The sequence below is a fragment of the Gossypium arboreum genome, chromosome 11 (assembly GCF_025698485.1).
Source record: "Gossypium arboreum isolate Shixiya-1 chromosome 11, ASM2569848v2, whole genome shotgun sequence".
Classification (NCBI taxonomy): Eukaryota; Viridiplantae; Streptophyta; class Magnoliopsida; order Malvales; family Malvaceae; genus Gossypium; species Gossypium arboreum.
In genome coordinates this window covers 32,189,413-32,261,501 of record NC_069080.1, presented here as the reverse complement: position 1 = coordinate 32,261,501, position 72,089 = coordinate 32,189,413, and the positions used below count along the sequence as shown (strand labels likewise).

The 72,089-nt window shown below is 34.0% G+C and overlaps 2 protein-coding genes and 1 non-coding gene across 3 annotated transcripts; 1 reads left to right on the top strand and 2 right to left on the bottom strand.

Moving 5' to 3' along the window:
• Nucleotides 1–32,915: 32,915 nt before the first annotated feature.
• On the bottom strand, nt 32,916–35,408 carry LOC108462072 (uncharacterized). Its single transcript, XM_017762070.1, has 5 exons — nt 35,401–35,408; nt 35,252–35,318; nt 34,492–35,044; nt 33,793–34,155; nt 32,916–33,175 (listed from the first exon to the last, which is right to left on the bottom strand). The coding sequence occupies exons 1-5, from the start codon at nt 35,406–35,408 to the stop codon at nt 32,916–32,918; spliced, it is 1,251 nt and encodes a 416-aa protein (XP_017617559.1).
• Nucleotides 35,409–43,649: 8,241 nt separating this feature from the next.
• On the top strand, nt 43,650–48,451 carry LOC108461099 (methionine aminopeptidase 1D, chloroplastic/mitochondrial). Its single transcript, XM_017760795.2, has 10 exons — nt 43,650–44,061; nt 44,767–44,836; nt 45,413–45,644; nt 45,871–46,032; nt 46,123–46,164; nt 46,394–46,465; nt 47,218–47,297; nt 47,547–47,644; nt 47,834–47,881; nt 47,965–48,451. The coding sequence occupies exons 1-10, from the start codon at nt 43,956–43,958 to the stop codon at nt 48,114–48,116; spliced, it is 1,062 nt and encodes a 353-aa protein (XP_017616284.1). The 5' UTR covers nt 43,650–43,955; the 3' UTR covers nt 48,117–48,451.
• A 4,495-nt stretch (nt 48,452–52,946) lies between these two features.
• On the bottom strand, nt 52,947–53,053 carry LOC128284975 (small nucleolar RNA R71). Its single transcript, XR_008275391.1, has one exon. It is a non-coding gene; the product is annotated as a small nucleolar RNA R71 (small nucleolar RNA).
• Between the last annotated feature and the right edge of the window lie 19,036 nt (nt 53,054–72,089).

Here is a 72,089-nt window from a genome sequence, read left to right as displayed (position 1 = left end):
GGAGTACGAAGATGTACAATGATTTGAAACGTCGGTTTTGGTGGCATGGTATGAAGCGAGACATCTCCGACTTTGTTTGAGATGTTTAATATGTCAACAAGTGAAAGCGGAACATCGGTGCCTTGAGATTACTTCACCAATCACGATACCCGAGTGGAAATGGGATCGAGTCACAATGGACTTTGTATCCGGACCGCCATTGTCGCAAGTAAGAAGGATGCGGTTTGGGTCGTGGTAGATCGATTGACTAAGTCGGCCCACTTTGTCCCCGTACGCACGGATTTTCAATGGACAAATTAGCGGAATTGTACGTTTCTCAGATTGTGAGATTACACGGGGTGCCTATTTCCATCGTGTCGGATAGAGATCCGAGATTTACCTCGCGATTTTGGAAAAAGTTGCAAGAAGCTTTGGGTACCAAGTTGCATTTCAAAGACCGCCTTTCACCCCAAACCGATGGTCAATCCGGCGGATAATTCGGATACTTGAGGATATGTTAAGATGTTGCGTCCTCGAGTTTAGTGGTTCATGGGAACGGTATTTGCCGTTGATTGAATTCGCTTACAACAACAGCTTTCAATCAAGTATTAAGATGGCACCCTACGAGGCTTTATACGGGCGTAAATGCCGTACACCGTTGTTTTGGACTGAGCTTGGTGAAAGCAAGATTTTCGGGGTGGATTTGATTAGGGATGCTGAATGAAAGTGAAAGTAATCCGTGAAAGTTTGAAGATAGCCTTCGATCGTCGTAAGTCGTGACGCGGATATGAAGCGTAAGGATATCGAGTATCGTGGGTGATAAAGTGTTTCTCAAGGTATCGCCTTGGAAAAAGATACTCGTGTTCTACCGTAAGGGCAAGTTGAGCCCGAGGTTCATTGGGCCATATGAGATATCGAGAGCGAGTCGGTCCATGGCATATCGCTTGATTTTGCCCCGAACTCAAAAGGTTCACGATGTCTTCCACGCTTCGATGCTTCGACGTTATAGATCCGATCCATCGCACGTGATTAGTCCATCGAAATTGAAATTCAAGCTAATATGAGTTATGAGGAAGAACCGATTCGTATCCTATCACGAGAAGTGAAAGAGTTATGAAACAAGCGGGTTCCGCTAGTGAAAGTGTTATGGCTCAAGCACGGGATAGAAGAAGCTACTTGGGAGACCGAGAACTCTATGAGAGAGCGATATCCGAACCTATTTACCGTAAGCTTTTCGGGACGAAAATCTCTTGAGTGGGGAGAGTTGTGACACCCTAATGTGACCCTAGTCGGAGAGTGGTTTCGGGACCACGAAACCGAGTCACAAGAATAATTAAGTGTTATATTCCGTGCTTATTGTATGAGGAATTGGTATGCGTAAATATTTCGTGTCTCGATTTTTATTAATTAGGTGCTAATTTATAAGAAAGGACCCATGTGCTAGGACTTGAAAATGTGATAGGTGTATTTTAAGTGGCCTAATAATGCATAAAGTGAAATAAATGGAGTTGCATGTCAATTATCCCTTTCCCTAAGGTGGATGGCCGGCCATGACAAATTATGGGCAAGGGAAAACATGTTCCCAACATGTTTTACTAATGGATGATGTTAGAAATGATAAAATAAGAGTATGAAAAAAAAAGAGAAAAAAAATGTTCATTCTTCTCCATAGGCTTGGCCGAATGTCCTAAGGAAAGAAAAGAAAATTTGTTCATCCTTTCTCATCTTCTTGGCGAAAATACTAAGGGAAAAGGGGAGGATTTTTGCTTCATGCTTGGGTTGGAAGAGACCTAGAAGGAGATTTGGCTAAGTTTACATCAAGATTAAGGTATGTATGAGGTTGTGTTGGGAGTTTCATGCATGGTTTGGTTGCTAATTTGATGTGCATGTTAGCCATGGCTCAAATCTTTGTTATGCCATGGAAATGGCATTTGGCCAAAGTTGTTATGGTGATAAAGCCATTGCATGCTAAGTGTGAAACTTGATGATGATGCATGCAATGATGGATTGTCTACTCATGAGTAAGATTTTGAGCTTTCTTCTTGTTTTATCATGATTGAAGTTGAAAAGAAGCATGATTGTCATATTCGCCATGATGCATTCTTGAGCATGATTCATGCTTCTTGCATGTTAGTTAAAATTTGTGTTTTGGATGGCTATGGACACCTTGAAATTGCCATGCTCATATATGCATATATATGATTGCATATTATGTTTTGGTTATGAACTAAGTGATGAATATATTGGTTTAAAGAAGAAGATGTGGAAGAATGCTTGTGAAATTGCAAGCACAATTCGGCCTAGCACACATGTAGGTGCTTGATGCTATATTATAAGTTTTGGGCCACAATGTGCAAAGCATTAATTAGTAAATTGCATGCTGTTTTTGTGAGGTATTAAGTGCAAAATTGACCTCAACATGTACATGAATATTAGGCCTTGGGTAGCCTATTGAAGGCCTTAGCATTTCCTTGATGCTCAAATAAATTGTATTGAATTGCTTGATGTAGTATAAAATGTGCATGACCATTGTGTATTCAAGCTAAAGAGTGGCCATATGACCATTTAAGATCCTTGTCATATTCGCCATAAGCAAGCACAATGAGGTTTTAATAAATTGAATTTGTTTGAATTAGCTCAAGAGCTAAGAGGGCCACAATTGGACAAGGGAAGGAAAAGGTGATCGAATAGCCGAAAAAGCCGTTCGACAACATCCGAGGTAAGTCCTCAAGAAGTGACCTTACTTGAATTATGTGAGATGAAATATGGATGTGTATGATTATTGATTATGTGTGTATGAGCATTTGAATTCCACCCGGCTAAGTCCCGGCGAATATGCTAATGATTATAATTGTGTTTGAGCCTTAGTAACGAAAATGAAATATGTATGTCCAATGATTATTGATGTATGTGTGCATGAGAAATTGAATGATATCCGGGCTAAGCCGAAGACAATTATGTTGGAAATTATATCCGGTTAAGACCAAGGCAAATGTGCTAGTGGCTATATCCGGCTAAGACCAAGGCATTCGTGCGAGTTATTCTATCCGGCTAAGACCAAGGCATTTGTGCACGTGATTATATCCGTTATATTCAAGAATCTTGGGCTGGAGGTGAGTGTTGGTTGCTGTAATGAATTCAATTAGTACACTCGTAAAGCCCAAAGGATAAGGTACGTTATATGTGCATTGAAAGTCGACATGTTTGAGCAACATTCGCTCAATCGACTAATGAATTTCAGTTATTGAATTGATTGATGCTTTGTGAACTTATATAATGATGAAGTATGAAGTAAGAATGTGTATTAATGAAATGATGCATTTGGCTATGTGAATGTATTGCTGTAATTAGAGTTGATTATATTCCTTGAGACTTACTAAGCATAAAATGCTTACCCCGTTGCTTTGGCTCTCGCTTTTCTAGATTTCGTCAAGCAATCGGATTTGGGATCGTTGAAGTCAAGTCATCCACACTATCAAGCCTCCATTTTGGTATAAATTTTGGTTGAACTTGAGATGGCATGTATAGGACTACCCCTTGTTTGTTAAATATGTTGTAATGTAAGTATGTACGGCCATGCGAAAATGGCTCGAAAAGGGAAGCATGAACTTAGACTAATTGTGGGTTGCATGTATATATTTTGTGTCATGATGTGGCTATGGCTTGGAAATGGGAATGTTGGTCATATGATCAGCCATTGGCATGGTTAAAATGATCATATATGAACCTATGTATGGCAAGACTAGTTGAATCATGGAGACTACCAAATAGGTAAGTCCTACCTTAAAACAGATGCTGCCAGCTGCAGTGGCGTGAATGTGAAAAATCACCAAAATTCATAGGAATGGAATTAAATAGTGAATAAGCTATGTAAATGAAGCTTGATGAGTCTATTTTCATATGGAAGAAACGAAATGGTCATAGGAGTTACAGGTTGAGAGATATTAAAGCTATTGTGAGACAGGGCCCGAATGGTTTCTGGGTTCCCTGTCGCAACTTTAAAAATTAACTATAAATTATCCAAAAGAATTAGGAGACATACCTTATATGTACAGATTCCATTTTGAGTCTAGTTTCATTAGAAACAAACGACACCAGCATTAAATCCCGGTACAGAGAGATATTCAAGTTATACCGCGCGAAGGTCAGAGCAGTCGATCCCTGTAACATGGGTAACTTTAACTAATAAACTGTACCAATTGGCCCGACCAAAAATCCTAGAAATAAATCCATGGATGGATATATGAGTCTAAATTCAGGGAAAATTTACGAAACCAGTTTCCGAGTTTTGAAACTCGAGATATGATTTTTAAGGCGACAGTGACGCAGTTTTCCAGCCTGACTGGAAATGTCAAATTGGTGGGCAAAAACATGTGAACTTGGCTTGTTAACCCCTCGGGTCCGACACCGGCGATGGTCTCGGGTTTGGGGTGTTACAATTGCTCAAATTTCCAAACATTGAACATTACCTTGTTTTAGAATTTAGAAAATACGGATGAAATTTCAAAGGAATATTTGATTATTTTGGACAAACGGAAAATAGAAACCCAGCACGGTAGGGCACGATTCCTCGAATTTCCAAACATCAAACATTGCCTTTGTTCTGGGGGAGTCCCTTTCGTTGTAGTTTTAAAATAGAAAGAATTTGTGATTAAAAGGTAATTGATTGAACTAAAACTTTTAAATAGCCACTCATAGTAAAAACATGAATGAGAATAACGACATATTATCTTGTCAAAGCATATTGCCAAAGCATTTACAGATCATGAGGTTGTAAGGCATAAACAATCGGATATGAGAAATATAAAAGCAATGAATTTACAATGCGACCCATAAAACAAATAATCATACACTATTCTAACATTTATGCTAACAAATTTTAAGACATATTAACAATATATTTATAATCTATAATAGAAAATAAACATAAGGCAAAATAAAAAGATAAATAAATAGAATCTAAATAATAATGCATAAATTTAAAATAATTGATGTGAGAGAGTAGTTCTAAGAATCAACAATATACAACAATTTAAAACGAACGATATATGAAATATTTAAATGTATGTATGTAATCAGAAAATAATGTTGAAACACTTCAAAATAAATAAGTAGAATCTAAAATAAAGTATTTAAAATAATTTAATCATAAAATAAATCATAAGAATAAGAACCACAATAAATCATATGTAACATAGTAATATATAGATTAATTTTAAAATAAATCTTATGCAAGCAAAGAAATAAGTAATATACAAAACGGCATATATATGTGTCTACAAGAAATAATATACATAAAATAAAAATGATTAAATGTAAATTATGTATATATATACAATAATAATGTATAAAAATATTTAAAATAACCATGATATAAAACTTTAAAATAAAGAATGTACATAAAAGAGAATTTTAAAATGAGTAAATTATATGAATAAAGTATTTTAAAAAATATACAAACGAAAATAAATAAAAAATGAATAACATAAAATAATTTAAAACAATGAATAATATAAAAATGAATAATAATCTAAAATAAATAATAAAATAATTTTACATGAAATTAAAAGGAAAAGGACTCAACTGAAATAAAGATAAAATCAAAAAGATAATCCATAAATAAATAAATCGTTGGAGCTTAATTTAGGACTGAAATACAACGCATGCAAACTCATGGGGATTAAAAACGAAATTATCCCAAACTCTAAAACGCAATGCTCAAACACGGACTAAATTTGTATTGAAATAAATTATGAGGTACAAATTAAAATAAAAGAAAACTGGATTTAGAATAACAGCAAATGCGAAGGGACTTGACTTGCAAATACCCCATCAACAAGGAAACATGCAGATCTAGTCTGCGGGTCGGGTCCAGGCACGGGTCAAAGGCCATGAAACGACGCCGTTTCACCACCAACACTCACGGCCTAAAACGACGCTGTTTTAAAGATGTTTAAAAACTAAAATCAGCCCTAAAAAAACATTTGGCAGATCATTTCTTCAAAAAAGAACCCTAAAGCTTTTCTAAAACTCTCTCAACCTCCCTCTCAATCGACCTGTGGGCTTCATTAGCGCCGAATACGCCTCCACCCCGTCACGGTTCTAACCTGATCCACAAGGATCCGTCGACCTTTAGACCGGAGAAGCGGACGTTGGCTAGATCGACACCAAACAACAGATAAGCAAACTTTCTTCTTTTTTTTGTATATTTGTAAGATAAAGAGAAAAAAAATGAAAGAGCAAAATAAGGACCAGGAATCAATGAATGAATCACCTTTGAAAATGAATTTGATTTCTCTGCTTTGTGAATTTATTTTTTTTTTGTATTGATTTTTTTGTATCTCTATTACGTTCGTACCCCCCCAAATACAATCAAAGTCCAAATGGCCTTATAGCTGAACGAAAGAAAATAGAAAAAATTACAAAATTTCACTCGTCTTCTTTTGCTTACTATTTTGCTGTGCTATTTTTGTCTTCATGCAGATACGGAGAGGACGTGGAGGCACGAGCGGCGCTGGGGCGACAGTGGTCGTGCGTGGGAGTATACGGAAGCTGGAGGCTGCGACGCCAAGGTGGAAACCCTAGGGTTTCTGTGGATAATCTGGTCTTGGGCTACTTAGGCCCGATTTGTTTTATTTGGGTATTGGGTTATAGGTTTGTTTGGGTTTAGGATTTAGTTAGTTGTTGGGCTATTGAAATTTGGGTTGGTTTTATCATTGGGCTTGGTGTAGTGAAACATTTAGACTTTTGACTTGCTTTGGTTTTATTTATTTTTATTGTTTTGGTTTATAACGGGCCCGGGCAAATTGGGCTTTCTACAGTGTCGATGGGTGTAAAACATGTACTAAGTACAATTTGGTTAAGAAAATGAGTTTAGCATATCTGAATGGGTGCTTATGTTAGATTTGAGGTGTAAGTAATAAGGTTAGGGAAATAGGGTGTAGCTGAGTGTTGAAAGGTCATGTAATGTGAGTTTTGACACCACAGTGGTAATCGATGAAGTCCGTCGAGATAGTAAACATGAATTATGTTTTGTAAATTTTAATGAAAGTTCATGGCCATGACATATTTTTGAAAAGGGGCAGATAAGCCCCAATTATCGACTGGGGTTTTCTCGTGTCCCAAGGCAATGATGGATAAACCTCACGCGATGTGAGTTTAGGCAAATTCATATCGCAAACACAATAGTTCATGGGGGTGTCTGGGTGGAATTTTGTTTAGCCTTTGTAGCGTATTCTGGTTTGGCCTTTGTGGCATTCTATTAACCTTTATGGTACTCTGTTAACCTTTATGGCGTATTCCATATGTTGCCTTTGTGGCGTATCTTTATCTTGTCCTTCTGGCGCTTTCTGATAAATCTATGATAAGCAAAAAATTTGTTTAAAGTTATGTGGTGTGAAAATTTTTGTGATGAAATTGAATAAATTTTAAAAGAAGTTTCTTGAAAAAAAGTCTAAATCAATATGTTAATGAGGGTATCTGCTGTGGTTATCTGTCAAGTTTATTATAAAGGCATATTTGGTGTAAAGGTTCGTCAGTTTAAGTATCCGTGTTATTGAGGTGAAAATCCGAGTTATCTAGTATTTATTAATTGTGAATAGTATCATGTCTTTTTCTAAGACTTGAGAGAACCTGATTTGTTCTTTAATTTGGAGGTCTTGTGCCCTGTAACAAAAATGTGTGGAATTTTTTTGAATAATCTGAACTAGTTCTCATCAGTATGAGTATGTATTGGGTTAACAAAGAATGTAGTTCAATTTAAGGTTTGATTTAGCAAGATTAGTAAGTGGTATCCACCAAGAATGATGTCTGCGATTAATTGTTCTAGAATAACTGTTTAAAATTATCTGAAGAGAAAAGAAAAAGATAGTATCGTCAATTAAAATCTAGAGATAGCCAAGTAGTTAGATGAATGATATGTTAAGAATTGTAAGTGGTGTATAAGTATGCGATCATTAAATTGACAATGTGAAAGTATTCGCCAAAGACAAATATGAGGAAATCAAAATATTCAATATGAGGAATTCAGCATGATTAGTTAAAAGAGAATGTTGTGTCCAATCTCACTAAGTTCTTCTGAACTTACAAAATGTTATGTTTATATTTCAGGTGTTGCTGTTTAAGTGTGTCCACCGAGAGGGACAAGCCAAGACGCTAGAGAAGCGACAAACATGGAAAATTATGCTTACAATGGACCTGTTTGGACAAGTGGCGTATTGTAAGATTAAGCCATATGAGTCTATTTTATTCAACTTATGTATTGTAATAAATTTTTATAGATATGATGTATGATACTTAAATATATTTCCTTGATTCTTTAATAATGAATTATGGTAAACGTTAAGGAAATGTCTTAAGTCAAAAGTATAAAAAGGCAATTCAGTAATTTTGTTAAGTGAATTGTGTTAAAACACCTAAGAACCGGACTTGAAGAATCAGTTGAGTTGAGGGCGTTACAGAATTAGTGTAGGTAAACTTAACCATTTGTGCACAAAATGTGAAGTTTGTATGGTAGCCATGAAATAGGTACCAAATGGCCTAAATTTTACCAAAAAATAAAGTCCATGTCCTGACGAACAATCTTTCTCATCGCAACGTCGACTAACAGTGAGTTAACATTACAACGTCAAATGGCTTATGGTCACAACGTGACAAACTGTTTGGCGATTCACAACGTGAGGAAGTGACGTCACAACATCGACCCTGAGATTTTGAAACTTTACAATTTGGTCATATTTCATGCTCAGACCAACCAAAGAGCTTTCATAAGATCGATTAAGGCTTTAATTTAATTGTGTTTCATAATGTGAATATGTTTAAGTTATGATGAATTTTTTAAGGGCTTATTTACTGTAAATTTGATGATAATTGCTCTGACAGCAATTGTAACATTCTGTAACTCAGACCTAGTGATAGGGTTAGACGAGGACTGTTACAAGTCCATTTATGGAAAACCAATCCTTAAAATTAAAATATCGGATTGGATTCGAGTGAATCAAGAAATCACTTGAAAGATGGAAAACCAATGAAGACTTTATAGTTGTTTTGGAAATCAGATCTTCAATTGATTGTACTTTGATTATTGTAACTGTAATAGTTATTTTCAATGAGTTACTTTGTATTCACTTTGGTTCTATGTTAGCAAGCCAAATTGATTATATGTTGTAAAACTTGTTTAGATTATGTAAGGGGAGTTTATTGAGTGTATTTAAATTTGTTCATTGAGGAACTGTTTTGTGAGAGAGTGCAAACTGTTATTGTAAACATTATTGAGTGTTTACTACCCAGGTTCTCAATAGGAAGGTTTGAATGTGAGTGTTCTAGTTTTTAGTTACAAAAGTGAGATCTTTATACTTGGGAAGTGATATCACTTGTTGTATTGTTGACTAAGAATAATAGAATTTCTCACAGAGCTAGGCTCCCCAAACATAGAGAAACCGAACAACGTAAACAAATCTTTTATATTATTTATTATTTTATTTGTACAATTTCGTAGTGCCACTATAGTCTAACAATTCTATTGCACTTATTGTTAAGTAAATAAACGTAGCAACACCTAATTCAATAAAAAATCCTTAGCAACCACAAAATTGAATCCATGTTATTTTCAATATTAAACTCGTGGGATTTATGACATGACATCAAACTGCCATCATACAATGACTTCTATCAATTAGAGTTTGAATGATAATTTAGAAAGAAATTGCAACTTATGTTTCAAACGTTAAACTTACTCTTTGCTTGGTTTAACATATCATGACATCCAAATGGCATTACAGTTTTCAAAGTGCCGCCAGCGACGGACCAAAACCCGACCATCGATCGGCAAGGCCTGCTCTATGAAAGCTAGCTACTAATAGAAACTAGATACTGTGTTATATATTATTTCTGGAACGTCCGAGTGCTAGAAGACAAGGCACACACTGTCATAATTAAAAGCCATAACGGCATAAAGTAACAGTTAGGTAATCCATAAATGAATGTTGAAACGTGGGAGATGATGATGATGCTGATGAGGCCATTGAGATTTCGCTTGTCTTTATGCATACATGCATATGTAATGTATAGCCTCTTCACACGTGGACCCGGATTGGTTCCAAAGTAGGCAACATGGACCACTCAAGCATTTCTGGCTATATTCTTCATTGATATTTTTAACCACCCATCAACATCCATTCATGTATGAATATGATCCGCCAGTTCCAAGCTACATGCAATGTGAAATTACTCGGTTAGAGGTATTTGTGATTATTTATTTATTTATTTCATTTTCGTTTGGGTTCAAAATTCTCTTTATTATTTTAAATTAATAGAATATTGAAAATTTATTTGTAAATAATGTTTATGCATTTAAATTTAAACAAATTTTTATTAAATGAATAGAACTCAAACGGATGCAAATGAATAGATCAACCCTCAGCTGCGCTTCATCTTTTGTATAATAATTTATTTAGATTGAGGTTAAGTTATGAATTTTACGATAGAGTTGAAATAAATTATAAAATTTTGAGTGAAATTATAAGTTTTATTCTAAAAGAATTTTTTTGAAAGTTTTATTAATATAAATATAATATATTTATATGTATAATATAAATATAAATATATATATATATATATATGATCAACTATAATTTAGAATTAAATTAGTACAAAGTACAATAGATAAAAAATATTCATAGAGTATACGTACAAGGTGGAAATGAAGATTGTCACATGTACAATTATATATGATGAAACTCAAACTTGAATCATGACTTAAAACTTCAATCTTTGCTGACAGTGCCAATACTTCATTAATTTATTTTAAAAGAATTTAAATTAAACAATTGATCACTAGGGACAAAAATTGTTATTGTTTCATTTAATCTAGAAGGTCAAGGCCCTCTAGAAATGGGGTTAAAGAATTAGGCGGGTATGAGTTGAGGTTAGATTGGCTTGAATTATTATTAAATAAAAAATACATTTTATTTAAATTTAATAATATATATTTTAAAAATCACAGTTGAGCTTGGCTTAGGGAGACCTCTAGTTTTTATGCATTTCATGTATGTGTATTTTGATAAACATCTAGCGAAATGATATTTGTTGATGGGAGAATATGGGTTGGAAGTTTTGTGGTGAAGAAGACGGCTCCGAAGTTCTTAGGTCCAAGAAATCTCTTTATTTCTTGGTTCTTTCTGTTGGCTAAGGTTGCATCTTGGGAGAGTCAAATATGTTGTGAGGTGAGTCATAATGGGGCAAGATATGCATGAGTTGATTAAGGTTGTATTCTCCCATCAACAGTGTTCTTACTGGAACAATTACATTTTGTTATGAGATAAAAACAAAGATAATTTTGAAGCAATGTTTTTCAAACATTTTCTGCTCAACTATATATATATAATCAAATTGCCTTTAGATAATTTTGAAACAATAATGAGTTGTTGATTTTGAGAGGAAAAATGACCCTCCAACAATACATAACCACCCCTAATCATTAAATCTTTGAGCCAATGTGACATGATGGCCTAACTAAATGTGATGTTAAGGAATGGAATTCGGAGGAGGAGAAGGGAAGAGAAAAGGGCATATGACCCGCTTATTAAAACATTACCTTTAATCTCATTGCCTTACTTTAATCTTATAAAATAATATTTAGAAGTAACTCATTCTAGAAATTTTGAAATTAATGTTTATTCGTTAAGAAAATAACCACTTAATTTTATATACGTAAAATTTATTTCCATTCTTTTCGCCACTTAGCGTAATTAATGTGCCATTATCTAATTATATAAAAGTTTTTTGAGTGATTAATTATGGTTCATCTAACCAACTATTCCCTACTAAAATCTCCTCATTACTTACTTCTCTGATTAGGAGGCTTAATCAATGTCTGTGTTTTGGATTAATTTTCTTGCTTAGTCTAAGAAGAAAAGTTCACATGCCATCATAAATTCCATCCCTTAGCCAACCTTAAATTCAAACGCACTGATTGTGCCATTGTTCAATTATGTAACTTAGTTTACCCTCTTTTATCTCTATATACGTACACTATATTTAATTCTTCGAATAAGTTGATATCATGAATCAATTCATTCAATTAAGAAATGATTAAAACTTTTTTTATTCAATTATATATCAATTCAACTGTAAAATAACTAAAGTCTTTTTTTCTTACAAAGTAATAAATATTATTACAAGTGTTTTTTTTGTTTTGTTTTTTATGCATACTCACACAAAATATAATTTGAACCCACCATACAATAATTTTTAAAAGTTTAATTTTATCATTTCAACTAAAATCTAACTTTTTTTTTATATAAATAATTTTATAGCAGAATTCATTTAAACTCGTGTGATTCATATACAATCAAAATTGGCATCTACATGTAAGATTTATCAACAAAGTCTTCTTAAAATTGAAGAAAGTAAAAGAGAAGGGGAATGAAATACATGTATAAACGAATACATACTAAAGAAGCACTACTTTTATAATTCGGCCTTAACTGGGAGGGGTGACCCGCTTGTTTGACTGGCGCAATTAAAATTCCCCTTTATATAGTTGACGAATTTGTGGTGTGTTAGCTTAGTATCTACTCAAATGTTAATCCACTTCTAATGATATTGATTGAAGTGATACTAAAAGAGAAACATGTAATTAATAAATTAAAATTAGGCAAATTCCTGAATTAGTACTTTGAAAATTATCCCTTTATCTCATTAGGTTTGGTAAAAAATATTAATCTGAGTTATTTATTACCTGAATTTTTAAGATATTTTTATTAATTACTTATTATTCTATTTTTTTATCTTTATTGTTCTTCTATTATTAAAATAGTATAATAACTTTTTGACTCTCCAGATTTACAAAAAAAATCATTTTAGTCATCTACTTAAATTTTTTTACGTATTTTAGTCATTAAACTTGTATTTTTTTTTGTCAAATCCTCTCAAAATAGATGGAAAAGTTAACGTTTGTTAACTTTGTTAACATAACATACACGCAGACACATCAATATTTAATTAATTTTTTAAAATATTAAAAACATAAAAAATATTTATATATATATATATATTTTTAATTTAAAAATTAATTAAATGTTGACATGTCATCCACATGGCAATCTATGCCACATCAAAAATTAAAAAATGTTAACTTTTCCATCAATTTTGGAATGATTTGACAAAAATACAAATTTAAGGGCTAAAATGATTTTTTGTTAAGTTAGAGGGTTAAATAAGTCATTATACCTATTAAAAATAACAATTTAATCAATTAAAAATTATTTTATTATTTTTAAAGTAAATTATATTATATTCTGCTATAAACATCATTTTTAAATTAATTTTTTAAAACAAATCTGTCGTGAATGATAATTATTTTTTCCTCTTTTGCTTTTATACTTTAATCAATCTCTATTCTATTAAAACCTTTTAAATAATGGTATTTTATTAATTTTAAATAAAAATGATTTTATAAATTCATCTAATAGAATTGAATTAAATATAAGCTAAAATACTTTATTTTACTTGAACTCAAATATAATTTAAAGAGAATTTAAAGTCATAGTACTTCAATATAATTTTAAGTAATTATTTTTATATTTTTAATTAAAATGAAATAAAATAAATAGAAATATAAAAAATACATGACAAATAATTAAAATAGTGTAATTGTCTTTCTATTCAAAATTTATTTAGTAATTAAATGTAAAGAGGTTTATATGATTTTCTTCAAACCTAAGATGTATTTTTCAAGCTAAGAGGCCTTGCCGCTGGATAAAACGGTTATATTACATTCTCAGTCCTTTTAGAAAACTACTGTTTCAATTTAAACTCTTTTAATTAATATAAAATTTATGAGTTTCACCCCACCAATTTTTAATTTTATCTCGAATACTCGAAAAAAATCAAACTTCGCCTGTGGAATCTAGTAAACAAGACTTGGAAATACCAATTAAGCAAATCAAAGTTAAGAATATATATGAATAGTTAAACCAGAAGAGGAAAAAGAAAAAAGAATAGTTAAAAGGTGAAAATTGTAAAGGAAGAGACTGATTGAAGGGAATATTGCTATGAAAACCGCATTTGATGCCAATCATAATGATTGAGAATGCTCGGAAACCCATACATACGCTAAAGCGGAATTAAAAAGCAAAATATATGACAATCAAGACCCACACTTTCCTTTAAGGGAGTCCCATCAGGTCAAAACTATAAATGATGGTGGATCCATTAGGGGGCAAAAGTAAATGAAAGATAAAGACTATAATTGCTATTACTTTTTTCCCAATTTCCATTCATGCCTCGTGCAAAAAGGATCAACAAAGAACTTTAGGGGTTTGCAATCCCTTTATGGTACAAAAAAAGTAGGAAATTTTGAAACCAATACTTGCTAAAATGAAATTGAAAAGAACAGAGTAGTTGAGGGGTGATGAGAAATTTAAGAAAAAAAAAAAAGGAAAGCAAGTGCTGAAAAAAGAAAAAATAAGAATCTCAATACATTTTAAGAGTAAAGTGGAAGCAAGCAATGTATGGAAATCAAATATATCAAATCCTTAATTAGTTTGTGAATTAATTTGGGTTCAAATTTTAGGGGAGTTAACAGTTCTATTTAGAAGTAGTGTCGGTATACTCTATTGTATGTGAGTACAAATCTTTTAATTATATAATACAAAAATATATATCAAATCCTTTTATTATTAAAGCTTTCAAAAGTATGAAATTTTGTAATTCTTTTGGGTAAATTACACCCAAAATTGTTAAACTATTAGTAAATTTATATCCTGGTCACTTGATTTCTAACTATTCTAAAGTTTTCATTTAAGTCACAAAACTATTTGAAAGTTTTTATTTAAGTCACTTGGTTGTTAAGTTTTTGTTTTTTAAAAGTTCGCCTAGCGACTTCAAGTGACGATTACAGTTGATCAGTACCCACCAACGAGTAGAACATAACTTAGATCTAAGTCAATTTAATAGTCAGTATCAGAGATTAGAAAATAAAATTATTTGGATTTTAATTCGTAGATTTGTGACATTCAAAGTTATTTTGTGAAAAAAATTAAACTGTAGAAGAGAAGTGAAATGAAAGCTTTCGATTGGTATATATATTGCGAATAAAGAAGGCCATAAGTAACAATTTTAATAACCTAAAGACTTAAATGAAAAATTTCGAATGGCTTAATAACTATTTTATAATTTTTAAAAAATTAGTGACTAAAATATAAATTTACCCAAGAAAAAAATCAAATTTAGTTTAATAAATTACAAGCCCTTAGTTTTCGATGCAATAAATGATTGATTTAATCTATTTTAACTAAATCATATTTGTTTTATTTAAAGACAAATTTGGGGACCCTTGATGCCTCTTCCCTTTTAAAAGTGAGGCTGTTGCCGTTTTGCTTAACTTTGAAGTCATACGAAAAAAAATTGGACTTGATGGATAATGAGCGGGACTGGTGCCTACGTTGTTTTTTTTTTTAATTATTTTTCTTTTACATGGGTTATGAGTGAAAAAATCATAACTTGACCGAAGTCTAAGTTTATTTACCTTTTCTAATGGGGTGGGTGAAAAATACCACAAGTGGGGCTACCACAACCCAATCCCAAATGCTGTAATGACAAGAGTTGGCTGTTGGCCTCGTCGATTTAGACAAAACAGCGACAAAATTAATGTCATTTGGACGACTTTTGAAAGCACCTCTTTGTCTTGAATCAAGAGAGAGTGTGTGTGAAATGCATTTTTACATTTTTACCGTCTTTGCTTATCTACTTCAATAATAATTCCCAAGGTGCTCCATTTTTCAGGACTAATGATTATCATCTTTTCAAATAAGTTAAGCTAGAATGATTGCAATATTGATCTCTTAAAAATCTTGCATTGATTGCTATCTAATATCTCAGTTGCCTGCTAAGCCGATCATAGTAGAAGATTCTCCAAAAAGAAAAGCAATTTATCAATTAGAATCTAACTTGGAAAACCTTACCCACATTTGTATACATTTACAAAAGAAAAGAAATTTAAACCAAACCCGAATGTTATTACTTCAATGGAAGTGGTCCTATTGACGATAAATTGATCAGAAACCAACCAAATAATTAATTATGATATTGGAATTGAGCCAAGAGATGGGGACACCTTACATTGTTTGCACTTGCAGGGGGTGAGGTTTTAACCATTTCGGAAATGGTACGAAGACAACATGAAAATATGATAATTTTATATATATATATATATATATATATATATATATCACATGAGAAAATAAATAAAAATATATGAAAATAAAGAGTATATTACATTTTAAATACAATTATAATATGAATATATAAATTATCGGATTCCAACATCATCTATCAAAATTAATAGTCTAGTCTTTTTCCTCAAATAGCCTCAATGCCCTACTGAATTTGTTGGTCTAATCTGCCACAAACAATATAGAAGCATATGTGTCTGCTGGGGCTAGATTGTTCGCCCACAAACTTTTTTTTTTTTTTACATGTACTTTTCATTGGTTGATAATTTGATAAGTTCCGAGGATCTGCCCCAAACACATATAGAAAGATACAACAAAAGAACTAGCAGAGTCTAATTTCATCTACGTTTCACGAAAAATTTATATATTATATACTATAATATATAGTTTAGCTGTTTTTTTCTTATCATTTTAAAGCAAAACAATGCATTAAAATTGATATTAGCATATAATATAACAAAAATCAAGTTGGTTCACATGGTGTGGGCCTTAAAATTTTTGTTAAATTATTTTGGGAAGGGTATCAGAAGTTCTCTTATTCATTAATAATCACTCAATATCTAAACCCCTTCAGCAACCTGTACGGACAAATCTAGGGGAGATAGTTGCTTTTCTGGGTTAATAATAACAATAATAATTAATATGGTTAGTTTAGATATATTGGTAAAACACAATTTTTTAGGTAAATTGTATTTAAGATTATTGAATTATTTGTAAATTTACGTTTTGATCACTCAACTTAACAAAGTAACAAAATGATTACTAAATTATTCGAAAGTTTTCATTTAAGTTGCTAAACTATTCAAAAGTTTTTACCTAAGTCACCAGATTGTTAAGTTCTTTTTTTTTTTTTAAAGTTCAACTAAAGATCTCCAAACAACGATTTGATGATTAGTACAGTAAATCAATACTCATTGATGAGTAGAAGAATATACATTAAATCCAAGTCAATCTGACAATTAGTGTCGAAAATCAAAGAAAAAATAGTTTGAATTTTGGTTCGTAAATTTGTGACATTTAAATCAATTTCATGAAAAAACTGAATTGTAGAAGCAAAGGGGAAGGAGAGCTTTTGATTAGTGCAAGCAGTGCAAACAGAGAAGGTCATACAACAATGATTTTAACAACCCAATGATTTAAATGAAAACTTTCAAATAGTTCAGTGACTATTTTGTAACTTTTGAAGTTGAGTTACCAAAATATAAACTTACTAATAGTTTGGTTACCTTAGGCATAGTTTACCCTATACTTTTTGAGAAAAAAATAAATTCCTACTACCTTGTAGATAATATTATTGAGAGGGAAAAAAAAAAAGAATTATAAAACTAACATAAAAGATATTTTGATTATACCAAATATTTATTTTACTATTATGTTTTTTTTTTTCGTAACAGAAGTCTCCACATAAAAGATTTTTAGTTGTACCAAAAAATTTAACATTGTTATTTTTTTAATTAAAAATTAAAACTTATAACCTGTGAGGCGTGTCTTGTGTTTTAGATCGAATAGACGACGACATCACAATGAGAAGTTTCTCGACATTGCGACAATAGACGGCATCATCATAATGTGAATGGGGACGTTAAAACGTGGTGACATGTTTCCCACATAAATCGGGTTTCTTCTTCCAGTTAGGGTCCGTTTGTTTACATGTAAAAGGTTTTACGAAAAATATTTTCTGCATTTTTTTGTGTTTGTTTCACAGAAAATAATTTGGTCAGTAGAAAATAATTTACAGGTCAAGGTAAAATAAGCCATTTTTCCTATAAAATGACTTATCCTTTTGAAAAGCGTAAGTCATTTTCTGGAAAAGAGCTCATCTACAGATAATTTTATTTTTATATAAAATTAACTTAAATCAAGCTTAATATTATTATATTGATAATAAATTTAATTTTATTCTTAAAAATATTTAAAATATTATATTTTTCAATATTATTAAAGATACATATTTAATTATTTATATTTAGTCATTTAATAAATTATTAATATAATAAATATAGTTTATTATTTTAATAAATTATTTAATATTTCAATTTTATTTTAATAAATTTTTTAAAATAATGATTTTAAATAATATTATTCACATATTATTGAAAATATTCAATATTAATATTTTAATAATAAATATTTATTACAATTATAAATATATTAATAATAAATGTTTTGTAGTATAAAGGTTAAAATATGTCATAAGTCTATGTACACTTCATGATTTGTAATTTAGTTTTTGTGCTTTTATTTTTAAGAATTTAGTCCCTTTACTTTTCAAATTTGAAAATCAAGTTCAATTGTTGACATCGTTAATTTTTTTTCAATTTTGTTGATGTCACATTTTAAATAAAAATACTCATTTAGTAGTCATGTAATTAAAAATGACGTTGTAATGAATCTGAATTTAACATAATATTTTTAATATATGCAAAAACAATGTAAAATATAAAATTATAGATAAAAATAAATTCAATTAAACAATGAAAAAATAAGAAAATCTCAAATGCATGTTTGTTTAATTGAAAACAACTTCTATTAAATATTTTTAAGAAATCTACCAAACAGCAAAAAATATTTTACACAAATTCTTCTAAACAGCAGAAAATATTAACTTCTCCAAAAAATTAAATCATTTTCCAAAAATCATTTTCCGAAAGTCATTTTTAGTGAAACAAACGAAGCCTTAAACTCTACTATTTTTTTCCAGTTAAATTCTGATTACTCCAGAAGTATTTTAGTATGATTAGGCCTCTAAATTTAGTCTATTTAAAGGGGCCTCGTATTGCTATTTTGAGAGGTCAATTAAGAGGCAATTAAAGATGTAGTACTATAGAGTTTTTCTTTTGGGGACGATAAGATGTAGTTGCAGATGAGTTTTTGTAAGAGTTTTTCCTCGTAAATATGGAGAGAATTTTGTACCCCTTTTGAGAGAACTCTATGCGAGTTAGGGCTTTATATTCGGGGTTTTGAGTAATATACGTTTAATACATTTAAGTTTATTTTCTCTATATTGTACTATCATTTACTCATTTAATGAAAAGTCGAAACCTCTTTTGTCCGTAATTTTTATCTTTTTTGGAGGAAATTTTCACGTAAAATTTTTATTTAATCTTCTTTATATTTTCTATTTTGTTGTTTACATGAGTTCGATCCGAAACCTAACTATATCAATAATTTGTCCGAGTATTGAAACTCAGAAGTGTAAAATCTTACGACTTGGACTAATGCCTGGTTGGCTTTTGTTTGCTATTTTTGTACCTCTTGAAATTGCTGGCCAAAGCAAATTAACAACCCCCAAACGTAGCATTAAAACAGTAAGGGTCCTAATTATGAGTGATGTTTTTTTTTCGAATCGGGCCCTCAACCGAAAAAAAAAAAAAGAACAGCAGTGAGTCGGGTCAAGTCAAGTTCTTCGGCTGTTTTCATTCTGCCGGGAGAAATGGTTTAAAATTGCTCGTAAAGAGTCGTTAAGGGTGGACCTATTACCCTGCACCTGTCTGATTTTGGTGACATTTTGCATATTTTCTACATGGATAAGGATTACAAATATTACCTTTCTGTATGTCCCATAAACTTAGACTTACTAAAACGTAATTTCATAACATACTTTATATAAATAATAAATTACTTCTTAATACATTAAATATTTGTATTATATTTAAATTTTTGAATTGATGTTACAAATTAATTGTCTATTAATTCATGACAAATGTTTAAAAATATAATTTTTTTACAAAATAACATATATTATTATAAGCAGTGGTGAAGTCAAGGGATTGGCAAGGCCTCAGCCCTCTTAAAAAATAGAAAAATTTTCATTTAGACCCTTTTATAGTTTATAAAATTTTAAATTAATAATAGTGAAATTACACTTTGGTCCAAAAATGATAAATGTTTGATTTAATTATTTAAAAATTATAAAGATATAAACTATTAAAATGATAAAATCATATTTTTACGATAGTAAAATATATAATTTAATTATGCAAAAAATTCTGACTTCACCCTAATTATTAAAGTGTTTTATTTTATATTTTTATAAAATCTATAATATATCAATTTAAATACAAAATAAATCTAAAAATGACCGACGGTGGAAATTGAATCTACACTATTTTAATCAAAGTTTCATTTGTGTTTTGTACAAGGTGTTTTTTTTATAAATATAATTCTTCACTCATATGGTGATTGTGCTATAATTATAATTATATATTATTAATTATATTAATTATTAAGTATATCAATGATGGTATAGAAAGCAAGCAGTTGAATTCCAAAAATTGAAAGAAAAGTCACTAATCATAGTCTTTTCAATGATGCTCTTTTAGATGGCCTATCCTTTTAATGGAAAAAGCATTTCCCATCACTACATCTAACATTCTAACATGCGGTGTGTGTAGAGTGTGGACCTTCAACATTCTATTAATTTTCTCAAATTTCCTTTTTACAATCTTTCTAAAACTTTTACGATTAAAAATATTCTCTCTTTTATCTTTTCCCACTAATATAAAAAATTACAACAATAAAATTTATTAATAATTGTTGGGTATAATAATAAAATATAGTATACTTTGAAAAGAAAAAAATAAATTCAAAATTAAAGATAATATTATTAAAAATAATTATAAACTTCAAATAAATTAAACTTCAGATTATATATAAAATTTAGTAATAAAATCTGGGGAATTGTGTTGTATAAAAGAATGGAAGAAAAAGTGAGGTCCATAACATGACTAACCAAACCCTTAGGAGCATTGGATTCCAAAAGATTGTCGAGAAGAGAGGGCAGTAGAGAAGGACAGGTCGTCATGGCTTGGACATCACCGCATTTTACGGGGGCCGACCCTGTCTTACCCTTACACCCTATCTCTATCACAATATATTAACAAAAAAAGGAAGAATTTTATTGCTTTATTTGCTCTAATCTTTTTTTTTTTTTTTTTTGCTTTTGTCTCTTTGCAACTTAGCTTATTATCTTGCAAGTAATTTTGAAGTTGATGCTTCGAATTATACCCTTTCTTTTTCTTTTGAAAATCAAGATATTTTCGCCTCACTTATTATTTACGCTATATTTGTGAAAGCGAAAGATTTTATATTCAATGGACCAAAACAAGAATAACCTATTATAATTTTTTTATTGTATTACCACTACAAACTTGGAGAATTTAGACGGTAAGAGAATTTGAGTGAGTTCGCTATCTAGGGGTAGTCTCGGGTTCTCAATGGTGGTATTGTTTTTAGGTGTTTATGTTTAGTTTTAGTTTCGCTTTTTTTTTTCTTGATTTCGAGGAGAGTCCTATGAGTTTACAAAGCTTAGGAAGCATCTAACTACTAAAAAATATTTAGCATTTTGGTCTAATCACTAGGGTTGTTCAAACGGTTAATTCGGTTAATACCCGAACTAACTTACCATTAACTGAAATGTAAAATTCTTTAACTGTTAACAGAATTGAAGTTTTTTTTCAAATACATTAACTGAACTAAAATATTTTGGTTAATTTGGTCGGTTAACCGAAATTTATATGTTTTTTTATCTTCGATTAAAATAAGTATAAAAACATATAAAAATACATTGCTAATGTTCATTTTCTCTTTTTTTTTAAATAGTTTTTATGGATATGAAAACAATAAATAAGACATTAGAAACACTACATGTTAAGTATAACTCTTATATCACCAAATTTGATAAATAATCTTCTAGTTAAACTCTGTTTATTTGTTTCAATCAAACTCTGATTAATCTAGATTATTTTATTATTATTTGACCTATGAATTTAGCCTATAAATAGGCTCTTTTACAACCTTAAAAAATACACCCATTAGATATTAGAACTCATAACACATTTAGAGCATTTTGACTTTACGTTTTGAGGGTTTTTTATTTTCAAGTTTTCGTGGTTTAGTTTTTATCTCCATCTTTTGTACTCTTCATTCTTTTGCCATTATAGTAAAATTATCTTTGCCTGTGGTTTTTTATCCTCTTTGGAAGGGTTTTTTCATGTTAAATTTGTGTGATCAATTTCTCAATTTATTCTGCTATTTTTTACTTGTTGCTTAATCGAGTCGATCCCAACAAGTGGTATCAGAGCTAGTTAAATTTTTATAGATCAGGCCATTGAAAAATGACAGCAACAAGGTTTGAAATTGAGAAGTTCGATAGTGAGACAAATTTCAATCTGTGGCAAGTTCGGATGATGACAATTCTAGTTCAAATCAACTTGAAAAAGGTTGTTACCAGGAAAAAGCCTGATAATCTAAATCAAATAAAATGGGAAGAGCTTGATGAAAAAGCCTTGTCTGCAATCTAGATGTGCCACAAGAATATGATATTGTAGGAGGTATTGATGGAGAAAACCTCATCCGCCTTGTGGAAAAGGTTATAAACTCTTTATGCGACTAAGTCTCTAGCTAACAGTTTAGTGTTGAAACAACGTCTATTTACGTTTCGTATAAATGAAGGTGAGCTTCTTAGAGATCACAGCAGTCAATTCATTACTCTTTTAAATGATTTAAAGAACTTTGAGATTCAGACTGATGATGAAGATCAGACTATGCTATTATTGTGCTCTTTACCCCATTCATACAAGTCTTTTAAGGAGACCCTAATTTATGGTAGAGACAAACTCTCGTTAGAAGATATGAAGGGTCATTTGTTGAATAGAGACAAACTCGACAATGAGTTTAGTTTGGATAACATGGCAGATAGGCAAGCTTCCGTTTTGTTAGCATCAAAGAAACAAGACAAAAGGTGTTGCTATTGTAAAAAGTTAGGTCACGTCAAATCAGATTGTTATAAATTACTAAATAAAAGAGCTGCTGAGAGTAACGAGAAAGATGTAGCTGGTGCTATTTTGGCCGATGAAAGCGGTGATGATTTTTTGTTAGTGTCAACGAGTGACAACTTTAAGCTTACGTCTGAGTGGATTCTAGATTCGAGATGTTCTTTCCACATATGTCCCAATAGAGAATGGTTTTCCATATACAGTTCGGTTGAAGGAGGAGTTATCCAGTAAGGTAATTGGTATTGGTACTATTAAAATTAGGATGCACGATGGGATGGTTAAAACATTCTCAGATGTCAGGTATGTATCTGATTTACGAAAGAATACCATCTCCTTAAGTATTTTAGACTTGAAAGGATGTAGAATTAACATCGAGCTGAGCGAAATTAAAGTATCTCATGGAGCTCTCATTTTGTTAAAAGGTAAAATAACTGGCAGTCTTTATATTCTGGAAGGTTTTATAGTAACCGGTGAAATCGAACGTCCCTCATCCATTACGGAGTCGACATCAACTCGTTTGGAGCGGAGACAACTTGGTCATAGGAGGGAAAATGGTATGACTGTTGCGTTGAAGAGAGGTTCTCTTTTGGATGCAGGTTTTGAAAAGTTAGGGCACTGTTGTAACACCCCTAACCCTTATCCGTCGCCAGAACAGGGTTATGGAGCATTATCGGGCTTTTCAGATCAAATACAAACATTTCATATCATTTAACCTACATATAAAAAACTAATCATAAATCACTCATATTATCCCTTGCATGAGCCCTCAAGGCCCAAAATACATATTAGAAACAAATCGGGACTAAACCGAAAACTCAGAGAATTTTTCGCAAAACTTTTAAAAAAAATTTAGATGCAGAGGACACACGTCCGTGTAGACAGGCCGTGTGTGGGTATTCAAGATAGGGGCACACGGCCTGTCCTAGCCCATGTCTAAATTAGGGTGCTTACTATCTTGGGTCACACAGCTAAGCCACACGCCCGTGTGCTAGGCCGTGTGAGCATACTGACTTGTAAAATTAAGGTACAGGGGTCACACGGCCAAGCCACACGCCCGTGTGTTAGCCGTGTGAAAAATTATGGGTATTTTGTTTTGCAATTTAATAGATGCAGAGGACACACGGCCAGACCACATGCCCATAGGCTAGGCCGTGTGTCACACACGGGCTTAAACACATGCTCGTGTCTTTGCCTATATGGTAAAAAATAGGCCATTTCAAGGCCACATTTCTCACCCATTTTGGTATCAACCTAAATACAACATTTTAACACATCAATGAACCACAACAAAGCAATCATAACAAGCCAAAATCATGTTCTAAGCATAGTGTATCATCATATATACCAAAATACTCAAATTTACATATTTAATCCATCTAACAATTCTACCTAAGTTCACCATAATTGAAATATACACAAACACATATATCATTCACACCAACATCATCAATATGCCTCATTTCCAAACCAACATAAATATATAAGAAAAACTATAATTATTAATATTTACACAAGACAAACTTTAATTAAATCCACACAAACCCTATACATACCATATAAACCGTATTGAACGTACAAAAACTATCGAAATAGGTTGGATAGTGTGACTTGATGTGTTGATCCAACCTTCTGACCTCACGAGAATTTACAAGGACATTAAACAACACAAGTAAGCTTAATGAAACTTAGTAAGTTCGATGGGTTAAACTTAAATCTTACCGAACCTACTATAACACATCAACTAAATAAAATTCATTCAATGTAAACTCCTTGCCAATCATAACTTCAATCGATGAATACACTTATTTTAGATCAATACCAATAACAACCAATATATCTTTCAAATATTCAATTTCATAAGTCACTTATCAAATCTTCCCAAATTAGAGAATGGCTTATGAATAAGAGTACATCATTTTCAGAGGCCCGAAGGTTGAACAAAAGCTCATGAAAGCTAAACTGTAACACCCCTAACTCTTATCCGTCGCTGGAATAGGGTTACAAAGTATTACCAAACTTTTCGAATCAAATATGAACATCACATATCGTTTAGTATACATATAATAAATTAATCATATTGTTCCTTTTATGAGTCCTCGAGGAAAAAAATATGAGTTAGAAAAAAATCGAGACTAAACCGGGTACTCAGGAATTTTTTCCAAAAACATAAAAATTTTTCATAGAAATAAGGGACACATGCCCGTGTAGCCATGCTGTGTGGGCTCAAAATGAACCTTAAACATCAAGTTTAACATTCCCTGCAATCTTGGACACCAAGAAACTCAAAAACCAATCGTTTAACCAATTCAAAACACAATCAAACTTATCCAACTCATATCAAACAAACATCCTAGGTGCCTAACCAATGTACCCTCATAGGTTCCACAATTATATCATCATTTCATACCATTTAAACATCATTCAAATCCAATTTATAACCATGCCAAATTCAATTTACTTTGTCTAATTTATGTTCATTTAAACATTAACTTAAACATGTCATAACATGACTTCAAACATAAACACATATTATATGTATATAACCAACCAATATTAAACTTATAATCCCATTTACTTTACAATCAATCCACAAAATAATTATTATTTAGACACCATAGGTACATGCCGACACAAAAGGATAAACATCACTACGCTTGAGATCGGGATCGTTGATGGATGCTGAATCGATGATTAATTCTTAAGTACATAACCTGCGCACAAAAAACAAACCGTACGCTGAGTATAAAATCAGTGGTATTTCGATAATCCAAATATTTGAAAAAAAATTGATATAACATACGCATTTAATAGTACAACAATGATAGCTATTCAATTAAGTAATTAATAAACAAATTATTTATAGCATATTCAGTTATCATCATTTGCTATGTAAAATAGCTTTTCGCAATACGATACAGAAATCCATATGTCCCACTTGCATTTCACATTCAATGCTTTTCGATTCCAATCATATTATCATTTCATTTAATTACCCCTATTAACACAACTTGGACTTAGACGCATACACGGATCCAACCAAAACACACTAGTTTGGTACCCAGTACCTCATCAGATAATTCGAAGTAATAAGTTGACACCCAATGTCTTATAAGCTAAATCGAAGTAAGTTGGCACCCAGTGCCTCATCGAATTAATCCGAAGTAGATAATTGACACCCAATGTCTCATCAACTCGAGGTCGAAGAGTCCTTGAACTCTTCCAGTCCTATGGCATGCTATCTATATCCGACTCAATCCGATACAGTTAATAAGGTTTAATTCCACAACTCAAAAACAATCAATATCTCATATCCACATTTCAGATTAATCACAAATTCATATAAATTCAATTCAATATCAAAATGATAGTTACTCACCTCAATCACTTACCATAATTATAAAATCAAAATACAACAATTAATTATTAGATTCGGATTATAGAAATACAAACTAGAATTTTCGAGTTACTCCTTGTTGACTTTATCTTTTCCCTTCTTAGTCGAAGTTTCCAGCACAACATTAGCTAAGGAAATAAAAACAATTTAAAATTCATCAATACAACACAATTTAATTTCACATTAAATATTCCAATTTTTATTTAACATTTGCCTAAATTTCAATTTAGTCCCTAAACCAAGACTAACTTTATTTCTTTACAATTAATTCTATATTTTCATTCGGTTCCACTTTAAACTTGATTCAACTCTCTAATTCCACTTAAACCCTAAATTTCAAAATTTTATAATTTAGTCCCTAATACTTAAATTTTATAATATATTCTACAATTTAATTCTTTTCCATTTTCAAATTAAAATCTATCAATTTAGTCCCTAATACTCTAATTATTCAACATAGACAACATTTAAAAACTCAATAATTTCTAAAAGTTTGACATAGGTCGGGTAGTATTTAATATCAAGATTCTAAAAACATGAAAATTACAAGAAAATGGACTAAATTAACTTACCAATTAAGCTTTGAACTTTGAAATCCCTAGCTTTTCTCCTTTTCTTTCTCTTTTTCTTTTCATTCTTTTTCTTCTCTATTTTGTTTGAACTTTGTTTCTTTTTCTATTCTTTTTCTTTTATTTGTTTTGTTAATATAATATAATATAATATAATATAATTAAGTATTAAGTAGTATAATTTATTATTTTATATATATGTATATAATTTTTACACATGTAACCACCAACTCTATACAATTGTTAAAAATAGGTTAAAATTTTTATTTAGCCTATTTTATTTTCCCACACACCCATGTGGGCCCATACTCTCATGTGGCCCACACGGCCTAATTTGGTTGAGCCTGTGTGTAACGCCCCGAATTTTGGGCCTAGATGAATTGGGCTTTGGGCTTTGGGCTTTGGGCTTTGGGCTTTGGGCTTTGGGCTTTGGGCTTTGGGTTTCATAATTTTTTTTTTAAGTGAGCAAAAAAATGACAAAAGACATGTTGACTCTAAGGGTTTAAGGAATTTGAAGTGTCTAGGTTTGTTGGAGAAATTCTGGGTTCAAGTTTTGTGGTGGAGGGATTTTAATTTAATTATAAAAAGAATCAGGGTTGGAAGTAGTTGGGCTTTTAAATAAAAATAGAGGAAAATGACATCAAAAAGCCTTGTGGAGGAGTGGCTAAGTGACGCCACTTAGGGTGTAGGGAGGTGGCGTTAGTGGCTGGCAAGGAGATTCGAAGTTTGAATCCTAGCTTAGTATTTTTTTTAGGAGTTTAATTTTAGCCTTCTAGAAGGTTGGAAGTGGCGTGAAGATGGACTCTAAGGGGAGTGTTCAAAAGAGAAAATTTAGGAAATAGATTGGGGAGTTATCAGGGAGAAAAACGAGGAGATGAGAAGGGGGAAGTGATGGAGCTGAATTGGGAATTGAGGGTAGGAAATTTGGCTAGAGGCTATAAATATGTGCTGAGTGTGGGATCTTAGGCTAATGCCAAATTCTTTATTTTTTTAGTGTCGATTGGCTTTTTCGTCTTTGCTAGCTGATTCTTTTGCCATTCTTTCTCTCCTCAGTTCTCTTTTGATTTACCCTTTGGGTTAGCCGATTCCTTCTTCTACCATTTTTCTTTAATTTGTGCCAAATAAACCTTATTCACCATATTAGTTTGAAAGTCGAAAAGCCGAATCTCCTTTGGGTCGATTACTCTTTTGGGGTAAGTACCTTATCTTTTTTTTTACTAGTATTGTTAATACCGATTACTCCCCTCCCTCACTCTTTTTAATCAACTTTGGTAGGGAATTAGTATCGGATCTCAGATTTTAGCTCTCTGTCGAATTGCTCCTTAAGTGTTTTGCGGTTTTGGTAAGTATTTCTCTCTTATTGGCTAAGGTTGGCCGAATGGTCTTAAGTGAGATAAGGGGGTGAATTATGTTGGATGCTAGTCGCCTAGTATTTGGTTTTAACGAGTAAGATTAATGCAGATCTAAGGAGTACGTGATCAAGGAAAAGCTATTAAGGATTGGTGTTCAAGGTAAGATTAAGATGAGGTTTCGATTTTTGGGTAAAATATGTATTAAGCATACGATTAATTGAAAGGTGATATCGTTTGTAGGTTGGTGACTAGGGGAATCGCAGCACTCTTGCTTACTAGGTGTGTACATACTTTGCACACACACAAGTAGATCGGCAAATCCCAAAATGTCGAAAAGCTGAAATGCCGAAAAGCCGAAAGTTTGGCTACGGTAATCTTGCGAGTGCACGAATACTCGTAAGGGGGAAACCAATAGGTTATCTGAGGTCCCATTGGAAATTCTATGAACTTGGGTCGTTTTTCGGCCAACCGGGCCAGGATGGACTAAGTGGGCCCAATGGGTCATTGGGCCTATAATAGGCGAAATTGGCGACTTGATGTTAAGTGATGGAAATTATATGAAAGCATGTATATGAATGTGATTTGGGCCTAATGGGCCGTATGAATGTGATTTGGGCCTAATGGACCATACAAATGTGATTTAGGCCTAAAGGGCCATATGAATGAGATTGGGCCTAATGGGCCATATGCATGTATGTAGACTTGTTTGGGCTCTGTAAGGGGTTTTGGGCCTAGTATCTGATAACTGTTTAATTGACATAAAACTTAAGTAATTAATTGCAACCATGGACAAGTTATAAGGTTAACGTGTGGTAATGGGTATATGCATGTCTAGGATTGGATCTAATAATGGGAAAATTACCGAAATGCCCCTAAAGGCAAAGATGACCAAAATACCCCTATGTGTTGAGTGTAGGTTTTATGGATATGACATGCATATCTGCTGCATACATATGATATCCTGCTTAGGTTGCATATGGGTTGGGAAATATGGAACGAAGGAAGTATATGAGGATCGCATGGTTGCTTGACAATCGTGGATCCACCGACGGCTTTTAAGTCCAATGTATAAATGAAGGTAGTTCTGCAACCGGGCCACCATGGATGTGTATCGGTTGGGTGGGTCGATATTTATATCCCCACATGCTGTGTATTGGGGGAAGGTTCGCAAACGTCGAGGGTTGTACACACTGAGTTTGCGAAAACTCACCCCCTATTTTATTTTATTTTCAGGTGATGCTCAGTAGAAGGTTCGATGTTTGGAGGGACTTTGGGTGACCAGCTAGCAAGACAACTTGGACTTGTTTCTCTTTTAAAAGCATATAAGTTCTTTATTTTATTGAGTACTTTTCGAACCGAAATGTAATAAGGCTTCCTTTTTGTTATTATTTGGATTATTATTTTGTGCGTTGTAATTACGAGAAGTTGAACATGGATTTTCTAAACCTTAGTTTTTTTATATACTACGTTTCCGCAACTAAATTTCAAAATGACAGGTTTTTATAGGTTTTCATAAAATCATATGTTGTAAACAGGTTTTTGTGAGTGAAAAGAGAGTTTAATAAGTTTATTAAGGTTTCATATTTTTTTCAAAGAAGGGTTTTCAAAGAAAACAAGGTTTTCGCTAAAACACTTCAATGTGACACGCTAGATCCGGCCATAACGTCCGGGCTGGGTTTGGGTGTTACATTGTGTCTCGCACACGACCTCATTGACCATCACACGGCTATGTCATACGTCCGTGTCACACGCGTATGGCCTAGTTCGTCGATCACATACCCGTGTGCTGCCACATGGCCTACCACACGGGCGACCACACGCCCGTATAGCACCGATAATTTCATTTTTCGGCTTTCGTTGATTCTCATTTCCTGTGTTTTCGGGTACACAACTGTGTCGATATTGATTCCTAAATACTCTCGAGCACTTCAGAACCTAAAATCGACAATCCAAAGCCTAATTTCAGTCACTTAAATCGTCTTTCAACCAAAAACATAACAATACTGACCATTGATACTCTATCAAAACCTCAACTTCGATCGAGACAAAAAACTTCGCACCCTTAAAATGGTAATGGATAATCTCCAGCCTTTCGACCACCATCTAAAAACCAACCGAAACCCCTTTTAATCAATATTCAGAGAAAGAAACAATTTAAGGCTAAACGAAAGCCAAAACTTACCGAACATGTAAACTACGCTGTGCAACCATTACGAGTTGAAAAAAAATTGAAAATAGAAAAGAAAGAGAAAGGCAAAGTTTGGCAAAAGGAGGGCAAAATCAAGGGGAAAAATTCAGCAGAGTTGGGGGAAGATGAGTTTAACCCCCAATCTACTACCCCCACAATATCTTCTCAACAACTGCCTACTATCATAATTTCACCTCCCCTCAAACACTTCCACATGCCTAGTACATCCAGAAGCAAAAAGATATTACACTTATCGATTCCACTGAGATTCGAACACAAGACCTTCATCACCCCTTCACACATCTTAACTAATAGACCAGCAGGCCCATTCTGATATGTTTTTGCAACCAATAAATATGAGCCTATTGACTAGGGACAGGGCTTTAGTCATAAAAAAAAAAACTATACAAAATTTGCCCAAGCTAAGGCTTGAACTCATGACTTCTTAGACACTCCTAGGAGACCTAACCACTGAAACAGATATAAAGTTGTGTCTCATATTTAATCAAAACATAAATTAAAACTTGGGGTTCTACCCTCTAAATGAAAATTTCAGCCTCAAAAATTACTTGATCAGAATAGATGAGGATACTGCTGATGCATTGCATCCTCAGACTCTCACATAGCCTCTTTAGTGCTATGATTCTACCACAACACCTTTACTAAAGGAATGAATTTCCTCCTCAGAACTTTAACGTCGTGATCCAGAATTTAAACCGGCTCTTCCTCGAAGGTCAGATCAGGTCGAACCTCAATCTCCTCCACAGGAACAATATGCATAGGATCAGAGTGGTAGCACCTCAACATCAAGACGTGAAGCACATCATAGATGCAGTTTAACTCCGGAGGTAGCTCCAACTAATAAGCGAATGGTCCCACTCGTTTCAGAATACGGTATAGCCCAATAAACCTAGGGCTTAGCTTACCCTTGCGACCGAAGCTCAGAACTTTTTTCCATGCCAAAACTTTGAGAAAAATTAAGTCCCTCACAGAATACTCTATCTCTCGACTTTTCAGATTCGCATAAGATTTCTGCCTATCAAAAGCCGCTTTTAGTCGATCTCGAATCAAAAGGACTTTATCCTCAGTCTCAGAAACCATCTCTGGACCCAGAATACGTCGCTCACCCAACTTAGTCCAACACAAGGGAGTACTGCACTTATAACCATACAGTACCTCGTAAGGTGCCATCTGCATACTAGACTGGTAGTTGTTATTGTAAGCGAACTCTGCTAATGGCAAGTACTCCTCCCAACTACCTCGGAAGTCAATAATATAGCCCCTCAACATGTCCTCCAATATCTGAATCACCCTCTCCAACTGACCATTTATCTAAGGATGGAAAACAGTACTGAAGTCTAATATTGAACCCAAAACCTCATGAAGTTTCTTCTAGAACCGAGACGTGAAACGAGGATCCCTAGTAGAGATGGTCGAGACAGGTACCCCGTGCAACCTCACTTTTGTAGAGAAAAGTCTGTCTTGACCGGAATGAAGTGCGCGGACTTGGTCAATCGATCCACGATGACCTAGACAGAATCCTTCTTAGTGGGTGTTAGAGGCAACCCACTAACGAAGTCCATCGTTACTCGCTCTCATTTCCACATTGGTATTTTAACCGGCTATAGCAAACCCGAAGGTAACTGATACTCAGCCTTAACCTGCTGACAAGTCAAACAACGAGCCACAAAGTCGATAACTTCTCACTTCAACCCTGGCCACCAATATACATCTCACAGATCTCGGTACATTTTATTTCTGCAGGGATGCATAGTATAGATGCTATTATGTGCCTCCCTCAAAATCGACTGTCTCAAGTCCTCATCATTCGGTACAAATTTGACTGTGGAAACATAATACCCCATCATTATTAATCCCAAAATCAAAAGTAATATCACTCTCAACTTGACGGAATCGCAACTCCAGAGACCTATCCCCTATCTGTTTATTTCTGATCTGATCAATCCATGTCGGTTTCACTTGAAGTTCTGCTAATAAACTTCCATCATCGAAAAGACTCAGTCAAGCAAACATTGCTCTCAGATCGGTCATAGCCTTGTGGCTTAATACATCGGCTACCACATTGGCTTTACTAGGATGGTACTCGATAGTGCAATCATAATCCTTTAGCAGTTCAACCTATCTACACTGCCTAAGGTTCAACTTCTTCTGAGTGAGGAGATACTTGAGGCTTTTGTGATCATTATAGATGGTACACTTCTCACGGTACAGGTAATGCTTCTAGATCTTTAGAGCAAAGACAACCGCCGCCAATTCCAAATCATGCGTCAAGTAATTAACCTCATGAGTCTTGAGCTGTCGAGACGCATAAGCGACTACCTTCCCATCTTGCATCAGAACACAACCCAGACCCACATGCGATGCATCATTGTATACCAAAAAAGTTTTTACCGGGCTCAGATTATATCAGAACAGGAGCCGGAGTTAAAACTATCTTAAGCTTATCAAAGCTCTCTTGCTGTGCATTAGTCCAAACGAAAGGAACTCCCTTATGCAGCAGCTTTGTCATTGGAGCTGCGATCAAAGATAACCCTTTTATGAAACGTCGATAATACCTTGCTAGCCCCAGAAAATTGCAGATCTCAGACACATTCTTTGGCTGTTTCCAACCCAACAAGGCCTTAATCTTACGAGGATAAACTCTTATCTCCTCAGCAAAAACTACATGTTCCAGAAATGTCACTTTCCGAAGCCAGAACTCACACTTGCTGAACTTCGCATATAACTGTTTCTCATGAAGAATCTGTAGAACCACTCTGAGATGCTCATCGTGTTCATCTTCTGTCTTAGAATATACCAAGATGTCGTTGATGAACACTACCACAAACTGATCCAAGTAGGGCTAAAATACTCAATTCATCAAATCCATGAATACCGCTGGTGTATTAGTCAAACTAAAGGGCATAACTAGGAACTCGTAATGTCCGTATTGAGTTCTAAATGCCATTTTATGCACATCAGCCTCTTTTACCCTCAGCTGATGATACCAAGAACGCAGTCAATCTTGGAAAACATAGAAGCCCCTCTAAGTTGGCCGAATAAATCATCAATCCTCGAGAGAGTGTATTTATTCGTAATTGTTAGCTTATTCAGCTGCCGATAGTCGATACACATCCGCATTGTCCCTTCTTTCTTCTTTACAAATAGAACAGATGCTCTCTACGGAGACACACTGGAACGAATGAACCCATGGTCTAATAGCTCCTAAATCTGAGCCTTAAGTTCTGTCAGCTCTTTTGGTGTCATTCGATAAAGGGCGATAGGTACTAGAGCTATACCAGGAATCAACTCAATCCCAAACTTTACTTTACGGCTTGGAGGCAACCTCGGTAACTCCTCAAGAAAGATATCCAGAACATCTCTTACAGTTCTGATATCCTTAACAGAAGAGTCCCCAAAGTCCAAAACACTCACATAATCCAGATAAACCTCACATCCTTTTCGGACCAACTTTTTCGTCACCAACACAGAAATCACATTAGTCAGGTAATCACGACATTTCCCAATCACGATTACCTCATTGCCCTCATCGGTTCTCAACATAACCCTTTTTTTCGTACAATCCAAACTTGCTCGGTACTTTACCAACAAATCCATCGCCAATATCAAATCGAACTCCTCAAATGGAAGCTTCATCAAATCTGCCAGAAACACTGTCCATTGGACCTCTAACAGAAAGTCTCTATACAATTTGTTGACTCAGATAGGCTGCCCCCAAGGACTCACAACAGTCACTTCACTATCAGTACTTACAACCGGAATCCCCAAAGTTTCAAGCTGCCTCGCCTTAGTTGGTCCAACACTTCTACCCGGTACTCTCTGACCTGGGCCCCTAGGTGGCTGCTGGACTACTCTTGGTGGCTGCGCAATACTAGTACCCGTAGCCTACATCTGATCGAACCTCAATAGACAATCCCGAACACGGTACTCAGTCGACCCATACCTTAAACATGCCCTAGTAGTCCTCCAACACTCACCCGGATGGCGTCTACCACAGTGTCCACAGAGCGCTACCCCAGAAGATGCAGCAGGAGGCCCCATGCTCATTGGCCTATCAGATCTAGCCTTTTTCTTATACCTCATCATAGCAATTGAGGGCTCCAATTCCCCCTTACTCTTTCCTTTCTCTCGGTGTTGGCACTTAGAGCGCTCAACCTCTTCGACGATCTTCGTATTCTCAATTAGAACAGAGAAATCACGCTCCCTCTGCGGAGCTATCAAGACTCGCAAACTGTCTCTGAGACCATCCTCAAATTGGACATAGTGCTCATACTCGGTCGCTATCATGCCTCGCGCATAACGGCCCAACCTTAAAAACTCGGTCTCATACTTGGCTACTGAACGATCTCCCTGGGTAAGATTAAGGAACTCACGCCTCCTGGTATCAATATAGCTGACTCTCAAATACTTACCCTGGAACGTAGTCTTAAAATAATCCCAGGTCAATCGGTCGGGCTGAGTGCCCTCCTTAACCGTAAGCCACCACTGGTATGCCTCATCCCGTAACAGAGAAACAACCTCCTTAAGCTTCTACTCAGCAGTAAAATCCAGGTCATCCATAATTCTCTTCGTGGCCTCCATCCAATACTTGGCTACGTTAGGGGTGACTCCAGCGACAGCTCTGAATAACTCAGCCCTATTGGACTGAAGTCATTCCGTAACCGACCCTCGACCTCTAGAACTAGTACTGGGCCTAACGACCCACTCCAAAATCCATAGCATGGCTTGGGACATTACGTCATCCCTAGTCGGACAATCATGAGACCCAGACCCAATATCTGTCACAGGTGATATTGACGTTTCGCTAGTATCCAAATTCGAAATAGTATCAGATGCCAAGGACTCAGCTCGAGCCCTTCACGGCCCCTACCACAGCCTCTAGTAACCAGTCCATGAGTATCACGTGTGCTCATCGTAAATTTTAAAATTTATCTGTGTTAATAGTTTTATACATTAGCTATAGTTCCAATATTTATTAACAGATATTTTATGCAGTACAGTATCAAAATATTCAGAGTCGGTTATCGCGGGTAGTAGTTTCACTACAGTTTTTCAGTCTACACTACTTAGAGTGTTTTTAATGTAATATACTACCTAAAGTAGTTTTAGTATATTCTAATCATATTTTTAAGCAATTTTAAACAGAGTTTCAGAGAACTTACAAGATCAGCGCTGGAGACTCGGTGTACCACATACTTATTTTTTAAAAATATTTCAAATTATTTACAAATAATTTCTTTAAAACCAATCTTTATAATCCAAATCCACAGCCGAGTTTTGTAACTTGGCTCTGATACCACTAAATGTAACACCCTAAATTCGACCTGGATGTTATGACCGAATCTGGCGATGTTACATGAAAGTGTTTTTAAAAATACATTAACCTTTAAACCGTTCCAATTATCGTCTTTTACTTAGTTCGGGAAAACGTAAACTAATTAATTTGCTTTAAAACATTTCTTTTACGCTAAAGCTTTTGATAAAATTTATCTTTGAAAAACCATTCGTAATTAAGGCTACTGTCATTTTGAATAAAACCGAGTTTAGACTAAAATCCCATAAACAGTTTAAAAAGCTAAATAAAGTCCAACAATTCATAAAGTCCCCATATTACATTAAAACAACCAGTAAATAATTAGGAAATAAATACCAAAACGAAGTTTAAAACATTCTAAATATGTGTGGCCATCGTCGAATTCTTCGCTACACCGACCGGTCAAGTTTAGGGATTACATACACAGATAAAACGAAAAAGGGTGAGTTTTTGCAAACTCAATATGTAATCCCCACAGAAAATATACACAACAGGTGTCATGAATAAATAGTCTGGGGCCGGAGCCCTTTACAGAATCAGTTAGGGCTTTAGCCCATCAGATACAGAATCAGATACCACTTAGGGCCTTAGCCCATGTCAGATACAGTATATAGATAGAATATCGGAATCCTACCCACAGCCTCTATACACCATTTCCATCCAGCTCTACACACCATGTAGGGATATAATCAACCCACCCATCCCTACACATCGTACTGTACCGAATTGCGGCACATGATCAGAATAATGCAGCTGAGCTGCCAAATAATAGGCTTAAAGCCTTTTAGACACTTCCTCCAAAATATCCTCAACCTAACCCCGATACAATGCAACATACAATAGATGACATGCAATTATGCAATTAATAGATCAAACATACAAATCGGTTTACATGCTAAGAGCACATACATCACATAGTCAGATCACGTAATTTGGGGTCAAGTATCTCTTAGCGACCCTATAGTAGGTGTAACACTCCCAACCCGTATCCATTGCCGGAATAGGGTACGAGGCATTACCGGAGTTTACTAAACATTTTCAGATAATTTTGAGTCATTTATTATTCATATTTTGAAAATAACCATAACGTTTCTCTATTGGGCCCTCGAAGCCCCAAACATACATTAAAAACCAACCGGAATTGAATGGGGTTAAAAAAAATTTTTTTTGCAAAATCTTAAATTATATTTTCATCTAAGTACATACCATTTCAATGCTCCTTATAATTAAACATGTTACCATTCAATCAATAGCTTGGCACTTGTCTAAGCATCATACAACAACATTGTTAGTATACTTGCACATACTTCATATAAATTCAACAATGATATACCTATTTTCTCAACATATCACACTTAAGTTTAATAATAGTCTCAACTTACATAATTTCCTTATATCAACATATCAAAGATAATTATATATGTTTATGTCACAAAATATATTATTCTCTTACTATTTCTTCATAAGCATATATCATTCATTTTGTTATATCAATATTTCATGCATCATCATTTCCTTATATCTTATGTATATTTACTTTGGTAATAGTTCGTATTAAACTTAACATAAATTAAATTCCATGTATCTATACTTATTTCATTTATCTATCTTCTTAATTATTTCATACAACTATTTTGTACATATATTTCCATATGACCAATTCCTGTAAACATTTCACACAACCATTTTGTACAACCAATTCATATAACTATTTGTCATCTGGTACATATTACCTGAATATTAGTTGTTCAACAGATATCTTGGCGTCTCTCTTCCACGGTCTTATTTATCTTTGACATGATGCCATAGTGTCTTTCAATTATGGTCTTACTCATTTTCTGTCATGTTGCCATGGTATCTTTCAACCATGGTTTTATTCATTTCATGTCACGCTGCCATGTTATCTTTCAACCATGGTTTTACACATTTCATATCAGGCTGCCATGGTATCTTTCAACCATGGTCTTACACATTTCATATCAAGTTGCCATAGTAGCTTTCAACCATGGTCTTACATTTCATATCGAGAGCACACTCATGAACCTCATCCTTACAAAGGGAATTACCACCCGAAGCTAAATCCTCAGAATATAAACTCATAGAGTATTGTCTGGATTACCACCAGGCTAAATCTCCTGCAACGACAATTACTCTAATGAGCTTGGATCCAATTACAGTCCCAGCTAAATTCAGACCCTAATTCGGATTACCCGTCCGGCTAAATCCATTTTCACATATTCTTCGGAGGGCTATATCAGATAGGATCACCGTCCTGCTAGATCCTTTTTACCGCCAATTCCTTTTCGAGATCCATCAAAATTTCCTTTCATTCAACTGGGATTTCTTCCCATTTTATCAAATATATCAATGTTTCATCAATTTTCATACAATGAACATTCAAATCATATTCACATCAATAACATATATTTCAAGCATTAAAGAATATAATTCAAGTTACATAAACTTACCTAGCGAAATTGTAGAAATATCAAGATTTAGGGATATTTTGGTAATTTACCATTTTCTCAATTTTCACCCGATATTAAATTGAAAATTTCATTCAATTTATTAATTTGGATAATAAAACAATTCATTCCCTTCAATTTGATCATTTTGACATTTTTACAAAATTGCCCCTGAAGTTTTACTTTTATTCAATTTAGTCCTTAAGCCTAAAACATGCAAATTAGCCATGCAAGCTGGATATTCATATATATTTTTCCTCCTCCTCCTCTCCATTCCGCATCCTTAATGTATATAACACACTTGTAAGTAACATCATCTATAATTTTTATTATTTACTTTTATGAATATTCAAGCTGTCCATCTATGTCATAGTTACTAAATTATTTATATCTGGAGATATAGAACTCTAAATTAAGATCCGATAACTTTTCCTGAAACTAGACTCATATATATTCTTACCATAAAATTTTCAGAATTTTTGGTGTAGTCAATAAGTACATTTTATTCTTTAAAGTTACCCCTATTCTGATGTCTGACAGTTGTGACCCTTCTTCACTAAAAATTAATTATCTTCTCGTACAGAATTTGAATGATGTTCCTGTTTATTTCTATTGAAACTAGACTCATTCAAGATTCTAAACATATAAATTCAAGCCCATAATTATGATTATCCAATTTTTTATGATTTTTAAAAGTCAGAACAGGGGAACCCGAAATCATTCTGATGTTGTCTCACAAAATTTATTATATCTCATGATTTACAAATCTATTGCTTACACCGTTCCTTCTATGAGAAACTAGACTCAATAAGCTTTAATTTCATATTTTGTTCATCTCTAATTCGATTTCTACAATTTATGGTGATTTTTCAAAGTTAGTCTACTGCTGCTGTCCAATATTGTTTTAGTGCAAGTTGTTTATTACCATTTTTCCCTTAAGCTTTAATAAATAACAATTTCGTCCCTACTCAATTAGCCTCTCAATTGAGCTGATTTTTCTCAATTAACACTTTATTCTATCACTTTAAACTACTTTACAACTTTTGGAAATCATAATTTCAGCACTAGACTTTAATTCCAACATTTTCACAATTATGTCCTAAAATCAATTTCCATTAATTTTACTAACTTAATTCATACTCTATTTCTATTCAAGTTCCATTCCAACTTAAATTTAACTCCTAAATTTTTAGCTTATTTAACTAGTTTCAAAATTTCCTCAAATTAGCCCTTCAACATAAAACTTATGAATTACTTTACAATTCAATCCTTATTTCATTTCTAACTTGAATTTCTATCAATTTAACCCTTATTTCATCATTTTACTCAACATGAACAGTATCTAAAAATCTAATATCTTTTCAAAATATCAACTTAATTTCATCAAAATCTTGTCCAAAGCTTCTAAAATATCAAAATTAAGTAAAAAGGGCTCAATTGACTTACCTATTAAACTTCTACGCTTCACATCTTTGATTTTCCCTTTTTTTTCTTTCTTTTCTCTTTTTCTTTCTTCCTTCCCCTGGTTTCTGTTTCGTTTGCTTTGTTTCTTTATTTCTCTCCTTTATTTCTTTTTCCTTTTATTTTCCCTTTTTATATATACACATGTATTTATACTTGAATAATAAGTATTATTTATTTATTCATGTGTATATTATTAGTATATTTGTATCCATTTATAACCATACATTTGTCATTATTTAATATATTTATCATATAAAATCTTATAATATAATTATTTAATTAATAAATATCTATTTAATATCTAATACATGTATTACAAATGTATGTATTTTTATCCATACACTTGTATATTTTATTTACTATACATTTGTCTTTATATTAATTTGTTTATCATATAAATATCTTATAATATAATTATAATAAATTAATTTAATATCATTTATGACTAATATATATATTAATTAAAATCTAAGTAATTTTATTTTATATGTGCCTCACTTATGCTAAATGGCATAATTGCCATTTTGGTCCTTTTATTTTCTTTTAATCTATAATTAAACTTTCACACTTTATTCAATTTAATCCTTTTATCCAATTATCCTTAATTAAGCTAAATTCACTTAATTAAACTCTAATTAACCACTCTGAACTTTTTAAATATTTTTGATAAATATTTACGGATCCTTTTTTTTTTTTAGTAACGAAGATTAAAAAATACACTTTTCCGATAACCGCAAAATTCGGGTTATTACAGTAGGTCCCAGTTGACTTGGGCGACCTGAGCAACCTTTCCGAGTATTTAAAAAATAATGGGCTCACACACCCATGTGGCCTGCCCATGTGGGCCCATAGACCCAAATTGGCCTTGGCTGTGTTGATCACACGGCCTGGCCCAAAATCCCACACGGCCTAATTTGGTTGAGCCCGTGTCTGCACACGGCCTCACTGACCATCACAAGGCCGTGTCATGCGTCCGTGTCATGTGCGCACGGCCTAGTTCGTCGATCACAAACTTATGTGTTGCCACACGGCTTACCACAAGGGCAACCACACACCCGTGTGGCGTTGATAATTTCGTTTTTCGGCTTTCGCCGATTCTCATTTCCTGTGTTTCCGTGTACACACCTATGTCGATATTGATGCCTAAATACTCTCGAGCACTCCAGAACCTAAAATCGACAATCTAAAGCCCAATTTTAGTCACTTAAATCGTCTTTCAACCAAAAACATAACAATACTGACCATTGATACTTTATCAAAACCTCACCTTCGATCAAGATGAAGAACTTCGCACCCTTAAAACGGTAATGGCTGATCTCCAGCCCCTCGACCACCACCTAAAAACCAACCGAAACCCCTCTTAATCAATATTCAGAGAAAGAAAAAATTTAAGGCTAAACGAAAGCCAAAACTTACTGAACACGTGAACTACGCTGTACAACCAATACGAGTTGAAAACAAAATTGAAAATAAGAAAGAAAGAGAAAGGCAAATTTTGGCAAAAGGGAGGGGAAAATCAAGGGGAAAAATTTGGCAGAGTTGGGGGAAGATGAATTTAACCCCCAATCCACTACCCCCACAATATCCTTTCAACAAATGCCTACTATCAGAATTTCACCTTCCCTCAAACACTTCCACACGCCTAGTACATCCAGAAGCAAAAGGATATTACACTTATCGATTCCATTGAGATTTGAACATGAGACCTCTATCACCCCTTTACACATCTTAACCACCAGCCCAACAAGCCCATTTTGATGTGTTTTTGCAACCAATAAATATGAGCTTATTAACTAGGGATAGTGCTTTAATTATAAAAAAAAAATATACAAAATTTGCCCAAGCTAAGGCTTGAACTTAAGACTTCTCAAACATTCCCAAAACACCTAACCACTGAAGCAGATATAAAGTTGTGTCTCATATTTAATCAAAACATAAATTAAAACTTGGGGCGTTACATAACTAACTTCGTAAATATTTTACGAATCTGATTTACGAAAACGGAGACCCGAAAATACACTTTCCAATACCTGTGACTATCAGGTTGTTACATAAATAGAAAATTGGAGAAGAAATGGTCTAAAAACTATTAAAATCCCATTTTGGCTATTTTAATTTTATTTTATTTCCAATTTTGCCCTTAAATCACATAATTTTATTATTTTTCTTTACTTATGCCGCCCCAGCCATCTCCTTTAGGCTAATTTACTCTTTAAGTCCTCCCTATTTACCATTTAAGCCATTTAATCACTATTTCTTTTAATTAGCAAGTTTTACACCTTTTTCAATTTTAGTCCTTTTTAATTAATTAACTATCAAAACGTTAAAATTTTCTAACGAAACTTTAATACTACCTTAGTGACACTCCATAAATATTTATAAAAATATTTATGGCTTGATTTATAGAATCGATGTCTCGATACCTCATTTTCTAAACCACTTGACCTAATAAATCCTTATAAAATACAAGTTACTAATTTAAAAATATTTCGAAAACCATATTTGACTCGTAAATACTAAATATTAAAATTTACGAGCTTACTCAATGGATTTGGTGGTCTCGAACCACTGTTTCTGACACCACTAAAAATCAGACTGTTACAACTGTGTTCGTGAAAATCAGACCCGGGTTAGTTTTGACTTGGTAGTATACAAGTCGAAGGCTAGAAGTCTTCCAGTTTCTAATCACAAATTAAACTCAGTTAATTCCCTGCATAGTTCAAGATAAGCCCGTGGCGGGTTTTGGCAAAGATGACGTTGTGGAAATATGAGTTAAGGTGAAGATTTGTTAAGTATGACTCCTATATCAATCAAATTTGAGAAATAATTTTCTAGTTAAACTTTGTTTATTTGTTTCAGTCAAACTCTGATTAGTCTAGATTATTTTATTATTATTTGACCTATGAATTTAGCCTATAAATAGGCTCTTATACAATTTTAAAAAATACACCTATTAGATATTAGAATTTATAACACATTTAGAGAATTTTGTGTTTACTTTTTGAGGGTTCTTTGTTTTTGGGGTTTAGTTTTTATCTCCATCTTTTGTACTTTTCGTTTTTTTGTCATTATAGTAAAATTATCTTTGCCCGTGGTTTTTTATCCTCTTTGGAGGGGTTTTTCCACGTTAATATGTGATCAATTTCTCAATTTATTCCTCTATTTTTTACTTATTGATTAATCAAGTCGATCGCCAACACAACATAAATCTTGAAAGTCAACAACCAAACAAAAAGTTAACAATTATATATAATATATATTATTTATTTCGGTTAATTGGTTAATTCGATTAATTACTTGATTTTGAATTGAATTAACCGATAATCAAAATTCTAAAATACATTAACCGACCTCTGACCAAACTAAATTTAGCCACTGACTGATTAACCGAATTAAATCGATTTAATCGGTTAATTCAATTTTAACCGAACTATAAGCACCCCTACTAACCACTCCAACATGGATTTGGACCCCACCAAAACTAAAATACTAAACAGTCATTACTTAAACTTCGTGAATGTATTGGGGTTTATTTAAAGTCAGAAAACAAAAATCCTAGAATAAAACTAAGTATAGATAATTTTGAAAATAATATCCCCGTTAGAGACAGACCTAGAGGGCCACCACCCCTCAACAAGGACTAAAGTTCAAGCTTATCCATTCCCTCTATTCGAGTTTCACTACTTGATATAAAACATGTAAGGCTTTGTACAAGTTTATTCTAATTTAAATGCCTCGCTCATGCAAATCTTGTCTAATTTATTATAATCTAAGTCATGTTCAATTTTTGCTTTTGTAATAATTGAATCTGCTTGTAATAACTCGGATGTATTATTTCGTAATGATTATCTTTTAAAAAGAATAAGAACCCTGAACCAAACTCAAATGGACATATGAATTGGATTCCTTGAATGAACAGAACCCATGTCACGGTTGGAGATTTTCCTAATCATTTTACAAGATCCATCAACCCCAGGGCAGTCGAATCAAAGCTTATCGAAAGGCCTCGTCTAGGTCCATTTTCAAAGCGATATGGGCTAAATCCCAGGCTACTCGAAGATAAATTTCCTACAAAATGAAAAGAGAAAATGGACCATGAGAGGGAAAGAAAAGTGGGTTAGCTTAGCTTATCCCAAAAGATGTTAGCACCAACACACCACAGATAACAGAGAGAGGTAGAGGACAGGAAGAAAAGAATATGGTGGGGGCTTCGTCTTTGCATCCAAGACTCCTCTCTTCTTTTGTTGGTGATCGTTTAGCTCAATCGAGACAACCACTTGCTCAGCTATTTCATTACAACCCAGGTTTTTCTTTTATTCTTTTTTGTATTCACTTTTAATTTCTGCTGGTTCAAAATTTCCATTGCAGATATAAAAAAGCTAGAATTTGATTTTTTTTAGTTGAGAATAAGCCGTATACAAAAAAAAAAAAAACCCAAATGGAAATTAATGGTGTTTAGATGGGAAGTTGACTGCTTTGAGGTTAAAATGCTCATTTTTCTTTTGTGTGTGTGTATGTGTGTTGGGGGGGGGGGGGCTTAAAATGCTGATTTTATGTATATATTAGTGCCAGTAAACAAGTATTTGGATTACCGGAATTAATTTCATTAGCTAGTGATTTGGATTCTAGATTGGTGCCTCATTAATAGTGCTTAATTTGTTTTGGAGTTTTTATTCAATCTAATTGTGGAAGAGATTTTTGGGTCCAATAGAAGGTTTTTAACTATTTGGGATTGTTCCAGGGTGGCCTTTTGATATTTTTAAATTCCGTGGGAGCTGTAACTTTGAATGTAGTAAAGATATGTCATTATGCTGGAAACGTGCTTTTGCTAGAATATACTCTTCTTACCTATTGTTGAGTACGAGCATATAATTGAATTTTTTGCATTTTATGAAAAAACATAGTATTATTGTACAAGAACCATGTTGTGTGATATGGTGATTGAGCTAAAGAGTATGGTTCATTATTAAAAATTTATTAACTTTTTTCCTTTTTATTTGCCTTCTCAGGTCGTAAGCATATATCAATGCAATTATCCAGAACGTTTTCTGGCTTAACCAATATTTTATTTAATAGAAGGTATGTTAGAGAACTTTCGGATTGCACATGTTAAATGCTATTTCATTCACTGTTTCAAGAGCGTCATTTTTAACCCCTTAGATTTTACATTTTAATGAATATTCTTTTGGCATGATGATGCCATATATATGGTTTTACTGTATGTTTCTGCTGCATACAAATCTCAAGCACAAGAAATTGACTATCTCTTTTCCTTTTGATAATTTACTCTCACATTTCATGTATTAAAAGGTGATATTGGAGAAAGATATTTCAATATTTCATGTATTTAAAGGTGATGTTTGGATAAGGAATTCTCGCATTTCATTTATAAGGCCATATTTGGGAAAGACGTTCTCGTATTTTATGTATTAGAAGGTAATTTACTGGAAGAGATTCTTGTAATTCATATACTAAAAGTGACATTGGAGAATGATACGCATCTTGTTACCGTGTAACCTGCTCCTTGGTAATCTATGTGGTATGCTACTAGCAATTGTATAAGAATGCTTACTTAATAGCTGTTAAGAAATGTGCATAAGCTGGAACATGCACATGCAGAAACCATATATTTGACAGTTTAATGGTCATAATTAGGAACAATTTGGATGAAGTTCCAGATGGCAAACGCAAATGTCTAAGACCTGGGAAGTTATCTCCTCGTCGACCAGTTCCAAATCATATAAAAAGGCCACCTTATGTCAAAACTCGTATGGCACCTGGAATTGCTAGTGGCCCGGAAGTGCATGATCTAAAGGGCATAGAACACATGAGAGCTTCTGGAAGGCTCGCAGCTCAGGTTCTCAATTATGCTGGGACCTTAGTGAAGGTGATACGGATTGCACCTCCTCTTGATCTATCTTTCAGTTTTTTCCCATTTCCATAAAATCCTGTATTCTTTGAGCTGCATTCATGGTACGGACCAACCTTATAATCTGTTATTTGTCTCTGTTTCTGTTTTTTCCCCTTAATAGACAGTTTGAGAGCTGCCATCATGCATGAATGTTACAGGATACTGGTATTTTTTCTGAAAGGTTTTGATGTTCTCTTGGCAGCCAGGCATAACAACTGATGAAATTGACGAAGCAGTTCACCAAATGATAATTGATAATGGAGCGTATCCATCGCCTCTTGGCTATGGTGGATTTCCCAAAAGTGTCTGCACATCAGTGAATGAATGCATTTGCCATGGCATACCGGATTCTCGTCCGCTTGAGGTCCTTTCTATTAGGTTCTTAGACTGCTTCCTGTATTTTCATGTTATTGTTTGCGAATATAGAAAATACTAGACTGCATTTTCTTTGCAGGATGGTGATATAATCAATATTGATGTCACTGTGTATTTAAATGTAAGTACCTTTCTGTCTCTAACTGGTTTTCTCATGGAAGTCTTTTATATATCGTGTCTGACGATTTTTCTATGTTTTGAGCATTGGAGTTTAACATATGTTTATTTTGGCCAAGGAGGTTAACAGACGTTGACCTTGTATTTTCTTTTCTGATAATTGTTCACCACACTTTTGCAACATCTGACCTTTATGTTTCGGAGTGGTCATTAATGGGATAGAGGTTGTGTAGGGTTATCATGGTGACACCTCGGCAACTTTCTTTTGTGGAGATGTTAGTGAGAAAGCTAGGAACCTTGTGAAGGTAACTATCTGCACTTCAATCTCTAAAGATAATATGAAACTGCAATAAGTTTTAGATAATCAGTTTTTTTCACTTAAAAAGTGCTTTGCTTTTAAATTAAAAATTATTGTCATGGTTGGGCAGATCCTTAAATGGATTCCTCTTCCACACGGTTTTCTTCTCTGAAAAGATGGAAAAAGTTAATGATTTTTAATGGTGGAACATAATTGAAGTAATAAAACAGTCATTGTCATATTTAGAGGTTTAATCATTTTGCTCGTGATCTGATCTCACAAACGACTAAAATTCCTCAAGTACAGGTCAATAGCTGGATAAGACGGGAATGGTTCTCTTTGGAAGGAGCTAGCATATGTGCATTATGACACTTTAAAAGGAAGAAATGAAAAGAACCTTTTTTAACACCCAATCTTGTCCTAAAACCATGACATCAAAATGCATAAAAAATTTCCATTTTGCTCATCTGGTTGAGCAAGCCAAGGGTAATTAGTTTATGATAGTGCTTGGCTCGGTTCTTTTTATTGTATAAATTGGATTTTTTCATTTTGTCAAACATATCAACTCTTTTGTCTTTTTCTTGGCCGCTAATTGTTAATTCTGTTTATTAATTTTTGAATTCGAGGTCTTCCTTTCTATATTTAAGCGTTTTGAATTTTATCTTTCAACTTAACTTTTAGAAGTTCATAGCTTGTTTCACCTATGGTTTTCTATCCCAATTACTTTTTTACTGGTATTCTTGTTGAATGCATGATTAGGTAACCAAAGAAAGCCTAGATAAAGCTATATCAATATGTGCACCAGGAGTGGAGTTCAAGAAAATTGGCAAAACAATTCAGTAAGACACCCATATAGCCTTTGCGTATGTGTTTTTATACTGTATAATCTGCATTCTTTAACAGCAAAATTCTGTGGTAATATACTGAATTTTTGGTTCATTATACTTTAATGTTTGCATTTACGTTTATGTTTTTTTTCATGTGGTGAATGTTGTAAGTCATTATTTGCCTTTTTACCATTCCATGGTCGGCTTTTATAACTGTTACTCTGTTTTATGTTCACTTGTAAGTTATGTTTTTTTTCTAAGTGATCATGCAGATAAATTCGGTTATGGTGTTGTCCGGCAATTTGTTGGCCATGGGGTTGGACGGGTTTTTCATGCTGATCCTGTCGTTCTACACTTCAGTAATTATGCTGACCTCAAATCTTTTTACTAAGCTATTTGATTCTAAACCATGATTTCATTTTTTTAGGACTTCTAGATCTTCGCATTGATGGAGTTTCCTTTTAAGTTGTCTATGATTTCATACAAAATTGACCTTTTTCTGTCAGGAGCACACCATATCTTTGGATAACATTTCGTTTTAATTTCAGGGAACAACGATGGTGGACGTATGGTCTTGAATCAGACCTTCACTATTGGTAATGTAATTCATCCTGGAATTTATGTTGTAGTGATGTTTAATCAACATTCATTCATTCATGTGATATATATCATTTTCCAGAGCCGATGCTAACGATTGGCAGCATTAATCCGGTAATGTGGGATGATGACTGGACGGTGGTCACAGAAGATGGGAGCCTGTCAGCTCAGTTTGAGCACACAATTCTAATAACCGAAGACGGGGCTGAAATATTGACCCAATGTGAAGCTTGATATCGAATCATGCAGCAAATACCGGGTATGGGTATCGCCCCTTTCGGAGTTATTCTCATCCACATCTGACATCCGTTGTCTGAACCAATACCTTTGCCCAAGAGAAGACGCACCATTCAGGCTTGTATGCTGTTTATTTAGGGTTGAAGACACACTATAGTTAACGAACTATTTATTCTCTTTCATGATTTATCATTGAAATCTCCCAAGTGATTATAGTTTTTATATATTAAGTATATAATCTTCGTTTTTTTTTAATCAGAGATTTGTTCATGTATTAACTACAATTCAACCTTTTAATAAAGGGTGATTAATGACCATGAGCTTATGCTAAAGTTGTTTTATTTTATTTATTTTTTCTTTTACCAAAGTTACATTGTTTTTAACTAGGGAGGTTTGCTGGTGATGAATTTATTATAAAAATGTTGTATATTTATAAAGGGTAAATTACACCATTAGTCATTAAATTATGGATAAGTTTTGGTTTTGGTTATTGAACTATTTAAAAGGTTTCATTTAAATCATCAGACAAGTATTGCCTGCATCAATCGAAAATTCTCTCTCTTTTTTTTTTTGTAGTTCAAATTTTTTCCATAAACAACTTTGGATATCATGAATATTTGAACAAAAATTTAAACAATTTTTTCTCTGATCTTTGACACTGACCGTTAGATCGATTTAGATTTAAGCTATGTTTTTTTACTCGTTGATGGATCCATTGTACCAATCGTTGAATCGTCACTTGGAGCTCACTAACAAAACTTTTTTTTTTTAAATAAAACTTTAACAACTTAGTTACTTAAATAATTTTTTTTGAATAATTCAATAACTTAAATGAAAACTTTCGAATAGTTCAATGACCAAATTATAACTTTTTTTTAGTTAAGTGACCAAAACGGAAACTTACCTATAGTTTAGTGACTAATGTTTTAATTTACCCATTTAAAAATTATTTAGAAAAATATTGTAAGTTTTAGATTAATTTGAAAGATATTGTAGTTTTCTCTCACATGTTTTTTTTCTTTCTAAAAGTGCCCAATTACAAAGTGGTTCAAAATATTTTTTTTCCCTAGAAGTGACTTCTTACAGGGCAATATCAAAATAATAATAATAAAAAAAAGAATCTAAAATAGTTGAGTTAGTGGGCAATTTTAGATCCTTACTCGATAATTAGTTAAGGCATTTGTTGGGCAAAAAAAGTTCAAAATTTAAAATTTTTTATCCCACTCTACTCTTTTCAATCTAACAAACCTCAGTCCCCAACATCACATCACGTGGCATTTTAAAAAAAAAATATTTTTTCTGATGTCCATTACAACGAATAAGTTCACTATATTGAAAGCAGTGTTGTATTTAATATGAGATGTCCATTAAACATGATGTCCGATAAAAACATCAAAATAGAAGAATTGAAGGCAAGAATTAGTAGAAAAATCGTCGCTCGATGTGGGAAGTTACTGTCCACTCAATTTTATAGATTTCTAACATATTCAAACTCGATCATATATAGTTTATAGAATTAGTTGAAGATAATGACATTGAAACAATGATCACACCATATTCCTCATCCGAGAATAATGTACCTTCTGACATATTCACAATTGGCATACTAGATTCTTGTCCACTCTAGGTACTAAGGATCTTGTAGGGGATAGTCCTTAGATTAAATTACCTTTTGACTAATCATATGAGATTTGTGATTTTAAATGAAAATGAATGTATGAAAGAGTGGAGGAAGAAGGAAATGGAGAATCCCCGCTCAAATAAAGACGGAAGCTGCTTAACGTAAGAGATTTGAAAGTTGGATATGAACTTGAAAACAAACAAGAGGATGGAAATGTCATAAACTAGTAAGAATCGAGGAAGGAATGAGGAGTGCACGAGATGACCCGTTAGTGACCAATCTTTAAACAAACATTGAGATTGAGAATAGTTGATTAAGAAAAACCAATAGAAGAAAAAAGAGGAAGGTGAGGAAAACCTAATAGTTGATATGGTCGATACAAACTACAATGGTGCAAAGTAGGAGGGTCAAGTTTCACTCAAAGGGTGATAATCTTTTTGTGTCAACCATTATCTTAAAAGAAGTTAATAAAGTTGATCCTTTGAACCCTATTGGTGTGAACAAAGTTGTTATTTTGGACACTATTATGAGAACTTAAAGAAATGAAGTTGCTCTTTTGAACCCTGTTGTAAGATTTGAAGGAAATTTCGAAACAAATGCTTTTATATTGTTGGTTGGACTAGAGTCAGGGGAAATGACCAATAATCTATTACAAATGTGAATTTGACTTAGGCAAGCACTAAGGAGGGGATGATAATTTTTGACTATTTTGCTAGAGTTTCTGAAGGTGTTGCCATAGATATTGTCAATAATTCTATTTTAGTTGATTTGGGATATTGTCAATAATTCTATTTTAGTTGATTTGGGAATTGAGTCTATCTCGTTTAATAATAATGTGGTTGTCAATGTTGCTGATATGAGGTAAGTCCAAATGTCTAGGGAATTAGCTTTTCTAAAAGGAAAGGTAGAGGATAGAGAGCTTTGTATGAGGTCTAACTTCTTACAGTTTGTTGATGTATCTGTGGGTGCTGATAATGGTATGTCAGAAAATAGAGGCTTTAGGCAGGCTATGCCAAAACAACCCCTCACTTCGTTATGACACTTATAAGTTAGAATGTTAGAAGGTTGTGTGTGTAGGAAATATACTACTGCAAAACAAAAATCATTAGCACTGGCTGGATAAATAAATCGTGTGTAAATAAATGAAATAATAACTGTATCATGGAAGAACCACTGCCTTAGAAGCAAATTTTCCAGGATCGGTGTAATCGTATAATAGACATCACCCCCAAGGTTAACACAATACTTCAATATTTGTACACTTGAATAAAGAAGTTGGAACAAAATTGGTGTTGTTCTTCTCAAAGGAATAGAAAAATAATAGGAAAATAGAGTTGAAAAAATTGATCGAAAAATATGCTAAAAAGAAATAGGTGAGTTATGGGAGAAAAGATAGGTTGTTGTTGTGTATTATTGTATGAAATAAGGAGAATATTTGAGCAATTTATAGGACATTTTGAAGGGGCAAAACAATAAATTGTAAGGTCAGTCCAACAACTAGAAACGACCAAAAATTGACATTTTCAAAATTGTAACAGCTTAGAAACTGAAAGTTCATGTACAATGTCGTCTTTCTCACGAACCTCTTTAAGGAAATTGGTTCCATATTCATAACCTTTATCGAATCTAAGATGTTTTATCTTTTTGGGTTAAATATAAAATTAGTACCCGAACTTGTCCACTTTTCCCAGATTTATACCTATGGTTTTTTTGTCTTAGATTGGTACCCGAACTTTTTTTTCTGTCCACAAGTTTGGTACTTGAGCCTAACATCGTTAATTTTTTGATGATGTGGCAACATTGACCATTTGTGCTTTGCCACGTGGCATATTGTTTGCATCCTTTTTCTTTTTCATTTTCTTTTTCCCTACCTTAGCCGCCTTTCTTCTTCTTCTTTTTTTTCTTGTTCCTACCCTAGCTGCCTGCTTCTACATTGCTGCTAGCCACCATTTTTCCTCCTCCTATGAGCCAACGACTACACCAGAGGACTCATTTCCCCTATTTTCAATATCTTATTTCCTCCCTTTTTAGTTTCCTTCTAGGTTTTGCGTTTCTTTCATTTTAGATGTGGATTTTTGAATGTGAAATCATTAAAAATTTGAATTCGGTGCTTACAAGAGTATAAATGAGTCCTTTGCTGTCGTTGTTGGTCGGAGAGCTCAACGGAGTAAGGAAGTCTTATAAGCTTGCTTCCTTTGCCAGATTTGAAGTTCCAGTGTCGGATTCTAGTACTTTAATGTCCCTGATGGTCATTCAGCTCCAAAACATGGTTGAATTCGTCCTCCTAAGGCTAAACTGTGAACAAAAATAGGAAGAGGAACCGGAGCCAGAGACAAAAGGAGAACGGGTGACCTCTCGTCGGCTTCGCCATTGGCTGAATACAAAGAGAGAGATAGAAATAGGAAACCTAGCTGTGGCTCTTGCCACAGTTGTGGCAGTTGAAGTTGTTCACTACTATCAGGATGTTATGTTCTTATTTATTACTTAATGAATTCAAACATTTTTAAAAGATTCAAAAATACATTGTATTCGCCTGTTGTTTATGTAAACATAAATGTATGAACTTTTACTAGATTTTCCATTGTTGCTGTCCATGTTGGTGATATTACTTGAATTGAAAGTTGTTATTGATTTTGAAATGCTCGTTGGACATTTAGTTCGTATCAACCTTTCTTGATGATTATTTTTGATGTCGTTGTTGGTATGAGAGCTCACCGAAGGAGGCCAGAAGGTGGCCTAGTAGCGGTGTAGAAGCAAACGGCTAGGGTAGGAAAAAAAAGAAGAAAATAAAAAAGGGAAGAAGAAAAATGAAGAAGAAAAAGAGGTAAAATGAAAAAAAGAAGAAAAAAAGAACAAAAGTGTAAACAATATGCCATGTGGCAGTGCGTGAATGGTCAATGCTTCCACGTTATCAAAAAATTAATTGCGTTAGATTCAGGACTCAGGTACCAAGCTAGTTGACGGAAAAAAGGTTCGGGTACCAATCTGGGACAAAAAAATCATAACCAATCTGGGAGAAGTGGACAAGTTCGAGTACTAATTTTATATTTAACCCTTTTCTTATCAAGCTGGTTTTCCAGTTCTGTTTTATAAAGTAGAATAAGGCTAAACAGTGGTTGAACTCGTTACCACGAGGGTCAATCACTACTTGGGAACAAATGACCGAAAATTTTTTATTAAAATATTTTCCACCGGCTAAAACAACCAACTTATGTAATGATATCTCTTCTTTTGTGCAGATGGATTTAGAAACACTCTACGATGCATGAGAGAGATACAAGGACCTTTTGAGAAGGTGCCTTCACCATGGGTTACCGCTTTGGCTACAGGTTCAAACGTTCCATAATGGCCTGAATCCTTCGACTCGGCAGATGATTGATGCAGCCGCTGGAGGAACTATCAATAATAAGACACCTGAGGCAGCTTACGAATTTATTGAAGAGATGTCACTGAATAACTATCAGTGGCAAGTTATGAGAACAAAGCAGACGAAAGCAGCCGGTGTCTTCAACCTCAACACGGTTACTATGCTATCTAACCAAGTAGAACTCTTAAATAAAAAGATTGACGGTTTGTGTGGTTCTACTCAAGTACATCCAGTGATGAGGTGCGATTTGAATGGAGGAGGAGCATGCACAGAATATCAACCCTTCAACCCCAGCATCGAGAAGGAACAAGTCCAATATATGGGTAACAATAACTCTAGACCCCAAAATAACCTATATAGTAACACTTATAATGCAGGTTGGAGGAACCATCCCAATTTCTCGTGGGGTGGTCAAAGAAATCAAAGGCCACAACATCCTTCAGGTTTTCAATAACCAGCCTACCAACAGGAAAAGAAGTCGAACCTTGAAGAGATGCTTTTAAAGTTTATATCACTGTCAGAAACTCATTTTTAGAATACCAAAACAGCACTTAAGAATCAACAAGCATCGATCCAAGGGCTCGAAACTTAAATTGGATGGCTTGCCAAGTTGATTTCTGAATGACCACAAGGTAGCTTGCCAAGCAACACAGAATCTAACCCAAGGGAGCAACTCAACGCGATTACTAGTCAAGATGAGGAAGGGTTAGTCACACCTGAACCAGAACCAAGGCAAGAAACTGAGATAAGAAAAGGTAAAGGTGAGGTAGGCCACAATGAGCAGAAACTGGTAAGTACAGAATACAAACCTCGTGTGCCATACCTTAATGCGACAAGGAAAGACTGCTCAGATGAACAATTTGGTAAATTCCTTAAACTCTTAAAAAAATTACATATTAACTTACCATTCATTGAAGCTCTATCGCAGATGCCAAACGTAATGAAATTTTTAAAGGAGCTTTTAGCAAATAATCGGAAGTTGGACGAGGCTTCACATGTGAAGCTAAACGCAGTTTGCTCAGCTATTCTACAGAATAAACTACCCAACAAATTGAAAGATCCAAGGAATTTTACAATTCCTTGCTTAATTGGTAGTTTAGATGTTAATAATGCATTAGCTGATTTAGGGGCTAGTATTAACGTCATGCCTTCCAAGATGTTTAAACAACTAGGTCTTGGGAAACCCAAACAGACTAGGATGAGCATTCAATTAGCAGATAAAACTATAAGGTTTCCTAGGGGTATTATTGAAGATGTGCTAGTTAAAATCGATAAATTTATATTTCCCGTTGACTTCGTTGTTCTAGACATAGAGGAGGATAGCAACACTCTTTTGATTTTAGGAAGGCCCTTTTTAGTAACTACTAGAACGATTATTGATGTTGGAACAAGTGAGCTCACACTTCGTGTGAGAGATGAATAAAATCACCCTTCAAGCTCACAATTCCGGCAACACATCGAAAATTGAAGGTGATTGTCTAAACCATTCTTCTAAAACTGAAAATATAGTGCAACCTACTTTGCAGGAAATGAGCTTGAAGGAAGTACATGAGCCATTTTCAAGCAATAGTAGAGGACCTATTCGTAAAGAACGAAGGCTACAAATCGAGGAGCTAGATGAATGCAGACACATAAATCGAGAACACATGATAAACCAAAACTACGCCAAAACAAGCTCAATACCTTTCCAAATCAACTTAAGGTTGGAGATAGAGTTTTATTAGATGCCGCAGATCCTCACATTATCACTACCAAACCGAATGAAGAAATCCTTCTTACGGTACTTAGCATTTTCCCATTCGGTACAGTCAAGGTAAATCATCCCAAGTTTGACACTTTTAAGGTAAACAATACCCGCCTAAAACCTTATGTTGATGAGATTCACAGCAGGAATGAGGAGTATAAACTCCTCGAACCACCATGACCATTCAATGGAAAGGTAAGTCGAGCTTAGACTATAAATAAGCTCTTCTCGGGAGGCAACCCGAGCACTAACTGTATTAACTTCTTTAAATTTTAGTGTTTAACACCTAACTTACTAACGAAGCTCTTGAATACAGGTTTACCACACAGACACGGCCGAGCACACGGGCGTGCTTAGGGCCATGTGAAAACAGGGCAAATATGTCCCTAACACAGGCTACGATAAATCGCCATGGCTGTGCGACATGGCTGTGGGCGAACCTGCCAAAACAAAACGGGCGTGCGACACGTCCGTGCCTGGAAACCGTGGCCGAACCTGTCAAATTAACACGGGCGTGCGACACGCCCGTGCCAAGCAACCTTGAGTGAACCAGCCAAAACAACACGGGCGTGGACCTTCATACACGGGCGTAGGAGAAGCAAACAGGGACAGACACGGCCGTGCGACACGGACGTGTGCACCAACACGTCCAAGGTACACGGGCGTGGGGAAATTTTCAGACGTGCCCAAATTCAAAATTCGAGAATCACACGGGCAAAAATTGGGGAACACGAGCGTGTTCCCTGGCCGTGTGTCCCAGAATCTATAAATACCCTTCACTATTCATCTTCTCTCTTACCCAAAATCCCTAACCCTATCTGTTTCAAGTCCACACGGCCTCCCCAACACGCTCGTGCGCCGCTTCCAACCCCATTGTTGATGCTTATTCTCCTCTTTCTAGCGTTTGTTTACTCTTTTCTCTTTTATTTTTCTGATTTCTAATGCTATTTATCATAGTAAACTGCACTTTTCATGTTATTTTCAATCTTTCTATCACTCAAACTTTGTATCTAGAGCAGTTATCATCCTTTTCATGTTGAAATTCTTACTCATTTCATGATTTCTATGCTCCATTTGACTATTTTACGTGCACATTCATAGTTAAGTAGATAAATGTATATTTTTAAGTTTTGTTTTGGTAATTTTCTTTTATTTTCTTATATTAGGCTACATTCATTCATGGTTATTGTTTCTATGGGTTTCATGCTATTAACCTCATACAAATTCATTCTTTAGATATCTCCATTACTTATTCTCATAGGGTTATTTGGCATATTTACTTTGGCTATTATAGTATAGGTTAATATGTAAGCCCCATGGAAAGTATTCAAATTCCACTTCAATTTCCATTATAGGTACACCATGTCATCTTCACGAGGAAAGAAAGCCGCCGTCCCTACTTCGAAGAAAAGGAATGGAGCATCATCTACCTCGGGTCCTACCGCAAAAATTCGTCACCCTTTCCTGCAGTTCCCCATTGGGCCCCAAGAAGAACTTTTCCAAATTCTACGGGCCCGACCCTTGGAAGTAGGCCACTGTATAGACTGGGTTGCGCTAGAACAAGTCCAACTCACGGATGCAATTAGAGCCCTCATCACCACCGATCCTTGGGGACTTTTCTTTGAGATTGTCGAGCCGAAATATCTTAAACTCACAATGGAACTCTGCTTAACGTTCCATCTTTAGACCGTGATGGCCCGTTTTAATGACCCGGGAACAATCTAATTTTGCCTCGGCGGTCTAGTCCACCAATTGAGCATTCCGAAGTTCGGAACCGCACTAGGCCTTTACACTGAGGAGTTCATGGAGGAGAATGAACTCCACGCTCTCAATCGCCATATCCATCACTCTCCTTCACGGTGTTGGAATGCCCTCACCCCCGGCGCTGCCTCCTACAATCCTAGCCACTCCAAGGCATGGGCTCTCCCTCCATCTCTGAGGTACTTACACGCCATTTTTGCTAACACGTTAACAGGAAGGAGAGAGAGCACTGGCGTCGTAAACACTCACGATGCCTACTTTCTATGGTGTATGTCGCACGGGCACATCATAGACCTTGCTTATTTCATTAGCTTCGCCATTCAACATTAGACGGAGCGACATAGGAAGGGGGTCATCTCCATCGGGCCCTATGTGACGCGGTTGGCTCGGCACTTCGGGGTCCTCAACACAGCAGCCCAATCATCCTTCCTCACTCTTATGGTCCAGATGTCCCCACAGGGCATCTCGAGCATGCTACGTATGAGGATGATTGAGAAACGACGTGACACATTCCCTCCTCAGTACTGTCTCGCCCAATCCATCGAGGAGGAAACCCCCGAGGACATTACTGATGATGTCCCTCCACGTCATGAGGACCCATCATCTCATCCACCACCACCCTCTTATCCAGTGCATGTGGCGGCTTCATACGCTGACATCTCTGAGCGCCTAACTCGATTCGAGCAGTAATGTTTTTAGTGTTTCGATCACATTAATGCTACACTACACCAAATTTTTCAGCACTTCCACATCTCATCGCCATCGCCACCTCGCGAACCATCTAGCGATGAAGATGTTTAAAAAATTTTATTTATTATTTTATGTTTTTACTTTTATTTTATTTTACGGCTACTTTATATTTTTCTTTCACCTTATTTTTATTAGGACTTATAATTATTATTTTACAAATTTTAATTTCAACTAATTCATATTGAGTACTTACTCTTCCTTATATATTTCCTAAAAGAGTTCCTGATTCTATCACAGTTATAAAGAGCTCCAAAGCTCACTATTACTCAGGGACTCGAAACTCCATTGGGGAAGGTTCTCCATGACTGTCATGTCCTGCTCGACCATGACCATAACCAACTTCAAATATAATATTCTTTTGGCGCAGGACTTATGGACTAATGAACCTCTACCACTACCGGAGTATCCTCCTTCACCCTCACGCAGATTATTCTCCAAAACTCCAGTTCAAGAAAATTCATTCATCACTCAGGAAGTTTCACTTCTCTCCCTATCTTATTTTTATATTCTTTTCTATATATCTATCTTCGTACATTGAGGGCAATGTACATCTTAAGAGTGGGGGGTATTCATTTAACTATCAGAAAAATCCCTGAATGATTGCTTTTTTCTCTTGAAAAGCTCTCATATCATGTTTAGGATAAATTTTGATTGATTTATGACTTTTATTGATATATCTTGAATTAAAACATAGGCATTTATGCATTGATTGTTTAAACTTTAAGACATTTGGGAATTAAGCATGATAAGTTGATTTTTGAAGAATTAAAAACTTTTAGGTTGTTTCCCTAAGTTTAGGTATTTTCTTGAGTTGGAATTCACAAGTTTAAACATTAAAAAGCCATAATTTTTGTGAGATCTTGAGCCTTTAGAGCATCTATTATTTCTTCATGCTCACTTTCATTATGAGTGTATTAGTATTGAATTGTTATTCTAGAACTTGCTTGATTATGCATGTCAAGACCACACCATTTGATTTGATATGTCAAAATGATAAATGCACTTTGGTTTAACCCACTCACTCCATTAAAGCCTACCTTCACAATTAACCCTTAGTGAACCCCCTTGAGCCTAACAAACCATTAATTGATGTACCCTCAATATTAACCCATAACTCATTATTGTTGAAATCCCCTAAATTAATTTGATCCCTATTTTTGTCAAGATTTGAGTTGGAATAGTTACTTAGCTATGTTTTATTCTATTTTGTAATTTGACTTATTCTTAAATATATATATATACATGTATACGTTTTAGTAGTAGTGATCTTCTGAGCTAAAGAGTTAAATTCCATATTCTGAAAAAGCTCTGTTGTATGCAATTGATGACTAGCCATTTTTCTAGCTAGGTAATTTTTCAATTCAATCTCGATTCTAATCCTTTCTTTCAGCTTGTGACCACACCCTCTAACCAAAGCCACGTTACAACCCTCTAAAGACCTTTTGATTGATGTTTCATCTCAATTTATAGTTGTGGAGATTTGATTTTCATGCAAGCCTATGGTAATGAATTTTCATTATTTGAGTGCTTCATTTATTGTCCTTAAACACCTCGAGTGATTTGAGTGAATCTTTAGTGAGGATGTGAAACTCTGTGACATTTTGAATCAAAGATAATTACTTAGACGAGGGGAGACACCTATGTTTTCATGATAAATACTCAACTTAGAATGTTTGAAACTTTGATGTTCTTTCAGTTGAATTTTCAGTGTATGATTACCTATGAATTATTTTGAGATATTATCGATAGAAATTAAAAGTTGAGAAGAATTTATTTTGATTATGAGTTGAGGATTTTGCTTGAGGACAAGCAAATGCTTAAGTGTTGGGGTATTTGATAAACCGTAATTTATACATATTTCTATCCCATGCTTAGCACATTTTACGAATGAATTTTCCTTAAAATTGGTGAATTCGATGCTCCTAATGCCTTAATTTCATGTTTTATACTTAGGTGAGCATATGAGAGTGAAAGGAACAAGAAATGGGCCAAAAATAGAGAAAATGGGCCAATGTATGAAATCAACACAGATTGGACCTCCTCACACGGGCAGACCACACGGTCGTGTCAATTTGGCAGAATCGAAGCACAACTCACACGGGTGGACAACACGCCCGTGTCTATTTAACAGGCTTGACTACGGCCTAAAGTAATCGCACAGGGCATGTCACACGGGCGTGTCCCTGCTGAGCCCAAGTTTAGTCCAATTTGGAAAAAGTCAATTTTGAGAGTTCTTAGGCATTCCAAATCCTATAAATACACGCTAGAGGAGGAGGAAAGGAGACACACAGAGAGGGAAGTAGGGAACTGCTCAAGAAAAGCCGATTAATCCATCTCAGAAGCCGAATTCATCATTAATACTGAAGATCTCCCTTTAATTTCCCTTCAGGAGTTTTGGGTTTTTTTTTTATGTTTTGTATTCATTATTCTTTTGAGATATTTACCTTTTTAGTTATGAACTAAAACCCCTATATACCTAAGGGGAATGAAACCTAAGACAGATTTTGTTATTATTATCTGAATTGTATGATAAATATTTGACTTGTTCTTAATTATGTGTTCTTAATTCTTGTTTTGATATTCCAGGATATTGATTCAAGTTAAGCTCTTATTCAGAGGAGGAATAGACCCTGTCTAAGAGTACATTTGTCATAATTAAGCGAAGTTGGTTGCGCGCCTAGAGATAGGGTGACAAGATTTTGCCAGATTAGGGTGAAACCTAATAAGGGGATCCATAGATCGAGTTGATGCAACCCTAGGGAGTTAATTAGAAAGAGTTTTCAATTATTCAACCTAGGGTTAGACGTTGTTAGTCTCAAGATGGATAATAATATAACTTAGGGATTTCTACGGATCAAGTCAAATGAATAAATCATCCGATTCAGAGTCAATTAACAAGTGAAGTCTAGGTGGATTTTTCCTTAGGTATTGTCTTAATTCAATCGGTTTTTTCCAAATGTAATTCCCCAATTCTATTTTCTGTGATTTCTTAGTTTAGTTAATTAGTTAGTTGAAACAAACCCTATTATTCTTAGGCTAGATAATAAAAAGAAAGTTAATATTGGTACTTTTAGTTCCTTTGGGTTCGATAATCCGGTCTTGCTAAAGTTATACTACTGTTTGATAGGTACACTTGCCTTCATCGTGATAATAGTTAGTTTCAAGAACGATTCATTATAAATATTTAAAACCTGTCATGAATATCACGTATCATGCATATATCAAATAACATTCATTACTTACCTTATGTTGAATACAGATAACCAAGCTTTTTCCAACACATACCAAGTACACAACATATTATATACATTGACCGAATCATCAAAACCAAAAAAATAAATATAGAACCACAAGTTAATCATAGCATGAAACTGAAATTAACTTCATAAACAAGCCATTTTCGCATGGCTTTTAGTTATATACATGCTTCAAAATTTAACATACACATATTATTCAATGCATGCCATATATTTGAGATTTAATTTTTTTTTAAATTACCGAAAGTGAATGATAGTATGGATGACTTCACCGATGATCCCCAAGCATGTAACAACCTCCAAAATCTAAAAAAAAAACAATTATATATAAAAAAAAACATATACAAAGTAAGCTAACTTAGCTTAGTAAGCCTTAAGCAAATTAAACAATTAATGTATAATAACATCTTAATTACTAAATCATTTTAATTAAATAAATCAACTTATACATTTGTAATCACATATAATTTCAAGCTTTTAATTCCATACATATATAGCATATACTTTTATAGAACAATTTCTCCTTGGCCGAATATACATGTATACCTCATCAATATATTCTCAAATTTCAAAACCATATTGACTTATATAATCGAATATACATATATATTTATAGACATATATTCATCACTCAAACTTTAACATTACTTCCATAGACAACTATAAGGCAAAATATATTTCCCATATTAACATATACTACAACAACTTCATGTATCCTTTTTCATCACATATCAAGAAATCAATTCATCCTATTTTCAAATAGGTAACCAACTATCATGTACCTGATCATTTTGGCTCATTTAACGTATTCAGTTACCACATCAGCATAAAGTCTTTTAGGCATAAACTTATAATAATTCACAGGCATAAAGCCTGCTAAGCCTAAGCCTGTATCACACACCGGTACAGGGCCTACTAAACTCAAAGTTTGATTTTATACACTGGCAATATGTAACACCCCAAACCCGGCCCAGACGTTATGGCCGGATCCGACGTGTTACATTAAAGTTTTTAAGAAAACCAATGCCTCTTTCAACGTCCTTCTTAGTGTTTTAAAAGATAGTCTTTGCTAAGTTAATAAAGTGAATGGAAGTCATGCACGGTAGGTATCCAAAAGCAGAGGAGGTGAGCCATGAAGGTTGCTTAAGTACCAAGCTCTTGATTGGATCCAATCCTAGACATGCCCACAACCATTGCCACACTTTGGTGCGAGGTTAGGTTTTGAGAAAAACGAGTTGGAATTCATTTAAGTAGATATTTTTGATAAACCGATTAATTGTATCGTTGTGTTATTTTGAAAACAATTATCATTTTGAAAACGCGCCTAAGTCTAACCCATTTTGGATTGTTATCAAGAAAATATAGGTATAAAATAAAATAATCCCGAAAAATAATTAAAATGGCCTTATTACAACCCAAAACCAAATAATAATATTAATAAGATAAAACTTATAAAGAAATAAATCGGCTACTTATTGCAATTAAAAGAAAGAAACAGATGGTGTGGCCATCTCCGAGTCCCTCGCAGCTCCAAACCATCTAAGCTTAGGGATTACCTTGCAGATTAAAAGCAGGGTGAGTTTACGAAAACTCAGTGTGTAATCCCAATAACATACAAACAGTGAAAACACAGTATTAGTATAATCTGGGCCAAAGCCTTATTTAGTGTTGACATATACTGGGCCGAAGCCTTTCGGTTAACGGTTACTGGGTCGAAGCCTTTTCATAAATCATATCACTGGGTCGAAGCCTTTTCATAAATCATATCATTGGGCCGAAGCCTTTACTGTAAACGGTATGGCCCTTAGGCCCATTTCAATATCACATGTAATGTTAATGGATGTATGCAAGCCCATTTCAATATCACATGAAATACCAATGAATGTATGCAAGCCCATTTGGGTAGACTACTCAACCCACCATCCGCTACTCTCCACCCGTACCAACCAACACACCATGTGGGGAATAACTCAACCCACCCAACCAACACAACATTGGCAGCATAACTGCTTTATCATATATCTGGAGGCCTAGCCTCTTTAATAACTGGGGCAAAGCCCTTTTCGGTAAACTGGGGCAAAGCCCTTTTCAATAAACTGGGGCATAAGCCCTTTTCGGTAAACTAGGGCATAAGCCCTTTTGCACTTCCTCCATCCATATAAAAACCCTACCCAATGCAACATGTCATGTATGCAGAATGTCATGCCCATATTTGAATTAAACAATCATAGTCAAGTCATTCATATCACCAACATATATTCACAATCAAATCCGTCAACCACACAGTCCAAGTTAGTCACTTGCCCACAAGGGCAAAACAGTCATTTTTCACATTATAAGGGTATTTTTGTAATTTTACCAAATATCAGGGTTTTCCATGTTCATTAAAATTATCAATATTTTCGAGTGTTTAAACAATGATCTTTAACCCACTTTATCAAATTCGGGCTTTTGGGCCCAAAACCCCTAATGGCCCTACGAATGCTGATTTAGCCTACTTAACCCAAATTTTACAACAATACTAACTGTGTTAACGTGCAAATTTTCCAAATTCCATTTTCTATCAATTCTACCCAAATGGGTCCGAAAGCCCATTGGGCCCAATTTTAGCCCATTGAGGCCCAACTTACCATCGTGCACAAAATTGCGCTCTTACCTACTCCATCGATCCAAACACCGATCATGTTGTATCTATCGCATCTTTAAGTAAAGGCAAAATCACAAGTTCCCGAAATGCCGGAATTTTAGCATTTCGGCTTTTCAGCGAATATTAATCTAAGCTACTGCGAGGGTTATTACACACCTGTTATGGGTTGAAGTTGAAACGTTTCCAAAATCAATCACCTACGATAACCACCACCTATCACTCAAACTTAACTAATCCAATATCAATATATGTAAATCCTAAGCACATCAGTCATACTGAACATAAGGGCGTATTCATCATTTTACCATACAAGGGTATTACGGCCACTTTACCCTACAGGGGCTTTACGGTCTTTTTACCTATTAGGGGTATTTTAGTCATTTCATCCTACAAGGGTGTTTTGGTAAATCTATAAATCAAGGGTATTTCTGTAATTTTGTAAATCAAGGGTATTTTGGTAATTTTACAAATTGAGGGTATTTCGCTAATTTCACAAACCAGTGGTATTTTGATAATTTTACAAACTAAGGGTATTTTGGTAATTTTAAAAATTGAAGGTATTTCGGTAATTTTATAAACTAAGGGTATTTTAGCAATTTTACAGACTAGGGTATTTTGGTAATTTTACTGATCGAGGGTATTTTGGTAATTTTGTAAACCAAGGGTATTTTAGTAATTTTATAAATCGAGGTAAAAGCAAGAATTACGTAAATCAAGGGTAAAATAGTAATTCTATAAATTGAGGGTAAAACGATAATTCTGTAAATCGAGGGTAAAACGGTAATTCTATAAATCGAGGGTACTTTGGTAATTTTACAATTTGAGGGCATTTCAGTAATTTGGTAAACTAAAGTATTCTAAACAGGGATAACAATACGAATGGGCCTAAAGCCTATTCTCGGCCCAAATGGGCCCACACGCTCGTGTGACCCTTTTAGCCCAAATCTAGCCACAGATATGAGATTCACCTAGCCTAGTCTAATATTTACTACACAATCAAACAACTTATCCAATTGGGCCCGTAGGCTTATTGGGCCCACATGACTCCTTTCGGCCCATCGCGGCCCGAAGTAGCCATCCTATAGCTAGAGTAGTGAGAAATACACCCCTGATAGGAGACTAGAGTTAATCCACGCTCCGAGCACTCTTAGCCGATGCCCAACCCAAACGAGCACGCCATACAGCGAAAGGGATAAGCCAAGAAAGGTACCTCTACTCTCCTCATGGTTCTCTTTATTTAAAGCCAGCTTCGCATCCCCTCTTATGTTAGCTTCCCGATATGGGATCTCTCCAACATCAGAGTTTAAATTCAACACCAACTCTTGCCGCCCCCTGTTAGCAAAATAAATGCTTCTTGCTTGCCATGGGATTCGAACCCATGCCTCCCCTCAGATGCTCCACACACTACTTGCCACTAAGCCACAAGGCTTTTTGGGTCATATTTTATCCCCAATTAATTATAAGGTCTAAAGGCCAAAGTCTAAGTTCCCTTAAAAAAACCAAAATAAATTGCAAGAGCCAAGGCTTGAACCCAGGCTCCTATACAACCTTAATGACGCCACAACCACTAGACTACATTCTTCCTTGTGTCATTTATTTACCACAATAATTTAAAAGGCCCTCATCCAAGCATCCAGGTTTTTTTTTCACTTACTACCAAAATTTTTGCTAAAGCCCAAGTTTGAACCCAAGATTTATCTAACACTTCTCAGGGCCATTAACCACCAAAATAGACATTTAATTGTGTTATTTCATTGCACAATTAAATACCTATATACAACCTCCTTACGGACCCGCACTCAAGGCCCAATACTTCTAGGCCCAAATTCGGGGTGTTACACAATAAGCCTGTTAGGCATAAAGCCCGATTTAATTCACCAGCACAAGGCTTACTAGACTCAAAGCCCGAATATCACTATTATAAAGCTGTCTCATAAACAATTCATATAAAAAAAATTCTAGATATTCCATATAGTTCATATGGACTTTCAAATGTTATAACTCAGTCGAATTAAACTCAAATACATTATTTCCATGCTTAATCATATTCTGCTAACTCTAATATAAATCTATGAATTCCAAATCAGAATATTAAACTAATTTACATTCAAAATTAACGATGTTTAATTGCTTAAAGACTTACCTCGGATATCGACGAACTGTATTAATTGATTATTTGACTATTTTGGTCTTCCCCCGATCCAAATCCGATTTTCTCTTTTCTTGATCTAAATTGATATAAATTAAACTTATTTAATCAAATATTCAATCAAATTCATTCAAAAACACATAAATAGGAAAATTGCACTTTTTCCCCAGACATTTTACACCTTTAGCAATTTAATCTAAAATTCACAAAACACAAAACAAGCATAATTTGCCCATGCCATGCTTAGGTCAAATACTCCCTATACACATACAAGTCCTCACATTTAGTTTATTTCGCTTAATTTGGCCATTTTAAGATACATTAACACATACGAACAAGATATCAATAGTACCTTAAGTACTTCAATCTAAGGCAACATTTCATGCCATAATCATGAAACAAGATGACATATATACCAAACTATTAAATTAAACATTAGACATGGTCCACCTATACATGCCATTATAACCTTAACCAAGATATCGAAAAATATGAATATAACTGCTGGATAGTGTGATAGATCTCTGATGAGCTTCCAACCCGATCGAGCTTCTGATAATTTAAAAAGTAAAGGAAATACAACTACGTAAGCAATGAATGCTTAACAAGCTCGTATAAACTTTAGTCATATCAATCCATTTCAAATATGAAATTTATACATATCAAGAATAATCATATATCGATGCCATAAGATTCATGAAACCATATTCAACAACTCACAAAGTGAATAAATCCACATCATCACATATACATATCATCACTAGCATAATAGGATTTTATAAAACTTTAAACTCTTTCAGATTTTCTTATTTTCATTTGCATTTCATTACTTTCCATTGCATTTACTTTCTTTAACTTAAATAAAAACATCAATTCAACTCATCATTCCTTTTTTCATCGTTTAACACTTCAAGTATGAACTTACTATTTCATTACCTTTCTACACCCATTCCTTATGCATAACACACAAGACATAAGCATATCATCTACCATAGCCACACACTAGTGCATTTAAACATAGCTTTTTTGGAATTAACCACATGATAAACCATTTCATAAGAAATTACTTAATTTAAACCTTCTTTCATGAACACAAGCATATTTCCATTTGGGCAGTTACCATTACAATGCATAACCTATAAATTAACATGGCATGATCCAACTAAAGCTTGGCCAAAGTCTAAGCATTCACACCAAACATGTTAGCATACATGATACAAATCATAAGCACATTAACATGAATAGCCATTTAATCTCAACATGTGTCACTTGAATCTATTACTCATCTTAACTTACATAATTTCCATGTATCACGATATCAAGGATATTCATATAGTTGTATTTCTTAATTCATATAGTTTTCTTTACCATTTCATTTGTATAACACATAAGACATAAACATAGCAACACTTAAATCACACTTTTCATAATCATGAATGTTCGTACTTGAATCATCGATACATCATACCTTTCCATAATTTTCGTAGTGAAATCAATCAGAACCCTTACCTGTTCATCCCTTTTCATGCCTGGTGAACCACTTAGAATAATACCGGATAAGTGGGAAAGCTCACACAAAGTGCGCTAAACATATAGTTGTAGCTTACACGAGCTGTAAAATGGGTTTGCTCACACAAGCTGTTGGTCAGAATGTAAGCTACACATTGCTATTCACACAAGCTGTCAAGTATCCGCAACTAAAGTAGGACCTCAACCATCGGTAGGACATTCAAGACCAACACTTGAAACATGGTAACCTGGGTCTGCTCACACAAGCTGTCAGTCGAAACGTAGCTACATGGTGTTGCTCACACAAGCTATCAAGTAACCACAACACATACCAGAAACTCAGACACCAGTAGGACATTCAAGACCAACACCCAAAATACGGTAACCTAATGACATGTCATTTGTATCCTATATATTCCAAAGGTTCAAATGGGACTCTATAGTCGTTGTGCATTATTGAATTTCTCTCGTTTCATTACAGGATAAATTGTATGATAACATATATATATCGATTCATTTTCAATAAAATTCATATAATAACATTCAATTTAATAAAAAAATATACATAGAATAGTTCATACAAACTTACCTGGCTAAATTGCAGAAATACCAAAGTTCAGGGGCATTTTGGTAATTTTTTTTTTTTCGATTTTCCACCCAATCTTGATCTAAATTAATCATTTCATTCAATTTATTAATTTAGATAGTAAAATAATATATTTTATACAATTTAGTCATTTTTGACATTTTTACAAAATTGTCCCTAAATTTTTACTTTTATTCAATTTAGTCCCTAAGCCCAAAACATGCAAATTAACCATTTTTACTCAAAATTGAGCCTAGTCAAATACTCATGGTGTCCAAAAAAGCCTGTTTATGCAACAATTTCACATTAAATCCTTGCATTTTTACTATTTTAACAATTTAGTCCCTAATAAAAAAATTCATCAAAAATCACTTAACAAAATATTTTAAATAACAACTAATATCTCAAATTCACCATTTAACACCTAATTGCAATGATTTCAAAAACATAAAAATTAAAAGAAATGGATGAAAAATGGCTTACCATGCATCATCCAAAGAGGAACCAAAGCTTGAAGCTTTTCCCATCGTGAATTCGGTGGTGAACAACCAAAATGAAGAAGAAAACTTTATGTTTTCTTATTTTAACATTATTATATTATTTTAATATTAAAAATAATGTATAAAACATATATAAAATTAAAGGAAATTAAAACTTAAACAGTCCACCATCTTAAGAATGGGTAGTTTACCCATTAAGGCTATCCAATTATGATTCTTTAATCAATTAATACCTTTAAACTAATAGCGATTGACTTTTTTAACTTTTACGATTTAGTCCTTTTCGCTTAATTAACTATCGAAACATTAAAATTTTTCAAAAAAACTTTAATACTACCTTAATGACATTTTGTAAATATTTATAAAAATATTTATGGCTCAGTTTATAGAAATGAGGTCCCGATACCTCTTTTTCTAAAACCACTTAACCTTAGGGTCTTGCCACTTGAACTTTATAAATCGATTATATAACATAAATTATCAAATTAAAAACCTTTTTGAAATCACATTTGACTCGTAAATATTAAATAATAATATTTATGAACTTACTCGTCAGAATTGGTGGCCTAAAAACTATTATTTTCACCACCACTGAAAAATAGTCTATTACATGCTAGGCGTGGAAAGAAGGAAGAAAATGAGAGAATGAAAAAAAATGAATGGATGAATAATGAATGAAGGAATGATGGATGATTTTAGGGATTAAGGGATGAATGAAAAGGTGAGAGGAGTGTGGTATTTATACTTGAGGTTGGTGGTTGAATTTACTAAAAATGGCGTCAAAGATCCATTGGTTCTCTCCCATTAATGGCCGATCATAACAAGTGGAAATAAGGGTGAGTTGGTTGCTTGATTTGAGCATGGAATCGTGCTAAATTTAGCCATGGGGTGGACGGATTCTTGAGCAATCTTCATGTGCTAATTTTTAATGATTTTCAAAGTGTAAGGACCTCCAAATAATTGTCCCAAAGTTGATTTTTGGGCAGCCACAGGCTTGTGTTGAACTTGGGCTTGACTCCCCTTAGTTGGATGGTTTTTATGACCCAATAAATAACCAAACATGTCTGCCTTGTAACATCACTTTAATTGGGTCAAATTAACATCCTTATGACTGAATTTTGCATGGTTTTGTTGTCCAAGTAGGGTGGATTTGTTCATGTCCATGCAAGAATTGTACTGAGCTCTATATTATTTCATCTCATGGTCCCATTGCATTATTAAAACATAACAAATTAATAAATAACATGAAAATGATTTAATTTATGCACAAAATTCATATAATAAAGCACAAATTTGCATATTTCACAAAATTCATGTCCATGATTGAGATTTAAGCAAAATTCACTAAATTCATTAACAAATGCTCGGGATTAAAGTAATTTTAAAGTAAAAAGGTGGTAAAATTGACTAGAAAAACCCTATACAATTTAGAGTTTACAACGATTCACCATTGTATTTATTCTAGGGTTGCCACCCCTCCTTCATGTTATTTGAGGGGTTTTGGGCCTTTCTCATATTGGGTCCAATTATGTGTACTTCCTGGGCTTTTTTGATCCAGTACTCTATAACATGATCCAACATGATTCAGTTATTGTATTTCCCTAAATAAACTTTAATATTTACATATTAAATAATTTTCTCATCTCAATTTTACCTTAGTAAATTTTTTTACAATTTTACTCTTAGTAAAATTTTGATAATTTTGCCCTTAGTAAAATTTTGATAATTTTGCCCTTAGCAAAATTTCTAGAACATTTGTTCAATATGTCACAATTCAACCTGTTCTCTATGACCGAACTGTTTATTTTCATTTTCGGGCTAAAAAACAGCCAAAAACATTAACTCATTATTCCATCATTTTTTAAGTAATCCATATAGGATTGCAAATTTCCATTTCCATTTCCATTTTTGGAAAACTATAGTCATTTCCAAATGGTTCCATTTCTCCATTTCAGAGAAAAGCATAATCATCCCTGAATGTTTCACGTCTCTCTTTTTCTATTCATTCTTTTCATTTCTATTCAAACATGCAATTCATTTTTGGTTTCAACAAGTTAGCGAAGGGACCAATTGTACATATGTAGTTGAGGCTCAAATGATTTATAATTAAGTTTTGGCTTTTTTCCTATTAATTATGAACTCATTTAGTCACGAAGTCATTGATCTTCCGTAATTCGGTGTAGTAAATTAAATTAGTTTTCACATTTAAGGAGCTTGAATACAAGAATTTTAGTTATGTTTTAGTTAAGTTTTCTTAGTTTTATTTACATTTAATAACTGTGCAAATTGAGTTTTTTATTGACCTTAGGGGTTGAATAAGGCCTAAGGGTGAGCTAACGCACTTTGTGAGTGTGTAGGAGACCATTAGAAGGCGTATTAAATTAATATTAGTCGCTATGTCACAACATGAATGACTCCATGTTGCAACATAGGGAACAGAATGGAGAAAACTCAAGTCTGCCTTCGATGTCGTGACACAGACTAAGGGTGTCGCAACATACCCCTGAAGATAGCTGCAGAGGAGTATACTAATTACTACGTTGTGATAGAGGTCCTAGTGTGTCGTGACATTGACTTTGTGACGAAAAAAAAAAACATGAAGTAGGAGCATTTTGGTCTGCATAATCAAACTTTAAGCTTGGAAATGTCAGCTAACCTAGGGTTAAGGACAATGACCACATGAGGGCAATAAATAGACTGATTTGTAACCTGTTATGGACATCATTCCTTTAGCCTAGATTCTCTAAGTAAAATTTAGTTTTGTTTTTGTTCATTCTTAGGTTTTAGATTTCTTTTATTTGTTCTTGTTGAATTCAAGAGATTTGAATTGTGGAAGCATTCAAACTCAGAAGATTTGTGCTTAATTTCAATACAATAAAATCAGGATCTTTCATTTACTTTATTTTGATGAATTAATTAACATGTTTTCTCTTTATCCCAATTTCATATTTTGTATGAAAGCCATGAGGAACTAATCCCTCTATGAGAGATTAGTTAGTAGATGTATAATCTACTAATTATTTTATAGGGTTGTTCAACGAATCAGCTATTTGGGAAAGGAAGAGTGTGAAACAAATGCTGGGTCTAACAAATCCCGAAAGTCATTAAGGTGAGAATCAACCCAGAATTAGTATTGCCCATTCATGAACACCTTCACCCCAAGCTAGTCTAGACTGTGAGGTCAGAAGATAACTAGTTCTTACTGACTCATTATGTTAGTGGAAGGTGGGAAGATCCTACTAGGGTAACGACTAGTTGATTGATGAGGAACCTGAAGCGACAGTTGATGGGAATTACCGAAGCGAGCTAATCACCCATAATCGAGATTTAACTTACTTTACTCTTATATCTCTAGAATTTTATTTATTTTATGTTATTTTATTATTCTAAAAACTTTAAAAACCTTTCTTCTATGTTCTCGTACTATAAATTATTTAACATACTAATTAGATCTTTTAGTGTTTAGGTTAGAATTGATCTAGCACTCACCTTCTTTGGGTACGATCCTCAGAGTACTTACATACTTTTTTGTAAAACTATATTACAACTCAACTCGTATACTTGCGGATATTGCCTTGTCATTCTATATCTTATTGCAGTATCCATACTCTGGACGTTAGTACGTCTGGAGGCAATCAAGTTGTTGGTGCCGTTGCCAGGGAGGCAATATCACTAGATTGATTTTAATTTTTTCACTTTAAAAGAATAATTAGGATATTAGTAGGTTATAGTTACGGATTTTAGTTTATTTTGTTAATTAACACGTCTAACACTTTTTTTTAGGAATCTTAGGCACCATCAAACAAAGAGTCAGTTAGCACAAAGTCATGTATGACTTCAATTATGAAGACTTCAATTATGATGAAGATATTTATGAAGAAAGAGTTTATGAAGATTGGGAGATACGGGAGAATCAACGTGTGACACCCCTAATGTGACCCTAGTCGGAGAGTGGTTTCGGGACCACGAAACCGAGTCACAAGAATAATTAAGTGTTATATTCCGTGCTTATTGTATGAGGAATTGGTATGCGTAAATATTTCGTGTCTCGATTTTTATTAATTAGGTGCTAATTTATA

Bases quoted from the DNA above. Each gene is read 5' to 3' on its own strand.
- LOC108462072 (XM_017762070.1), bottom strand. The intron at 35,045-35,251 runs GTAATGTCCCAA...ACTGCTGAGTAG, and splicing joins ATTGTCCGACTAGGGATGAC to AAGCTTAAGGAGGTTGTTTC. The intron at 34,156-34,491 runs GTGAGTGTTGGA...TGTTTCTGGCAG, and splicing joins CTGTGGTAGACGCCATCCGG to ATTTGATGAAGCTTCCATTT.
- LOC108461099 (XM_017760795.2), top strand. From the start codon at position 43,956: ATGGTGGGGGCTTCGTCTTTGCATCCAAGACTCCTCTCTTCTTTTGTT. The intron at 46,165-46,393 runs GTAAGTACCTTT...GAGGTTGTGTAG, and splicing joins ATGTCACTGTGTATTTAAAT to GGTTATCATGGTGACACCTC. The intron at 46,466-47,217 runs GTAACTATCTGC...ATGCATGATTAG, and splicing joins AAGCTAGGAACCTTGTGAAG to GTAACCAAAGAAAGCCTAGA.